This window comes from Anopheles marshallii, chromosome 3 (assembly GCF_943734725.1).
Source record: "Anopheles marshallii chromosome 3, idAnoMarsDA_429_01, whole genome shotgun sequence".
NCBI classification, from domain to species: domain Eukaryota; kingdom Metazoa; phylum Arthropoda; class Insecta; order Diptera; family Culicidae; genus Anopheles; species Anopheles marshallii.
In genome coordinates, this window is record NC_071327.1 from 52,556,384 (window position 1) to 52,628,472 (window position 72,089).

The 72,089-nt window shown below is 40.9% G+C and overlaps 4 protein-coding genes across 4 annotated transcripts; 2 read left to right on the top strand and 2 right to left on the bottom strand.

The window, feature by feature from the left end:
* Window positions 1-6,539: 6,539 nt before the first annotated feature.
* Window positions 6,540-13,370, bottom strand: LOC128712796 (uncharacterized). The gene is made up of 2 exons (XM_053807669.1): window positions 10,076-13,370; window positions 6,540-7,993 (listed from the first exon to the last, which is right to left on the bottom strand). Exons 1-2 carry the CDS (start codon window positions 13,368-13,370, stop codon window positions 6,540-6,542), a joined length of 4,749 nt encoding a protein of 1,582 aa, XP_053663644.1.
* A 16,296-nt stretch (window positions 13,371-29,666) lies between these two features.
* LOC128714817 (uncharacterized) lies at window positions 29,667-39,318 on the top strand. Its single transcript, XM_053809697.1, has 3 exons — window positions 29,667-29,953; window positions 38,157-38,665; window positions 38,987-39,318. Exons 1-3 carry the CDS (start codon window positions 29,667-29,669, stop codon window positions 39,316-39,318), a joined length of 1,128 nt encoding a protein of 375 aa, XP_053665672.1.
* Window positions 39,319-57,101: 17,783 nt separating this feature from the next.
* LOC128712798 (uncharacterized) lies at window positions 57,102-57,386 on the top strand. The gene has a single exon (XM_053807670.1). The coding sequence runs from the start codon at window positions 57,102-57,104 to the stop codon at window positions 57,384-57,386; it is 285 nt and encodes a 94-aa protein (XP_053663645.1).
* Window positions 57,387-60,594: 3,208 nt separating this feature from the next.
* LOC128712252 (nuclear hormone receptor FTZ-F1) lies at window positions 60,595-66,391 on the bottom strand. Its single transcript, XM_053807147.1, has 4 exons — window positions 65,993-66,391; window positions 62,871-62,969; window positions 62,674-62,744; window positions 60,595-61,915 (listed from the first exon to the last, which is right to left on the bottom strand). Exons 1-4 carry the CDS (start codon window positions 66,389-66,391, stop codon window positions 60,595-60,597), a joined length of 1,890 nt encoding a protein of 629 aa, XP_053663122.1.
* Window positions 66,392-72,089: the final 5,698 nt, after the last annotated feature.

The window sequence follows — 72,089 nt, forward strand, 5'->3', positions numbered from 1 at the left end:
AACACCGAGCGTGTAAACAATTCGGAAATGTTAAAGGCGCAAAAAGTGCTTCACGGTGTGTGATGAGCTTTGCAAAGCGAGAGGTACAAATAGAAATACAAAAATGATCTCTCAAAGCACCACTCATGAATATTCATTGCACCCACTCTGGAGGGTTGCGTGCTGTACGTCTTTCTTCAATTCGGTTGGTGAGCAGCAGCAGACATGTTCGATTTTCATGTGCATGTGTGCGTGTGTCTATCCTCGAATCCATTCTTGATGACTGATGACAGAAGTTAGCAGCTACCGCGGACTCAATAATTCACCGCCTAATGAGTCATATCGCACGATCGTCCACATCGTTGATCGGGAGCCGGGAAACAATATGTCACTGGTAGCGGGCGCACGTCAAGGGTGTCTTTCAGGGGAACAAAACACGTCCGAGCAGTTCTGATGATCTACATTCTAGAATATTCAACAGGTTCCCGAATGGGGAGTGAATGCAGGGACCTCAATTAGAGCTTTATTTCGGTAATGAACGATGAACGATCAAATGTCAGAAATGATTCAATTAAATCCCCTAGAGGCGCAATTGCTTGTCTGAGATCTCAAAGGTAAAGTTTACGACCTGTTGATCATGATCCACAAATTATTTTGTACAACGACCATCCAAATTACACAATTTTATGTCTTATTCCTGTCTTACTTGCGCTGTTCTTTTGCAGCATCCCTCGCATAAGAAGTGTAGCCATTCTTATGCTTAGGTATCCCGAACAAAACCCGCCAAGCAAGTGATATTTTAAGATCAAGTCTTGCGCTCTACCCTTCCGCTCTTAAGCCACACTAATTCTCGCTCCGTGCGTTCCTTTCAGCGCCTACTCAGGCACGTCGGCGATTCGATACGTTGTTCACGCCCCGTGCATTTGAATTCCTGCGGGATCTCTATCTTGCTCTCTTCCAGCTTCGGCTCGGTGAACCCATCCTCACCATCATCATCGTCGTCGTTCGACTAATGTGTTTTCTCGGGCTGTTGCGGCTGGCATGGGCGAGACTAAGCCTTTAACCACAGCACGAACAACATGCCAGTTGAAGCGTACAGCATTACAGGTAATAAAGTGCTTGCTGAATAAAATCAATTTTTATGGGGTATTATTAGTTTCTTGTCCTTTCGGGTCGGCCACGCACTGCCTCGCTCATCCAGACGTTTGTTCGTGTTGTGGGTTGAGGCTTTTTGCAACTTTTCCGCATGGAAAGAGCATCGCGTCCTTGAGCTTGACGTCGGCCGTTCGGTCGTGGTGGTCGGGAAAATAGTCGGCAGAATGAAGGGAAACCGTCACCCGTTTGTCGACATGCGATAAGTGAGCAATTTATCGAGCATAACCATCGATTTTGCAGTCCTGCTAGACAGATGGAAGTGCTACGGGAGCACCACAAACAAAATAGCTGGCTGATGCTAATGTGATGTTAGCCCGGGGTTTCTTTTCCTTGCCACTTGGCAGCAAGAAAAAGAAAGATTCTACCGACCGAAGTTCACGGCCTGTCAGTAGACCTGAACGGTTGTCCTGAAGCGTACGCATCTCGCTCCGTGACATGCAATTAATTAATTAAATGCAATCTATCATCGGTCGGAAAGCGTGATGGACCAGGTGGTGTTCTGGTGCAAAGTGGGCTCGTAATGGAATCGTATTAACATCGTCCGTGAGGTTGAATGTTTGACAAGTTGTACCACCGTGACGGTAGCACTGGTAAAACATTAGTCTACCAAGAGCTGAAGCATAAACAAACATGCAGAAGAGATGTGTAGAATGAAGATCGTACGTACTGATAAAGTACTTCCATACAGTGTTCCATTACCATCGTTCAGACCAAAACACATTGTTGTTTCAAGAAATTTTGTATTAATTTAGTTTATTTAGTTTGAAAACGATTGGGTTTGAGTTGATTTATTTGACATTATTTTTTTATTCCATCATTCTATTTAATTACTCATAATTCTATTAATTCTGCATATAAAAGATTATGGATAGAAATAACAAAGATATTATAAGGTAACGGGGGAAAAAAACAGAAATTAAAGTATTATCACAGAAGTCTTCCGGTGGTAGTAAATCCAAATATTACATCGCTTAAAAAAGGACTAAGATAAAACGTTCAAATTATCGTGTCCAAACGAAAAGTTTGGAGCCACTTCTGGATTCTTTCCAAGTTAAACTGGATGATGTAAACGCAGATATGAAATCATTGGAAATTTTTCAAAGTTTTACAAAATGTAATCAGCATTATTGGTATGTTAGATGAAAAAGCTTGGTACGGTATCAATTTAATGTTTAACGTCCAGAAAATGGAAATATTTCACATACAGCTTAAATTATTCCAGATAAATTTGAAAAGTGTTCCGTAATGGCTTCAGCTTTATTACTTGTGCCAGGAAGCTACATTTTGATTTATATTTGAAATACTTTGTACCAAAAATTGATGTTGTTGAAACCTTTTCTCGACATTGGACTAAAACAGAATGGTCTTGCCCAGCATTCGAAATCTCCTCTATTGTCTTACCACAGAACTGATTGCGTTGGAAGCTTCTTCACTGAAGGTACACATTTATCAATATTTTGTTTAACTCGCACACGAACACAACATTGTTATTATTGTGCAAAAATCCTGCAAAGACAACGAAGGAAAATTCGCTCCCAAAAGCTAACAAAGGAAACAACTCTTAAACACACAATCCAATCCGCCACATCACGTCTCTTAATGATGGCATTTCAAACGTCGGAACGATTCCAATCCATCTCCATCCGTTTGGGTTTGCCGATTCCACCAATCGTTTAATCAAGCTCACTTCCGCGACCGAAAGCAGCTTTGCTTCTTCTCCCATTTTTATCGTTCTTTTTGTGTGATTTCACCAAACCGTGACTGTGCGGTTTTCCTACGGTACGGGAACAGCTCAATCCCGCAACCCGAACTTGGCACAGAACGCGTGGTGACGCGATTCTTCTGGTCGGTTTCGGACGCGTTTCCCAATCCAAGGGCATTTCCTTCCCATCGACAACGGAATGTGGGGGATTTGAACCACACGCAACACCGGGAAAGATATTTCAGGACGACTTATGTGTTTTTGTTATGCCCGTTCGTCCCACGTGCTGTCAAAACATCTCGCCTTCATATCCCTCCCAATCTACCCCACAAAACCGTCGCTTGTATGCGGAAGCAAATAAATTTCAATTCAATGCAGGTCAGTATGAAATATTGCAATCATAAAAGTGGATTTATGTAACGCGATGGCGGATTCGTCCTGGTGGGGTGAAGTTGCCTAGGGCAGGATTGGGTGGGAAACGGGACTGGGGCTTTTATTTTTCTTAGCTACATCAGGCTAGAAACTATCGTGAAAGGAAAACGCGAACAAAGTTCAGGGTCACAGAGACTCAAGGCGGTCGTGTTGCATGTTGCATATCACAGACACGACAAAGGAGATGCACTTTCCGCTGCAGAATGCTCCACCCATCCTATCATCAATGCGGGCAACGCCTCGTTTACACTTTTCAATTAAACGAATCAATTTTTCAAACGCATCACTTTCACGCACCGGACGGATACACACCTGCACGGGACAAACACGGTCCCGTCTTCTCTATTATTAACAATCGTTTACGGTTCACGGTGGGCAGCGTGTGTATGTGTGTGTGTGTGTGGCTGTTTTACGGCGACCTAGACCTCTTCTATTGCAGCGTCATTGCTGTGCGTGACGGAGCGTGGTTTGTGTATGATTAACGTGTACGATGAATGAAAATAAACAGTTTTTAATATTTAATCATTGTTTGTTATGATGGGATTAGCAGCACGAATAGTGTTTTAGTTTAAGTAAGTGAAATGAAATAAGTAAACAGCTCGTAAATGGAAAAGGGTGTCATATTTATGAAACATTCATCAAAGTGAATTTTTATGCACTGATTGAATTACGGTCTCTTAATTTAATAAAATGTATGTAATGCATATCACTTTGATATGAAACAGAGACGTAGCCGGCCACCTAGGGCTTCGTTGTGCGGGGAGCTTCGGGAAAAGATGTGCACAGGTAGGAATAAGTGTACGAATTATGCTAGAACGTCGCTTCAACCCTCACCGCAAGCTAGAGGGGGCCCCGAAGTGTACTACAAAGGGACCCAAGATTAATTGGCCTAGAGCAATTTGCCTAAACAGTGAGGCAAACGTTGTGCCTGTACATTTTAAATTTCCTTCACTTTCCTACACTTCCTTCGAATGTGTGCCGTGATCATGAACTTCTTCATACAAAGTATTACGGCAGAAAAGGCAAATATGAACAAAGACACAATCAGTTGGAACCGGTAGCAGCACATCCGTGACTCGTAGATGAGCTTAACGCCCAAGGTTTTGTCCCATCTGGGCCGCATCGTCCATCGGTACTAGAGGACTCATCCTCTATCGATTGCGCGTGTAAAGTTTGTGGAGTACTACTACTGTTCTTACCCGAGTACACGGCAAAGCTCACCATGTAACGAGTACGCTCAACTTCATCCAGTTGATGATTCCACAAAAATTCACATACGGGGTCAAACATCCTTCTGAGCATCTTCATCTCCAGCTTAAACGTTTTCGTCAATTTTGTGCAAAGCTCATGTCTCAGAGGCGTATGTCAGTACCGGAACTACATAGGTTCTATAAATTTTCTAGGTTCGTTCGTCACGGCAAGTGTTTGGTGTAGTGAAGTTCCCTCAGACTTTGGAATAACCGGTTAACTGTCGACACCCGAGCACGTATCACAAACAACAATATTGTTGTCGCTTACAACTTTTGACAAACAACCACCTTGCAATATGATCGCTCGCACGTTCTTTTCGTAGCGCATAACGAGTGCACTCTCCGGATCGCGATCACACTTTCCGGGTGTGGTAGGTCGGGTGCGTACTGTTAGCATTCGTGAACCTTTGTTGGTGCAACATGATCGTCCAGGCGATCGTTGGATATTTTTTGGAAGAAATTCTCCTTTACTGAAACGTAGGAGACATTGAGGCCTTGCCTTGGGTAGGGCTCTTGAAGTGAAACTAGGTGAATGGTTAGGATAGTTAAAACCCTAGTCGCGACACTGGATTGATAGTCGTTTGACCGAATGATCGTCCGCATCTCTCTTGTGTGTCGGCTACATGGCTTTATTTATATAATTTCTGATGGTTACTTTTTGGATAGTTGCTTAACCTACTTACAAAAGTTCTTTCGGTTATATTGTTATATCCAAGATGTTTACAATTTGTTTTCCGGTGTTGTGTTTATTGGTTTCGTATGATTTCTAGGTTATTATACATTTCAATTATTGTGTAAACGTGCTTACCTGCACATTTCTTACCACTGGGTAACGAGGTACACTCGCGTCACTCTTTCCGGTGTGTAGATCACTAACGCTGACATTGTACGATCGGACGAAAGGACTTCGATCGTTAGGGTGCTTCGTCAGAACTTTAAGAGGATTCTCCTACTGGACTGTTGGAGACATTGAGGCCTCACCTTGGGTAGGGGGACACTCAAAGCTCTTGAAAGAAGAACACGAGGGTTGTAGTTGTATAAACTTTAAACCTGTCAGTCCAACTTCATCTCCGACTCTGACTGTTCCAAGCTTTTGGTGGCTTTATTTATATCAAGTTTTAAACGGCTTCTTTTTCGTTGTCACATTAATATGTTATGTTTTCTCTGTTTACATTTATGAAGGTTTGTTTTAGTTTCGTAAGTTCTATAGTTGGCTTCTGTTCTAAATAGGAACGGTAAATTCCGGCTAACCATTATTTGATGCGCGGTACGGTTGCGTTGACTAAGTTATGAGTTTACGCTAAGTTGCTTACTTCCACTGTTTTAGTCGTGTGACTAAGCATTGGTGTTATGTTTCTACGTTAATAACAATTGTATTTTGTCATTACGTTTGCACGATGCTCGTCTATTTTTCCGTGTATTAGGTTTTGATTTAAAGTAGGTCAGTAGGTAGCAATATCACTATTGCAGATAGATTGGTACATAGTCAAAACAAATTGATTTGTAACTAGCTTTCTTAGCTTCTAAAAAAAGTGTCTTGCTGTTTCCTGTTTACGTTTTTACCAAATTTGTCTTGTTGATTCATGTTTACGCTTTACTGTTTTTTATGTACACGCTCATTATGCTTCTTACTTATTCTTACTTATTTATTTTATTTCATGCAAAAATACTTCATGGCTGTATTACAAAATTGTTACAAAAACTGAGTTTTCTTTCAAAATTTACAGTTTTCTACCATATGCTTGAGAACAATTGCAACAAATCAAACCATAAGATCAAGCAAACGGTATCTGATTGAAGATGGAGGTATAGGCTGTGTGTATAAGATGTATGTATAATGTAGATGAGTTTATAAGATAGTGCATATAAGGCTAAGTGTATAAATGTAAAGAATATATTTTACATTTACATACTTACAGGATTTTAAGAATATATTTTATATTTAAAATGCCTTTAGGAAAAAAGTTCAACTTTCCGTTGCAGTTCGTCTCAGAAATATATTATTAGTGTTACTTTCCCTATTATCTGCTAGATAGATTGCGAAATTTGTCTTCAACTAGCGCCTGAGACACTATGAAATTATCTGTGGTATTTGCCAAATCGAAAATACTCTCACCCGTTGGACCAACGGTATCGAAACAATCCACAATCGATCGTTGTTGAAGGTACACACACATATTGGCCGACATCTTTTGCTGCCAATAGTTAAAAAGTTGTTGAAAAACATCCCAATTATCCATCACATTGATGCTTTCCGGAACGAACCCAATGGCAATCAAGCTGGGCAGCATGTACACGCAGCCAAATTTAATGATCATAAGAAACAAAGTATGCCCTTCTTCATTAACAGCGTACAAATCGTCGATCTTGCGGAATAGATACTTGAATGCAGGCATACATTTTTTATGATTATTGTTTTTAGAATAATATATTCCTAGCTGCAGCATGATCGTTTCAATTAATTCGACCGTAACGACCATTTTCGTCTTTTGAAGTATGTAACTAACCATTTGTGTGTTGCCGTAGTGTATCGCTAAAGACAATATTCCTTCTATTTCGTAACTTTTCCTTTGACCGAAACACCAAAATTTGGTAGGTTTGTAACAGCAGTGCTTTTCAAATGGAATCTCTATTTCAAACGCGTCGTTTTCGTCGTGGTTGGCAAACTCATTGATAATAGTGGCCTCTTCAACACATTCAATGTTCTGATTGATGCAGAACTGGTTAAAGATCGCTTTGAACAATTCCATTTGATTTTCTTCAATGGCTCTTGCAGAACATGAGAATAATTCTTCATGGTCATTAATCATGGGCACGATAGACGGGTGGTGTTCAACAAGATAATTTTTAATATCATAAGATCTTTCCTGCAATGATAACTGTAACAATCGATTGACACGATTGTCCAAAGCTAATGTCTCTGGGCCTGATTTTATAACTAACTGACGAAACATAGGCAGATTGTTCATAGTTACAACCTTTTCCAACACCGCCAAAGAATTCAACTCGGTAAGTGGAGAATAAATATCTAATTGTTTCTCTGCAATCAGATACTTTGCGACACGTTCGCTGAGTTCCTCTGCTAAGTCCGTTTGTTTTAAACGATCATCAAATATTTTCACGTATTTATTGACTTTCACAAGTAATACAGCTAAATCATTGGAACACACCTGCTCAAACAAATTGTCCATATTAGGTTGCACACCACGTCTAAAGAGTACGTCTATTAAATAATTCTGGCAAAGAACAAACGAGTAATCTATAGCATTCCATCCACAAAGCTCGTCCTTTTCATTAATAAGCTCAGGAGGCGTCTTTTCTAATATGTTATCTATATTGTCTTCAATGTATTCTGATAAATGCAACGGAAGGCGTCCAACCTTATCCCGGGCAGTAAGTGCAGAAGGATTATTAAGCAGTATCTTGTCAATCTGTTCGTCAGAATCATTCACCAATGCCAAGTGAAGATCACAACCTTCGCTTTCGCTAAGTATAAGTCGATCGAAAAATTCACGAGTTTCCTTCAATGAATCCATCCAGATCGTTTGAGAGCGAAAAAGCTTATCTCTCTTCAACCAGTCCCAGTTTTCGTACAACCAACAAGCAGAGAAGTACTCTGCAAAACTTCGGTGCAGAAACTGAGGCACTCCATTTTGCACTCCAAGGACGATTCCCATTTTTTCATCGCCTTCGTTCACTTCCTCCATTATCTCGTCAGCACGCTTCTGTTCCTTCTTGGACAACAGTTTTTCTCTATCGTTACTATCGAAAATAACGCACATGGCCAACATCATGCATTGTTTTCTCCATCGATTTTCGTTATTCTTAGCTTGAGTCATCTTTGCGTTAGAGTCTATCGTGCCTGAGTCTTTCGTATCAGAGTTTAAAATTTGTAACTTTCTCTTTAGACATTGTTGAACCACATGAAATTTATTAAATGGTCGCTGTTTGTCGGCGAAGGAATAAACTGAGTGCCATACATTATTGGCTATTTCACCTTCAGTAGAACTTTCTTTTAAGAGGCTTTGTATAAAATAAAAATTTGGTGTATCGAGACATTTGGCTGACAGGTCATGCAGTAAAAGCAAAACAGCAATCTCTTTGTCTAAATGAGAGAGATTGCGGAATTTGTCTTCAACTAGCGTTTGTGCTACTAGAAATCGCTTTTTCTGAATTGTAAAATCAAAAATACTCCCACCGGTTGGGTTTCTATCGAAAAAATCCACAACTGATCGTTGTTGAAAGTACAAAAATATATTGGCAGAACATTTTTCGTTTAAATTCTCTAAACATTGCCAAAAAACGTCAGTATCATGTATCACCTTAATCTTTTTTGGATCAAACCCAGCGGTAAATAAGCCGTGTAATTTGCATACACAGCCATTTTCAATGAACATGAGAAACAAATTCTCCCCTTCTTCGTACAGATCATCGATCTTGCTGAATAGATACTTGAATGCAGGCATACATTTTTTATGATTCTCGGTTTTGTTTCGATGTATTCGTAATTGTTGCATTATCGTTTTAATTAAGTCGACCGTAACGACCATTTTCGTCTTCTGAAGCATGTAACTAACCATTTGTGTGTTGCCGAAGTGTATCGCTAAAGACAATATTCCTTCTATATTGAAAGACGGATCATCATTGGACGATTCGTGACAGCAATTATCTTCAAATGGAATCTCTATTTCAAACGTGTCGTCTTCATTGAGGTTTTCAAATTCATTGATAATAGTGGCCTCTTCAACACATTCAATGTTCAGATTGATGCAGAACTGGCTAAGGATCGTTTTGAACAATTCCATTTGATTTTTTTCAATCGCTCTTGCAGAACATGATAATAAATCTCGGTTGCCATTAATCATAAGCACGATAGACGGGTGGTGTTCAACAAGATAATTTTTAATATCTTCCGATCTTTCCTGCAATAATAACCGTAACAATCGATTGACACGATTGTCCAAAGCTAACGCCTCTGGGCCTGATTTTGTAAGTAACTGACGAAACATAGGCAGATTGTTCATAGTTACAACCTTTTCCAACACCGCCAAAGAATTCAACTCGGTAAGTGGAGAATAAATATCTAATTGTTTCTCTGCAATCAGATACTTTGCGACACGTTCGCTGAGTTCCTCTGCTAAGTCCGTTTGTTTTAAACGATCATCAAATATTTTCACGTATTTATTGACTTTCACAAGTAATACAGCTAAATCATTGGAGCAGACCTGCTCAAACAAATTGTCCATATTAGGTTGCACACCACCTTCAAAGAATACTTGTATTAAATCCTCTTTGTCAAGAAAAAATGCATAATCTATAGCATTCCATCTACAAAGCTCGTCCTTTTCATTAATAAGCTCACGAGGCGTTTTTTCTAATATCCATTTCATGGTACTATGTTTTTTGTAGTCTACCAAATGCAACGGAAGGCGTCCAACCTTATCTCGGGCAGTAAGTGCAGAATGATTATGAAGCAGCGTGTCTTCAAACTGGGAGTGCAGTATTTCTCTAAATGTGTTATCGGATCCGTTCATCAGTGCCAAGTGAAGATCACAACCTTCGCTTTCGCTAAGTATAAGTCGATCGAAAAATTCACGAGTTTCCTTCAATGAATCCGTCCAAATCGTTTGAGAGCGAAAAAGCTTATCTCTCTTCAACCAGTCCCAGTTTTCGTACAACCAACAAGCAGAGAAGTACTCTGCAAAACTTCGGTGCAGAAACTGAGGCACTCCATTTTGCACTCCAAGGACGATTCCCATTTTTTCTTCGCCTTCGTTCACTTCCTCCATTATCTCGTCAGCACGCTTCTGTTCCTTCTTGGACAACAGTTTTTCTCTATCGTTACTATCGAAAATAACGCACATGGCCAACAGCATGTGCTGTTCCTTTAATTCTTTTTTCAATCTCTCTCCGATTATCTGGGCTGCAGCCGTTGTAGCAGCAGCATCGGTCATGCCTGTTTTATCTACGTGTAAAATCTGTAATTTTCTCTCTATAAATTGTTCAACCAGCAGAAGCTTATCGATTTGCATTGCTTTTCTTTTGTCTAAAATATCCCTCGTTATTGTATGATGGTTTTTGCTCACACGTCTCTTAATCTCGGGTAAAATGATAATTTGCACCATGTGCAGCAACAGTGGCACTGTTATTAAATCGTTCAAAGCAAGGAAGATAACTTCATACAGTTTTCCCAGTATTTCGCAACAATGTTTCCTTTCGTATTTTTTGTAACCATCTAATTTAATCAAAAGATATTTGTGAAATGAGCGTATGATATCTATCCCCGAAAATGGCTTTAATCGATAAAACCGACACTGGTCGAAGCTTTCCTTTAATTCCTCTTCAAATCCATACGGTCGACTGGACAGGTACAAAGATCGAATGCCATCAAGACTAGAGAATCGTGCGAAACACTTCTTGACCACATCATTGTAGTATGGTGCGATCTCATCAAAACCGTCTAGAATTAACACAATTTTTCGACTGTTAAACTTCTCCTGGAAGAAGCGTAACTCGATGAATTCCTTTGTTGAGAGCTCATTAATCTTTGTTTTATCCAATAATATCTGACCGTTTAAACATTTCAGTAGTTCTGCACAACGCTCGGCCTCACTTCTAACAACATCCGTCTCGTTGATCGTACGCTTGTTGATGCTCGGTACGAACAACGCCAAATGAATATAGCAATATAATATCCTAACAATGTGTGTATCTTCAAGGTTTTGTATATTTCTACCCAACAATCGTTTGAAATCGGTCGAAAATTCCTTCGCGATAAATTTTATAACATAGCGAGACGGTTCAAACGTTGACAAATGCCATGCTAACCAGGTGAAGTAGGTTGTTTTACCAAGTCCTGCATCGTTGAGGAAGATACACACCTTCCCACCGTGACTATCTTCAAGATCAGGTGCTTCGGATTCTGTTTCGTCCGAGACGAGAATTTTCTCTACATGTAAATTCCATAAATTATCTTGATAAAATCCTTTTTCCTCCGTTCCTTCCTGCTCACCAGACACAAAATGGCGCTGAACGTACCAATTTTTAATATTTTCATAATTCTGTACATTTAACTTATAATTTTGTATTTCCTTCGGTTGATCACAAAGCTCCAATACGTTTAATAACAAATTCAAATCGTCGGTTTCTTCCACAATGCTACTCAGTGGCGTAGTAGTACCGAACATTTTAAGTTCTTTTTGTGTATACAACTGTTTAATCGCTTCATCTGAGAGGTCCTTCACTTGAATCTTCTCAAAAACCTTATCGTTTTGGGAACTTCCCGATAACTGTTGTGCAACAACAATCTTTTGACAATATTTTTTGGATAATTCCTTAATCTCATCGACGGACTCACAGTTGTATTTCCCCAGAATCGTTATCACTTTAATAGTAGGATGATTCACATCTCTGAGATACGTCAGCAAGTCATTGAGGATATTCATCATAGCATGCTGTGTTGCATACTTTATACTATCCACAAATATTGTTTCATGCTTTAATAGTGACAGCCCTTGAACTACAATGCGAGAGCTTACTGTCAAATCAAGCGTGCTATTAAACTCATAAATCCCCCAAGCAGACTCGTCCTTTAGAAACTCATAGAGTTTAGAAACCTTTAAATGTTCCGGATGGACTTCAATATGAGGATTGTTCTCGTGTACCGTCTCAAGGTACTCTTTAGAAGAACGCTTTAAGTCATTAAATTTTTGAGTACGATCTATACACAGAAAATAGTTTTGCCAAAACCTGAAATCCAGGGGTACACGTTGTTCCGTCTTCATTGCCTCCAACAGTTCTCCCTGCAACTTCTCAAACACTGTTCCTTGCTCAGCATTGCACCACTGTGACAATAAAATAATTGCCTTTTCACGTAGTGTTTCTTGATTAAAGGAATTACAAACAAGCAAAAATTTGCCGTAGAATTCGCGTACTTTCTCATTAAACTTTTGATTGTCTTGTGTGTTTCTGGCAGCTATGAACGAATCCTGATCGATCTTGATTATCAACTCATTCATCTTTTTGTTATTACTCGTCTGTGGTTTCCTCTTGCATAGCATTTCCCATTCTTTTTTAAAAGCCGTTCGAACCTTTTCTATTGTTTTGGTTTTGTCATATAAAAAGGCTTCTGTTAACTTGTATGAACACACAGAATCGCTTGATTCTTGTTCTAATGGCTCGATAGAATCGTAAATCAAATTGGCAAATATGTTAAACAGCGTGTCGTTAAATGTAATTACGTTATCTTTAAAAATGTTTTGGGCAAATTCCTTACCAAGTTTGTCGAGACATGAATCTTGTAATGCAGCTATCAGAGATGGGAAAGGTTTGTCCCAATCGAACTGAAAACACTTAGCTCTTATATCGATGCAAAAATTCAAATAATTGTCCAGTTGAGGAATTATTTCCTTAAAATAGCCTTCAACTTGCTTATGAAGCCCAATGTTATTGCACAGGACGTAACGCGTATCGTTGGGCAGCTTCTGGTCGATCTCGAGATAGGAAACAAAGTACTTTGGGATTGAGCAAAGTGAATTGCCGTCCCAGGCAGAGCAGAGGCCATCTTTCTCTATTTTAGATTCCGTGTTCTTTTTATGTTTTGCTTGTATGAACAAATAGCCGGTGCCCATGCGTGGGGATGAGTAGTGGTACAGTATGTCGTCGAATTTCCCCGCTGCCGCCACTTCCATCGCCACCGCAAAGTCAAATTTATTGTCCAGTTGACGCGTTTTGTATGCCCGAAGAATAATCATGATTGCCAAGCGTATGTGATATGAGTCACCTTCGATGCGGGATCGCCCTCCATTTGAGATGTCTAAGATGGATTGAACAGCCCCATACGCTGAAGACATGTTTACAGGCGTTGTTTTAGATACATTATGTTCGTTTGTAGTGCTAATGTTGCATTTATAAAACAAAGAAATAACAGAACTTAAATAAGAACAATTGCAGATTACTGTCAAAGACGGATTAGAAGCTCCTTGGAGGACCTTAGCACTTCAACAGATCGGACGGAGAAAACTGATTTACGATATATTATTATGATTACCTGCTCAAACAAAACAGTTTCTCGCTAAATAAGCCAATAAACCCAAAACAAAACCTTTATAATTGTATTGATTTAACCACGATGATATTAGGAGTAACCGATCACTAGGAGTAATGATCGTTTTACACGGTGGTTGTCTGGCTGGTTACTTTCTTTTAAATCACGTTTTTAGCCAACCCTAAAAAAGCCATTCCTCATGAGCAATTAATTTTTTTCTCCATCAAATAGATTTTTCTGTCATAAGTAAAATTGTATACAAACATGTTTTTTAAATGTGTTAGTTTGTTCGATGAGATGTAAATCATCAAAGGTTTTTATTTAAGAAAAAAATTGATGGAAGCAGGCAGATTAACAGAATTACGGTAGATGAAAGACACCGAATCGAACCTTTAGTAAGATAACAATTATATTAATGAAGAAATTTTTGGTATTTTCTTACCCCTCCATAAGGTTACTGCAATTGACCGGTAAAGAAACCGTCTTGGATGTCTGCGGTGTAGCTCCATCTCTCGAACATGGTACTTCTGGCGTTCTGTTGCTCATTTTAATTCTGTATTGATAAAACATTCAAACATTAGAACTGAACTTAAACAAATGCTAAATAAATTTCATATATTTGTCAATGTTAAGAACATTTGGTTTATACTTAGTACATTTATATTCATTAATTCCTCTGATGATCCGTAAATACTACATCGATCAGTGTCTTTGTTTGACATCGTAAGTAGGGACGGCAGTCAGTGCAGATTCCTTTATTCCTTTAATTCTCTACGTTGCTCTCTCTGTCTTTCTCTGGTTTTCTTCCTCTTTCTCTCTCTCTTTCTCTTTTTCTATCTATCTCTTTCTCTTTCTTTCTCTCTCTCTCTCTCTTAGTTGCTCTTACTCGCTTACCAAGAGTATCTACTTTCGAAGAATTAATAATCTAAATCCCCGATCGCATTTGCTTTAACGAGCAAAATGCAGTCGAATAATTAAACGTTCTCGTGGACAATATCATGTAGATAAAAACTATGATAGTTTACTCGAAGGTTAGTAGCAGAAGAATCAGTTTACCTTTTTATACAGCAGCCATGCTCATGCTGTTCTGAAGCATGGAAGTAAATCAGTTGTTCTGCTTCTGAACGTTCAGTGCGTTTAGACATTAGAAAGCGTTATTAGAAAGCTATTTGGATGAAACAAAGGATTGAAAAAATAGCAAATTATTTCAATTTCGAAATCTATGAGGTTTGTGTTGTTTGCTTTCTAACAAAATTCTATTTTTCGATAATTGTTTTAGTTCATTTCAAATTTCTTCTTCTGGCTGTACAGACCCAACAACCTCAAGAGGTGGTCGTTTTGTGTGAAGACCGGCCTCCACTATAAAATAAATACCTTCTCTTGGTCACTTTGAATGCAGTCTTTTCCGGAATTACGCGAATAATGAGTGCCAAAGAAATTCGCGTAACTCGAGTTATAGAATATCGTTTATATTTAGCATTCGGTGATCGATTGCTTCTTTTTGCGTAACGAAGCACGCTGTTAATTGTAATTTTTACGATTATTTCGACAGTTAGAGAAAATTTTTACCAACACCAATGTTTTAGATGATAAAATGTAACTTTTTTTAGGAAAATTTTAAATTTGTCAAATAAAAATATTATTTCCATTCACAAAATTACACGACCAGTCAAAACTTTGAGATTTGCGTATTTCGAATTCGCTTAACTCGAGTGTCGCGTAACTCAGGAAACGATTATACTTTGTTCAATTGATGTACAAAAACTATTTGTTCTAACTATAGAACACACTTGTAACTATCTCCAGTTGTATTTTCAGTGTTTTTTGCTCATTCTCTCACAATTTCCTGCCTTAGTACTGTGTTGGAAGAAGTGATCTCATCGTAGGAACGGTTGATTCGCTTGCAAAATCCGATCTCTCATTCCTCCCCGTGGTATTGTAATCAGGGCGTCGGTTCACCATAAGCCGCACGTTGGTTGTAATCTATGCCCAGGAAGTGGACTCGAAAACCTCTCTCTGGCGACACCCCTCAAAAGGCGTTCCTGGCAACACTGATCGCCTTATTACGATGAAGTAGTAGGACTTCAAGTAGTAAGACAAGCGTGCATGTATCCGAGAAGTGTTAACATGGCTCACTTGGTATTCGCCTGTAGAGTTCCTTCCCTCTACAGTCGTTGTAGAGAACAGAAAATCAATCTACCTTTTGATACAATTGTATTGCGCTCGCAATTTGCTATTCTTGCACTTGCACTTGCAATTGCACTTGCTGTTGCACTTGTTTCACTTTTTATATGTCTAAGCAGCTATTATTCAGACCACGGTACTATCCCGTAAAGTCGCTCACAATATTTATCACACCGAAAAATTGGTCCAATCAGCATGCTGTATAACTTCCGCTCACAAAACATAAAAAAAATCAAATATTTAAACCACGAAATGTACGTGAACGCTTAACGAAGGAGTAACGTTGATTGAATCGCTAGTTGCGTGAAACCCTCCGATTGCACCATTTGCGTTATCTTATCTTTTGAAATGCGTATTTGCTGATACCTGCGGATGTCAGAGCCATTGCACAAATTTACGGCAATAGATATCGACAGGGGCGTTTTTAACTGTAAGCGGACTGAGCGGCTGCAGCGAAACTCGGACCCGCAATGTGCCAATAACCCGCAACACGAGGTACAGAACTAATCGCTTTATTACTTCCTTTATTACTTATTGATTACTTCTTACCAATGATACTTATTTTACGGTCGACGTTATTACAATTACCATTTAGGAATAATCTATGATTTGCTTTGATAGTTGATTGAATTGATAGCTACAAAAACCTCATAGTACCTAACAAGTTTGACGCTCGGTATATTACAGTTACTGTTTGCAATACATTATCAAACATGACATCAGTTCATTTAAGTTTTTCGTGAAAGGTACTTTGGACAGCATACGAACTAGGCCAGTAAGTGTTTGGAGGCTGTTTGAAAATACTTCACTAAACCGATCAGAAGTTGTCGATTATTTTCAGCGAATTCATGCGTGAGCCACCATGACAAAAATTATGAACGCGATGCAAGTAGTCATATTTTGTTGAGGCCTGCAAGAAGGTCAAAATTCACCCAAGAGCTTCGCGCATTTTTACGGTTCAGTAGCTCTTGTCAGTTTTTTCTTTGAAAGACGCATTTAATGGTGAAAGATGAACCTGGCTATGAAGTGTTTGTTTGCTGAGTAAGAATAGTTTTAAAAATTCCGATCAGAAGTTGAAAGAGAAAATTACGAAGGAGGGCTAGACGATAGAAGATGAGGACGAGTTGAAATCAAAGCATTGGAAAAAGTGGTTGAACATTCTACAGGAGGATATAAGTGGATCGCTAAAATGTCGCGGAAACGGAGGGACGGGATGGCACATAAAGACATATAGAGGAGAAGAGGTTAGGAGCATCGCGGGAAGTAGCAATAAACCCACCAATGAAGCAAGCTGGACTCGCATGACGTCGATAGCTAATTGAATAAAGCCCAAGATATTGAAGGCGAGATTCATAAGGTGGCAAGTGTGTGCAACCAGATAAATGGCGAAAAGCGACCCTGGTGAAATATCGTTGTATGTTTTCGATTCTGGCACACCCCTCATTTGTAGATGGGTTCCAAACACAACAGGCATACTCCAGTATAGGGCGAACCAGACTGCAGTATAAAGGTTTTACGCAACTTGGGTTGCTAAATGTAGAGGTAATACGTAAGATGATTCCAAGGTTTCAATATGTTTGTAGCAATACCTCGTCTAGCTGTAATTTGGCACAACGTGTTATTATATGATAAATTATTAAAAAAATAACTGAAGCTTTATCTTTTCCCCAGATCGGAAAAAACTGTGCTAGGTTATCACCGTTGATGATGAAATATGCGCTAGGTTGCTAGCTGCCAACCGGTCTTTCTACAGTCTGAGGAAACTTCTCTACTGAAAACACCTGTTGAAAATCAACCATCGTCTATATAGATCTTATACAGTTCCAGTACTCACATACGCCTCTGAGACATGGACTTTGTCCAAAAGAGACGAAACCCTCTTGATGGCGTTGATGCGTCCGCCAGAAAGGTCGGGATGATGGATTGATTGACGACGACGAACGGTTTAAAGAAGTCCTGCAGCAGGCCAAGACCGTGGAGCAGTTATAGCGCCTGTTAACAACAACAACAGGCAATAATTTGAGGACGCTGTGTATAACTACGGATTATTTTCCACTTTTGTAATACTACAACTTGTTAAGTGGTATTGTTATGCAATTGCGCCCTAGCTTTAACTAAATTTACTCGTAACTCAGATAGTCTAGAGAATAAAGGTGCTTTCAAGATAAGATTTCCTACCGGTCCTGTTGTGTTTAGAATAGTGATGTGCACAATGATTATAACTTAACTTCCGCTCACATAACATAAAAAAAATCAAATATTTAAACCACGAAATGTACGTGAACGCTTAACGAAGGAGTAACGTTGATTGAATCGCTAGTTGCGTGAAACCCTCCGATTGCACCATTTGCGTTATCTTATCTTTTGAAATGCGTATTTGCTGATACCTGCGGATGTCAGAGCCATTGCACAAATTTACGGCAATAGATATCGACAGGGGCGTTTTTAACTGTAAGCGGACTGAGCGGCTGCAGCGAAACTCGGACCCGCAATGTGCCAATAACCCGCAACACGAGGTACAGAACTAATCGCTTTATTACTTCCTTTATTACTTATTGATTACTTCTTACCAATGATACTTATTTTACGGTCGACGTTATTACAATTACCATTTAGGAATAATCTATGATTTGCTTTGATAGTTGATTGAATTGATAGCTACAAAAACCTCATAGTACCTAACAAGTTTGACGCTCGGTATATTACAGTTACTGTTTGCAATACATTATCAAACATGACATCAGTTCATTTAAGTTTTTCGTGAAAGGTACTTTGGACAGCATACGAACTAGGCCAGTAAGTGTTTGGAGGCTGTTTGAAAATACTTCACTAAACCGATCAGAAGTTGTCGATTATTTTCAGCGAATTCATGCGTGAGCCACCATGACAAAAATTATGAACGCGATGCAAGTAGTCATATTTTGTTGAGGCCTGCAAGAAGGTCAAAATTCACCCAAGAGCTTCGCGCATTTTTACGGTTCAGTAGCTCTTGTCAGTTTTTTCTTTGAAAGACGCATTTAATGGTGAAAGATGAACCTGGCTATGAAGTGTTTGTTTGCTGAGTAAGAATAGTTTTAAAAATTCCGATCAGAAGTTGAAAGAGAAAATTACGAAGGAGGGCTAGACGATAGAAGATGAGGACGAGTTGAAATCAAAGCATTGGAAAAAGTGGTTGAACATTCTACAGGAGGATATAAGTGGATCGCTAAAATGTCGCGGAAACGGAGGGACGGGATGGCACATAAAGACATATAGAGGAGAAGAGGTTAGGAGCATCGCGGGAAGTAGCAATAAACCCACCAATGAAGCAAGCTGGACTCGCATGACGTCGATAGCTAATTGAATAAAGCCCAAGATATTGAAGGCGAGATTCATAAGGTGGCAAGTGTGTGCAACCAGATAAATGGCGAAAAGCGACCCTGGTGAAATATCGTTGTATGTTTTCGATTCTGGCACACCCCTCATTTGTAGATGGGTTCCAAACACAACAGGCATACTCCAGTATAGGGCGAACCAGACTGCAGTATAAAGGTTTTACGCAACTTGGGTTGCTAAATGTAGAGGTAATACGTAAGATGATTCCAAGGTTTCAATATGTTTGTAGCAATACCTCGTCTAGCTGTAATTTGGCACAACGTGTTATTATATGATAAATTATTAAAAAAATAACTGAAGCTTTATCTTTTCCCCAGATCGGAAAAAACTGTGCTAGGTTATCACCGTTGATGATGAAATATGCGCTAGGTTGCTAGCTGCCAACCGGTCTTTCTACAGTCTGAGGAAACTTCTCTACTGAAAACACCTGTTGAAAATCAACCATCGTCTATATAGATCTTATACAGTTCCAGTACTCACATACGCCTCTGAGACATGGACTTTGTCCAAAAGAGACGAAATCCTCTTGATGGCGTTGATGCGTCCGCCAGAAAGGTCGGGATGATGGATTGATTGACGACGACGAACGGTTTAAAGAAGTCCTGCAGCAGGCCAAGACCGTGGAGCAGTTATAGCGCCTGTTAACAACAACAACAGGCAATAATTTGAGGACGCTGTGTATAACTACGGATTATTTTCCACTTTTGTAATACTACAACTTGTTAAGTGGTATTGTTATGCAATTGCGCCCTAGCTTTAACTAAATTTACTCGTAACTCAGATAGTCTAGAGAATAAAGGTGCTTTCAAGATAAGATTTCCTACCGGTCCTGTTGTGTTTAGAATAGTGATGTGCACAATGATTCAGAATGAATGAATGATTTAAATCTATCTAGAGAAAAAGTTAATTCTAATTTCCAAGAAGAGTATTTGTTGTTTTCGCATTAACTAGTTTTGCTGAGAATTTAATCGTTCAACAAAACTTTAATTTATCTCTTCACGGCGACTATTAACCCATGGTTTAATCTTGAGTCTTGATCTAAATTTTCTCACTGAAAATTGCAAGTAATTTTTTATAAAACCAAGCAAATTTTACATTACAAAGGCCAAGTGTTTCAAATATTTATCATAAATGATTGCTTTTTGCCCCGCGGTCTACAAGGATTGCACATTGAGTAAAAGCTGTGAAATCGTATGGAAAATTTGTTCGACGAACGAACATACTACATACGATTTGATGTTTCTTGTTCAATGTTCTATGCCGGTAGACCGACAATTTAAACTATAGAATTGTTTTTTATCCACAAAAAATGATTTAATTAAAATGAAGGATATCGATCAGAGTTTCTGGTCCGGACAATCCAGTGTTAATAAGTCAATAAAAATTAAATTTTAACACGACCGATTTATTGCCAAAAGAGTCGCAAAATTGTGTTTTTTTTTGTTACACTATCTGTGAAAACGATTAAAACGCTCTATTTCACAATTTATTTTATTATTTCCATCTCAGGTTACACGATACAATTGATTTTCCTAATGCTTCACATAGTATTGTTACCTGTAGTGATCTGTTCTGCAAATACATACTGTAACGAAATTTACTAATGGCGGCATACTGCTCTGAAGGTGATCAATAAATAAATACATTTCCAAAATTGGATAAGAAGCAGACAATTTACGATAAAACAACATATCGATTTTATACCTAATTACTGCTGACCGATTGCGATCAGAAATTTTAAATTTGATTATCCTTATTTCTATTTCCCTCGGTCGATCGATCGGTTGATCGATCGAAGCGGCTTCAAATAGTTTAGTGCGCATCATGATAAAACGTTGGTTGCGGTGGCGACAGTAATGATATTGTAGCGTATGTCAATAAGGAATATCAACAACAATTGTGCTAGAATGACCACTTCTTTTTAATTCTACGACAACTTCGACAGCGAACCGCATTGGAATTCTGTTCTAAATTTTTCGAAATCAACATCATGAACTTGAACTGACCTTGAATATTTTAACAATTTTATTTTATTTGACAACTTGTAATGCCAAACAACAATGTTAAGAGATTTGTCGACGAAGCCATATGAGTCGGAAAGCTCGATTCAGCTCCGACCGGCTCCGAAAAATTGTCCGAACCCACGGCTCCGGAGCCAGTTCTGAACCCACGCAGGTGAGGGTGGAAAGGGTTTTTCACGAGGGATGATGAGGAGGAGGAGGGAGGTGGTAGTGACAGCGGATGGTTGGAAGGGGAGTGAGGGAAGGTGGAGTAGCAAAGATGAATGAGGAAGGATGAGAAGAGAGTGGGAGGATGGAGGTGGTAAAGGGGGAAGAGAGGAGGTGAGGTGAATAATTTTCTTAAACGCTGAGCGTGGCAAACTGGGGGTCCTTTTTGTTTGCCAAAGGCTTTTTAACAGTTGGTTCGGAGCCGTAGGTTCGGAGCCGTGAGTTCGGAACTGGTTCCGAGCTAAAGTCGAAGCCGGCTCCGGAGCTGTTGGTGCGCTCCGGAGCGCACATCATTAGTATACGTCAAATTTGAATTCGAACTGAACAACTGAATTCGAACTACGAAAAAGCATAATTATATAAGCTTATTAATAATAAAGCTTAGTTATATTAAAACTATTGAAAAAATTGGGTACGAAATGAACCCTTTTTAGATGTAATTATGTCACTAAATTTTTTTCTATCAACACTGAGATCAAAATCAAGAAAATATCGATAGCAATTTATTTTTATAAAATTGTGTACCTTATGTTGCATCGTGTATTGCAAATACAGATTGAAGAATAAAAATATCCTCTAATAAAGAACTCACTTTCCTTCCTCATACAATTAACACACTTTCCTACCTCATAAACAGGTCATTGGCATTTTCTTACTCGCATGCCAGATGTATCTATTTCGGCTTATGCGCCAGAAATACGATAGCAAACACGCTGGCCGACCGATCGACCCATCGTGTCTTATAGCTCCCTGTGAGAACGTTAGCAAGTCAATTATTCCATGACCGATTATGCCAACCCACAGACAGTTCGCTACCGTTTGGCAACCTTAAAAAGCTCCCTAATCACCAAGCAGTTCCATTTCATTGGCCATTGTTGCACATGTGTTACTCGCATCCAAGCTTCTTTTTTCGTCCGAAGAAGTATTTATTGGAAACAACAAAAAAGGAGGCGACCTGAGATGCTTTAGCAATACATAAACGTAAAAGGACGAGCTAGTTTACGGACAGAACCCATCCAACACTAACAACCTCGAATACGGTAAACATCCCGAGCGTGGTAAACGCGTAAGTAAGCGAATGCGATACGATGTTCAGTGTCTATTAAATTTATGACTTCTCTTCCGGTGTTGGTCCGTGGTTTGGGTTGGGGTTTTTTCTTCGCTTCCTACTAAGCCGGAAGGCGATGCAACCACCGTCGTTGGTGCTTTTGCTTCCCCGGACGAACATTTTTCCGGCATTCACGCTGTGTTCAATGGTTTCCCATGGTGGGTAGCGATAAGTTTCACATTGTTCGTCGTTCTGCGCGAAGCCACCGTTTTATGGGCCATCAGTTGAGCTGGATGGTTTGCATGGAGAGTAGTCCTTTACGAAAAAAGCTAAACGAAAATGATGGACACTGCGAGCATAAAATGTGCTACCTTTCGGATGATTTAAACAAAGAACTCACTGCGAATAACGTCTACCGCCCTTGAATGAAACGGAGCTTCGTTATGTAAAACGAATACCACACTAGCAGATTAAAACGATATTCGTGAATCGTTTTGAGTGAAATAAAAAGGACTTTAAATTAAATGCTAGCCTGGCGAAAAGAAAACAATAACGTTGAGCCGGTTTTATAGCTCGTTCGTTACGATGATGATGCGCGACAGTAAAATTAATCTTGGTTAGGTATTAAGGTTCGTCGACGCTGATCGTCTAGCCTGTGATAAGCTAAACTTCATGTGCAAAGAGGCATCCTCTCTAAAGCCTCCTCCAAGCAAAAAACCACAATGAAACCATCCGCACACCATCATTTGCCGTAAGGGGCGGAAAAGCTTGACTCGAGTTTAGTTTAAGTTCGAAGCCGAAAAAGCGTAAAATATTGATTCTCGGCCTGTCTCCTTCGCTGTCACCCGTTGAAACATTGGACGGAAGCAAACGTTTTTGTTTCAGTATATGCCCTACATGCTCATTGTCGTTGAGCCAAAAGGGCAGAGGAAACCGTATCGTACTACGGCAAACGGTGTGCGCCAGTTTTGTGACAGGTTCGCGCGACGAAACTGGAATACATAAAGATGCAACCGATCATAAAAGTTCGCATCATTGGGTTTCAGGGCGGTTCGGTCGCAAAAACTACACCATCACGAAGAGCGAAAGACAATGGAAGACACCAAGTACCTCATCATTTTCCCATTCCCCACCGTGGACATTGGATGCCCGTGTAGTTTATTCCATCCCACAGAGAACACAGTGTTTTACGATGTTTGCAATTAGTCACCGGAGTACGAGGGAATGGGAGGTTAGACCGACCGAGTGGAAGGCACCCAACGATCGACAACACCATATCGGAAATGCATGACGTTCCCCAGAGCTCTTCATTTCCCGCTGGAAGTTTTAAGAGCAGTATCACGTCCCACGGTGCACGGACAGTGCTCGGTACATTCATAACCTGTCAAGGCGAGAAGGTCGAGAAAACACGCTTGGCAGAAAGTTGGTAAACAGATAAATATCGAATAACCGTACCTAGTTTTTTGTTCTGTTTCGCCTTTAGCTTCTCCGTTCTTCCACGCTACATGATACCATCGATGGAGTGGGAAAGCCTGTACGGTGTTGCTGTGCAGAAACACTTGCACACTTCAGCCTGTCACCGATACCGCGGTGATATCAGGAAAAGCCTGTCACATGTTCCTCCTTATGACAGGGCGAACAGCAAACTTAACTCCATCGTTCTGTGTCTCGGTAGGAAACGCGAGGCAAAATGGATGTGATAAAGAAAGGAGACGGTAGGAACTATTAGCATAGACATCTTGCGTAACACCTATGGAACAAGAGGAATTAGGTGGAGTGCTTAATTTAATAGCTTGGCTAGCGTTCGATGAGCGAACGATTTCTAATGCGCTGTGGTTGGTTAAATGGTTTAACAAACAAATCCGTTAAGTTGGTTTATGGGACGATTTTGTTTTTTTTTTGCTGGGGCGAAAAGGTGCCAAATGAAGTAGGATTAGGGATTATTCTGGATTTGTTTTGATATACCGTTAAATGCGATTAGTGAGGCTAATCCTTTCCCATGTCGATCAGTTGTCAATCAGAGTGAGATGCAATACTGGAAGTGATACGTGGTTAATACGCTCATTGGAGCATACAATATGTATCGAGTTGGTGACTGTCAAGAGAATTGGATTCGTCTACTTCGGGATTGTTATTTATATTTAATAAAGTTATGTAATTGATTTGAATTTTGTGGTGAAGTAATTTATACATTGTTTTACCACCATAAAGAAATAAATAAACTATAAAATATACTATACTGTGAATTAATAATAAGTCTAAATTATGTAAGAAACTAATGCTAGTCCATTAAGTTAAAAAAAATCCTCACTTTAATCCGATGATATATTCGATCAGAATGGATCCGAACATGGGGACATAGCAAACCTTTGAAGTCCATATAATCAACTTACATTTGAGTTCACAATGATTTGCTTGGAGTCTATTTGTTTTAAACTACTAAAGTGTAGTACACAACATAATTGCAATTATTATACACAGGCGAGCAACTGAATAATACGGAACTTTAAGACTAATAAAAGTGAGTGAAAAGAATTTTAAAATCTCTCCAACATTCAAAGTTGAGCTAGTGGAGCTCTCCATAGAATATCGGTTCGTGATGGTTTTGCACTACTACGTTGGAATTTGGAAGAATTGAATTTGAAATATACCTGATTCCAATTGGATTATTCCGAATGTTCCAATAAGGAACATTCTGGCGACAAGACACTATTACCGTACATGACAATTATTGGGGTAAATCACGCTCTTAGCCAGTTTTTTGTATGCGTTTTGACGTTTCCAGGCTTATCCGCTTACAGCTCGCCATACAAATGGCAAGCCAAGTTAAGCCTAGGAAAGAAGGATTAGATTGGTTTCTCAATGAAAGTACCCAAGTACCCAAAACCCAAGCTCGACAAATGTCACAACAAAGAATTTTGCTAGCTGGTCTGAGCCAGGTTAGGCCATGTTTCCCGTGTGCGAAAAATGTAAACAATTTTTTTTTAACAAAAACAACTGAAAAAGGATTATTTTAATATTCAGACTTGTATATTATTTCAAATGCATTGAAATTAAAATTAAATTACTTAACTTAAATAGATTTTCCTCAAATTGTAGTTTACAAAAATGATCGCTTGTGTCATTCTTTATGTGAAAATGCTATGTACTTTACGAATCTGTACAGAATGATACAGCCCGGTACCTGGATTATTTGGCAGATACAGGCTTAAAGCTTAAGCTTTCTAACTTTTGGGATGATCAACCCCATTTTCAGTTTGGCCAGAGAATACGGCGAGAAAGTGACGACAACAATTGAACAACTGGACCCCGACACACCATCAGCAGAACACTATAAACCAATTGTTCCCGGGGTATGGCAGATTGGTAGGAGGAAATGTTTACTAACGAATTGAATGTTTGTAAACCTCAGGCAAGTTTGCACTCGACAATATGGCATAGACCGTAATACATTAAATTAAGCAAAAACATAACCTTTTTCATAGAGGAAAATGATACGGGATCTATTCTATAACATAATACATTAAGGCTTTTAAAACGCTAAGTAGAAACTCAAAACTAGTAGGATCACTGAACACTTATTAATTTGCCAATTGTCCGTTTATGATAATTTCATAAAAAAATATAAAATCATATTTATCATCACATGTACATGTACCTCATAACTACTGTAATATTTAACCGCTTTAAGCTCCGAAATAATTTCCAACCGTCTCGGCAAACGTTAGTATCAACGGTTATAGCTAAACTCAATCCAAACCTTATGGTGGAGTTAAAATATCAATCAAAGCTGCTAGTTTTATTTCTGCATTAGTATTAAGAAGAAGATTTCCTTGTAAATAAGAAATGTACCAATTATGTACCAGAAGCATTTTGTTAGAAAATCTAGACGAACAAGCTGTCAGCTAGGAAGGAATCCTTACAGAAATGTATTAATTTAAAGAAAATAAACAAAAACTGAAAAATATAATGATATTGAATCAATTATGTACAAAAATCTATTACAGAGTATGCCCTCTCCTGTTTTTATTTGCTAGTTTCTTTCTTTGGCACATGTGTATTTGTAATAAATAAATAAAAACAAACGACGAAACATAAAATATGAGTGACTTCATAAATTAAAATGTGTTTTAGAATTTTCATTTTAATTTTCAAAACTTTATCATCTTTAATGCAAACAACAAAATTCCTCAGTGCCCCAAGAACACCAAACGTTATTGACCTTGGGCATGTTTTTGTTTCATATTCCACAACACCTTGCGCTTCCGGACCAAACATTTCAATTACCATTCACACCGGAGGGTTTTTTAGGTAAAGCGAAAAGAAAGGCACGGAAATAGCCTGGAGCAACGAAACGTGCCGAAGACAACGTACACGAAAGTGGGCCTTCTAAACCGTGTCCCATAAGTGCAACCATCGTTGCACCGTTTGTGTCGCATGTTACAAGTGACACACTGAAGGTATGCAAAGCGGCCCAAAAACTGTACAGGACATCGCTGATGACGTGGGACGATAAACTCACACGTTTGAAAAAACACATAAAAAACCTTCTTGAGGAGGACATAAGAAAGAAAATTCTTTCAATTTCCCAAGGGTCAAGAAGAAAACTGGAACTGTTTGTAGAAAAGATAAGCACCGCAACACTCCCAAAAAGAATGATACTGCGAACCATGTCATGCACTTCAACCTTTCTGATTTGACTTCAGTTTCCGTTTCTGTTTTTTTTGTTCGTGTTATTTACGCTCCCTTTCCGTGCCCGTTCGAAGCGTTGCAGCCGAATGGCTGTGAGGTGCGTTATCGGGCGAAGTAGTACGGTGCTGCCAGTTCCAGTTCCAACGGCCCGAAAAGAAAGTGAATGAAAATTCAACTTCCACAACACAAAACCATCTCCACCCGTTTGGACCACCAGTCCTCCCGTTGCTACCGTTGGTTCGCATTCCATTCGTAAAATTTGTGGACGTAAAAGAAAGGGCAAACTGCCACCATTCAAGCCACCCATCACGTTCACGTCACAACTGAGAAATGGGACGTGTTTTTTTTGTATCGTCGAAAAAGAAAGCATCCTGTGAGAGAATTGCGAGAAGTTGGTTCGCAAGCATGGAAAAGTTTTGTTTGTACATGCGCATAGCTGCAAGAATGGATTTTCCGAAACCGATGAGCTCTTCTTGTGTTCCCGTGTTGAGTGCCCGCATGAGTTCCCGTATGAGAGGCGCAAGGATATCGCTAGACAAGGCTGTACGCTGGACCATTTTGGTGAGTTGTGCTCGGGAGTTCACCGTGGCAGGACATCACGGACAGCCAGCCACACAGCCCCCTCCATACACACAAGCACACACATACACACAACTAAACACATACACACTACACAGACAAACACTGAAACACAAACGTCCAACAGAGCTCCAGGTAAAGGCATCAAGTGTGCTGGCAAAGGTGCCAGGTGCGGTTGAAAGACCTCACCAGGTGGTGGCGGACCGATTCTTCTGACCGGTGTGTTGTGTTTCGGGACGAAGGGTTTCGGTGTGACAGTCTTTCAATTTCGGCAGCCACATCGTACGAGCGGGAGCTTCGGTTGGTGGATATGGCGGGTGGCTAACGCCGCTAAAACACTCACACGCAGCACACGGCCATATCCTTAATCGATACGGTGTGAAAATGTGAAAAGCATCAACCAAGATCGAGAGGTGGACGCAAAAGTGGGCCACCGAAAAGCAAAAGACGTGCCCGGCATGTACCGTCGCCATGTACTTCATGTACTTAATCTCTGAGCGGTACGGGAGAGCGAGCGAGCGAGCGCGAGCTACAGATAAAGCGGAGATGTAATGATAGGGGTCTCGTCCGCCAGTAACGCGTGTTGGGCAACAACAAGGTCCCGGTCGGGTTGTCGCCACCAGTCAGTGTGCTGGGTGGTTTAGTGTTGTTTACGCGACCGACGGTAGCTGCTGGTAGTGGCCGACAAGTGAACAAGTGACGTGTGGCGTGTGCGATACTGTACGAGGCTGCACAAGGAAACAGCAAAGCGTATCTAGATGTTGCGAACCACAGCAGTTTCTGGCCCAAGTTTTCCCATCATCTTCCACAGCCACAGGAACGGTTGATATAACTCCGGATCGGATTAAGCGACACTGCGGCATGTTTATGGACCACTTGTTACCGTCGGTTCAATCGCATCACAAATCGCTCTTTATACGAGCCTCGTGCAAACAGATAAATGCCTGCGGCGGTACCATTTGTTGCGTAAATCGGTAGAGCTCGGTTCGGTTTTGCGAAAACAGCCCTAAAAGGTCGCATATCGAACCGCGCGGGGGCAAGAAAAATAAAAAAACGATCGTGCGAAATAAATACGTACCTCGAACGGGTTTTGCGGCGGCTTGCGGAAATAGGGACATTCGGTAGACTCGGAGTCTGACCCATTCCATCAGCCACAGCTGGTGGTGCTTATTTTGTGTTTTTTCTCCCCCTGTTTTCTGTGATAATAAAATTGAATCTGATAGTCTCCGATTTGGTGTATGTGTGTATGAAATCGGAAAAAACGGAGTGTTCAACAAGATGGGCGACAGAAAATAAGTACATCCCAGTCAACAGTGAGATTGTTTTTCCCTCTGTACAAGTGCGTCACGCGTCAGCAGAACAGAAAATCACAAACAGCAGAGAAAAACAAAGCAATTGAAATTGAATCAAAGTACGAACTTGACACACACGGGAACAGGGAACCTGAAGGGAACCTGAAGGCGTGAAACACATAGGGCAACCTCTAAACGATCGACATCATTGCCGAACCGTACGAAACACACATTCATTAGTGAAACGCAAAAGAAAAGTGAGTGATAAAAATAAATATTACACTACCACCCACCGCCAGGGTTTTATGACAACCATTGCGACAAACAAACTACCGTGCGTCTCCATCTGGGCGGTTTATTTTCCCACAGGCCGTGATTTTGTGCATAGCGATTGAATCTACCCTCAGCACGGTACTCGCGCGCTTGCACGAATAATATTCGAAATAAAACGGTGTCACCATTTTTATTACGCGTGTGCATGTGTGGAGGGTTTGTTGTATGCCGTGTGCGGGGTGGTTGTTTATTTTCACCCGTGTGTAAAGTGCGATTTAATGAAGATCAGCACCAGCTGGTGACGTGACGTGGTGGCCGAGCAAATATTAAAAGGCCCAGCGTGTACCGTGTTTGCGGAAAGGTTAATCAGGCCCAGCTCTGTTGCGGGCTAGGGAAATCAAAAAGCAATCAAAATTGCACGCAAACTCATCATGGCCTTACAGAAGAAGTTCTCCAGCAACGATATGGAGCTGATATCGATCAGCAAAGTTAACAGTAATGGTGGCGGTAGCGGTCCACCGAGTGCGACCACCGATCCGAACGGGAATGGGCTGGCAAGCATAATGAGTGTCGGTGGGTGTGGCGGTGGCAGTGGCAGTAACAACAACAGTGTGAAAATGCCATCCAAAAAGATCCAGTTCAGTAATCCCGAGTTTAGCATTACACCGATCGAAACGCTACCCGGAAGCACGGTACGGCCAGCACCGAGCCGTCGCAGGTGAGTGTTGCGGGGGAGAAGGGGGGTGAGATGCGGAGGGGTACGATTAAATGAGACAGTAATTGCTTTCTAAATGGGTAATCGGGGTTTGATACACTTCAAGCCAACCGCCGTTCACCAGCGGTGCGTACGATTAGCATTTGTAGTTGATGTGTCCCCCAGGGGGGATGGAAAACGATGCTTTCATTCGGTATTGGGTGAGAATGGTTTGACTCGGAGGAAATGCTGCGTTTTGTGGGAGTTGAAGCAAGAAAAAAGGAGAAAAATTTACAGAATGAGAGGATACTGAGGAAAATTTCAATTCATCCCCAAGGACGATAACATTGTACACACAACATAATGAAACCCCAAATTTAATGTGAAAGCTTTTCTGTTGAATGTGATAAATTTGGGCAATAAGAACTTATAAAGATAGCAAACGAACATTGTAATATTTGATTTGATAGGTGTTTGGTATTGCATGAAAATATATGTATGAGTTCATGAAGTGAGTAGGAAAAAAAAATGTTTGTATTTTTTTCATTAGAAAACGTAACGAAAAAAAAACAATTGAAACTTTATTTTCTCATTACAAATCGATATGGATGCAAAGGCAAAGTCTAAATAGCTTGTAGTTTAACTTATATTTTTATTTAATAAACATTCAATTTTATAAACAACTCGTTAATCGACTAAAGAAAATAATTCATAAAAAGCTTAGCTATAATTCGTTTCAATTAGATATGCTGTCTAAGATTTTCGACTTGATGCATTTAATTACTAATGCTTAAGAAGGGCGATATAAATCAGCTTGTAATTATAAAATTGTTATTATTATTATAATTAAGTTATTATTATAATTTTATTTAAAGATACTGTTTTTACGTCCTTTCAATGGTACGAAAAGCAAAGCAGGATTCAAATACTGCATCTTGGCAAATTTTCCATTTAAGCAATCTAACGAAACCCATTGATGAAGTTTGTTTTTACGGTTTACAATTCTAAAGGACTAATTTTATCTCCAGTGTAAATTGATAAACGTTTCAAAACCAAAAGAAAAGATCTTAAAACTCGGCAAATATGTGCGTTTGTCTTTACGTTGGATGGTCACTGGCGACAAATAGAGGAATAATTTTGAAAACTCTAAGCTAAAATTCATCATTCACCTTCACCTGATACAATCAAATGATCCAGCTGGATATAAAGGTGTAAAAAGCGGATGCTTTATGTGTCGTTTACCATCTAATCGTCCAAGTAAATGTCTTACTCTAACGAATTTTATACTGCATTGATCGATAAATGACCGCAATGGACCCACAGACACGACAAAGTGCAATTGCCACTTGGCAATGGAACAAGCATAAAAGACAGGAAGAAATAAAGCATAGCCTTACAAGGGTCATCCTATTTTAGCCGTCACTCTCCCCTGACCTCAAAGTACCACCTCTTTGCTTCACTGAGGCATGTACTTACTGAACAGCACTTATCTGAATACGTAGAGGAAAAAAGGAGTCGACAAATGGATTTTTTCGCTTTTCAAAATCCGTTTTCTTTATGACAAAATAAAAACCGAAGGAAAGATATGGTATTTTATTCAACAATAAATAATTTCATCATGCGATCTCCGAAAGTTTCTACGCGTTTCTTTTATTTTGATTATCTGGAGTTGTTAATAATTTACCAAGAAATAACTCTAAATTGTGGCCATTTGTTGCCACGTTGAACTTTAGTAAGCAGTAATTGAAAAGGTCAACCAAAGAAGAATTGTTGAAGCTCCGTTAAACCGTTAAATCTCAAAGTACTCTCTCGTTCTGTCTAATCTTTATATCATCACAACGTTACAGTCCTGTGCGGGCATAAAACCATTGTGACTTATTCACACCATTCCAAAAACAAACAAACTGCACAAAATCCACCATTGCCACTACAGTTACCAACCGCAACAGCTTGCCTCGAGTAAACAATTAATAAAACCCGGACGACTTAAGCCTTCATCAAAAACACACCAAACACCCCATCTTGAAGAATTGAAATGAAACGAAACTGTGAAACTGTCACTGCCAGCGAGTGTTACGTAAAGGCTTCACTCAAAGGGAGCAGCAGCAATGAAATGAGCAACTCAGCTTGGCAGTGTACGTCAGTTAGCTCACCGTTACTCAGGGTTCGGTTTTAGCATTGGTTGAAGCTAGTGCCGCACGAGTTGTAGTCTATATTAAGACACCTCGTAAAAACCTACATGTGCCGCATGGTTGCCGTCGTGGTTGGTGTTGACTTTAAGCAAGCTAAAGCTCCGGATGCCACGGGGAAACCGAAAGACAACAAGATGAAAATAAAGTTGCTTGTGGTTGGCTTTACAGGCAGCGCAGACCAAGACTAAACTATTATCCCTTTTTCCTTTCGCTGCGCGAGCGTTTGATGGTACACTCTGTGACAATTTCCACTTGCAATCTTTTTCTCATTGGTACCAACTATTAGCACCTTTCTCGACTACCCTCACCATAAACCGGTTGAAACCAGCAGAAATAACCAGGTCACGGGGTATACGCTTTGTACATCGCGTTTTGCGCCTGCAAGATATGCAACCGTGATAGCATCTCGGTGAAAAACTATCATTTATTTGCTTCTTTTTTATTTTTCTCTTTTTTGCTCGATTCCCCATTCTACCATTGTTGCATCTGCTAACCATAACCGCCCATCACTGTACGTGATGCACGTGGAAAACTTTCCCAACCTGTCCGTAACGAGCACCAAACACCCACCGGGAAACGTTCGGCAGCGAACCAGACCAGAGATGTTCGTTTTGCCACGCTCGCTCAACATCAGGACACAACCATAAATTGTAGGAACTTTTCCACCGTCTGCAAAGCTTTTGCCTCTGCTGTTCGGTGGGTGTGGGTGTGTTTTAGTTTTATTCTTTGCAAACTGCATTTTTATCATGCTATCTTTTCACATAATTCCATTTTTCGTTCTTTTTAACCTAATAGAAAATGCAACGTTTTAGCTTTTTTCATGACAAAAAGAACATCAGAAACGTGTTCCACTGCACTGGGTTGAGCGGAATATGTTTTTTCGAGAAGAAATTTACCGGCTCGTTTTCTTGACCTAATTTCGACAAGGAATTTCCTCCGGGTGCTTCAGTAGCATCCTTGTTTGGTAAAGTAGGATTCGAAATTCACCACCATGCCAGCAGCAACAAATTCCTGGAACGGAAAAAAATATTCCCCTGGAATTGTGTAACATATCAATCTCAGATAAAATGTCTCGCTGTCAGCAGTAAGAAAGGCATGGAACGCCGACTGTGGATTCCTTTCTACCTCCTTTTGCTGATTGGGTGATAAATATTCAATGGCATGGGTGCGATAGTGTTGGTGTCGCGTAGATAAGCTCGGTGTGCCGGCAATCGGGAAAGCACACCGTTACCATAACGACGCGCACGGAGCATGAAAGCACCGTTCGTAGGGAAATGTAATTTCTCACCAACCTGACCGAAGCGAAGGAAACGAAGAATCGATGTGTTTTTACTTCGGCATCGTTGAATCGCAATCCAATTTCATATTTGCATTGATATCGAGATTTTCCCAACACAGCACAACGTTGGAATGGAACTGTTGTTTTTTTTTGTTAAAATTATCTTAAAGGTACTATTTTATAGCATGTTTAATATTCATTGAAAACTCTTTAACGATCTGTTGATATGCTTAAAGGATGGGATATGCTTCTTTAGCAAATACGTTTTAGTTTGAATCACATCTTGAACTTTATTGTTTATTCATTCAATTGTTAATTTAAAAAAATGAAGATCTAGATTGCCTTAGACTTTAATACATCATTTTACAATTTCAGACTTTTCAAACTAAGATAAAAGATATTTAACAAAAGAGAAAAATAATTCAACAAATGTTACATAATCACATGTTGAAAAGTGTAGTTGATAAAAAAGTGCGTCTTAAAAAAACAAGCTCATTACAATATCTTGAGATCTTAAAAACAAAGAAAAATTAATTCAAAACAATGAATTCTTTGTTTTTACCACTACTGTTGTTTCAATACTTTAAACTATTTGATAATTGAATAATAATTATTTATGCAACATTTGATAACGTAGTATGTAATTAGAACGAAACAAAAAATATTACTTTCATTAATTTTAATAATAATAGTTTAATAATAATTAGTACATGCTTATTTACTTATATTGCGTAATTTACATGGAGTTTAATATATTTTATTGTTCAACTTACCCACTTACATTTTTCACTCGTTGGTACACAGAGTGTTTATTATAAGCAACTATAATTATATAACTACTAATAACGTTTATTACAATCGCGTTATTTCTGTCGGACCTTGCATTAAACGTGTTCTATTCAATATAATACAGTACTTTATTGTGACCAAATACGGTTTGCCGTAAAAAGTCAACATCCTCGTAATTTTCTCGGATTCTCACTTTATAAAAATAAAACAAAAATATTATTATCCTCATAAAATGTATCCTTCTAACGGGGTGGCACAAGTAACAGTAACAGTACGTGCCGTAAAGCTATAAAAATTACATCCCAAGCATGTAATATACTGTATAATGGCCTTTCGAGCAGCCTGTAAAGCAACACTCCATACCGATTTTTTGAGTTCTTTCACTTCAAAACTTTCATTACTAACGAAGCGCGCGACGATTATTGTGGTGCACATGCGAGCAATGCACCGGCACTACTTTCGACAGGTTGCACTTTCAACCCACGGAATTTATGTGAGGTCATCGGTTAAGTTGTTATGCTGACGTTCGTAGCTTAGGGATGTTTTTTTTATTCCTGTTTTATCATACATTTATGATGGTAGTAAATAAATTACGGCCCTCTTTCGATGGAACTAGTGTTGCAACAAGTGGTAATTGAAGGGATGTGCTCCAGAGGGTGGATTAGGTTTTATGTGCTCGTGTGCCTGTTTCCATTACTTAATTCTTAATGTTTGAAAATGAAAGTTTCAACTTTAATCCTTTTTGCCAAGAGAATTTGATATAAAAGTTTGCGACAAAAAAATCGTTCCTCCCTTTCGAGCTACTTTACAAACAAATCCTGCACGTTATCTAAAATGTGCTATTAAAACACCGCATCATCAAGCGCTTCGGGCCGCAGGTAGTTTTCAAACCGTACACGTAACATTGATAGTCGACGGTGGCTATTGTATGCATAAAACTTTTAAGGCAATGCCGCTAAAATCAACACCGTTTAAAAGTTTGGCACATTCCAGAGACCCTTTTGGCGCATTCAACTCAAAAAAAAAAAGGAACTAAAACTCGAAACTCCGATAAAAAAGAAGCTTTCCACATCCCTGGCGATAGATATTTGGCACTGGCCTTTGTGAGATGAAAAACGATGAACTTTGCACGAGGAAGAAAGATAGATTATTCGACATTCACCAAAGGGGAAAACTTTACTTGCGTTTATACCCTGCAGCATGGGCTGGAAAGTGTTTCCATCTCTACTTCACCGCTCACAACCGGTTGCAACAGTAAAAGTATGCAACGCTTGAAAGGAAGCAAAAGTTTTAGCTTAATGAATTGCGTTTTTTTCGATGGGGGAATTCTTTTTTTTTATTATCAACTTCCAAAATGTCAAGGTTATCCGCTACTGTCAGTATTATTGGCTGCTGGTGCGGCCCGAAACAGTCAATTTAATCACCAGAAAAAGGATAAAAAATTGGAAAAATGCTCCGAGCGAGAAAAGTTTATCCCAAGTGCTTTGCTAGTTAACCGTTTATGGCTGTACTTAGAAGATTTGCCCATATTTAGAGCAATTATTTATTAGGAATTTAACAACTGGAAAAAATGCTGGGACAGTATTTTTTAACTCATTTTTGGGACCTTTTTCATGCCAATTTTTGGGTAGATTCTTCAGAGGAAACTTTATTACAGAAAAGCAACTTTTTTACAAAAAAGCTAGATTTTTTAAGAGCATTGCATAATTTTAGGTGTAATTTAATGTTGATCGTTTGAACGGATTTTTCCATAGCTTTTGTATGCGCTGTGCAAGTATTGGGCAAAGTTCTACTTATTGTACTTAATGTCTAGCCTCTTTTATGTCCCTAAGCTCTTCCATATTCAAAAACATTCACTCGGTTAAATGTGAGCGTTCTTCCAATTTTTGTTCTTTACGGCACGGAAATTAAAACCATTTCCATACTGAAAGCTTACAATCATCCATTTCCAAGCGTCATTTCGAAATTAACTAGAACGGAATTAATCATGAGTTTCTTCGACGAACTAAGCAAAAAGAAAAATCCTCACACATAAAAACATACGAATGAATGATAGGCGCTTTCCCGGAAGAAGGAACGATTTCTCGTGACGCACGACATAGATGCTTTTCCATCGCGCAAACATACGAACCATTGAGTCGTCTGTAACCGAAAGGTAATTGAGCTTGATAAACTACGTTTCCTGGGGCCGTTTCACTCTATCGTCAAACTCAGCGTGCGTCCACCAAGCAAGACCGTCACCGGAAAATGTAAAATCGGACGGAAAGTTAGCCATGGGCGAACGCAAACCGTAAACCTAATGGAGTGTTGAACAGTGTAAGGCAAAATTTGTGGACTGATAACATCGGAAAATGTAACGGAGGAGAGTTGGAGAGTAAATTGATGATGGTATTAAGTGGGTCGAGAAGTGTCTCATTGTAAAGGAGACTTGTACTAGCTCTTAACAGCAAAGTGGCACTCAAAGGGAAGCTTAAAATCATTTACCGAGGGCTAAATAAACGCATTTGGATAACGAAATACTAAAAATTGTAAACAAAATGGAACGGGGCTTATCAATCTAATGGAAATGAGTAGAAAGGAGCGTTTTCTTGAAATAATGCGAGCTACAATTCATCCTTAATGTCTGTCAGATTTTTGTTCCGAATGAAGTACGATTGACGCAAACTTTCCTTAATGCTTTCCACCATAACGTTCAAGCACGACCCACAACTCCCCAATCCGACCAACAATACGAACTAGAACTTTGGTTTCGTTACAATTGGAAAAGGTGATTAGTAGCACAACGTCCGGCTGTGAATCAGACGGTCCACCGAAGGCTGGGCCAACCTGCAAGAGCAACAGCACACCATCAGTCTAATCTAAAAGTAATTTATGTTAATGATAACTTCACGATTCTAACGTGTAGCGTGCAACTGGCCAGGAAGGACAAAGCGATGATTACGTATGCGCTTTCGGAGCCGAAAAGATTGCGGATAATTTCTATTCCCCATCGGTGCGCAGAGCGTTAAGATGCGTGAAGCTGAAAATAAGTCATAAATCAAAGAAGATAAGCCGTGGTGTACACAACGGTTGCCCCCAGCAGTGTACCACGCCTAGAAAGGTTGGTCCAGTGTCACGCAAGTGTTTACTTCACGGGACAATCTCAGCACGGACACACCGAGAAATTAATGAGTAGTTCCAATTGCTACCATAGCTGCAGTGTGGAAAGCTTTTAAGCCGCTGAGGACGAAGTGATTTAGTAGATTGAAAAATCAATTTGTTATTCCAAGGGTCGTTTTTGCAGTGACCAGCATCGCAACCAGTATCTCTCGTCACCTGTCAACGAGGGTATAATTTCATGCGATATTCATCTTCTCAAGAGTGCTGCTGCTGAGCTAACAGTAGCTTTCAGGAAGATGCCTGCACCGAGTGGATGCAACCATTCCGGTAAAGTTTGATCATTTCACTAAGGGTACAAAAGCAAGAAGTTTGCCAAACCATAGCCCTAGTCTCATATTTTATTCACTTTCGGCTCCAATGATTTAATCTGTGCCATAAATTTTGCCCCGCTCGTTTGTGATGCCCTGTAGTCCTCCCAGAAACGAACACTTATCTATGAGTTTGGTTAGCAAATGTTCGCTTCAATCTTTGGAGCTTTAAAATTTGAACAGTCGCATACTACCGCAGCTGGCTGTTCTGTCATAGCAATGCAAAAATATGCCAGTGAATAGTTGTCGTTAGCTACCGTGCTTTAGCCGAGTCCTTACGGCGCCAGTGCGCTTGAAGCACTTACCAATAAAGGATGAAAGTTATAGCGTTTTAAAGGCAATGGATAGAATTAATTTTGATGATGATGCTGTATCATATTGAACAGACTTTCTTCTGGGTGTTTTGTATTCGACGACTCACATGGGGAGTGAACCATTTTTTTTTTTGTTATATTAACACTTAGTTATATTAACCCTTATTTCTCTACTACCTTTCCCAGGGAGGAAGCGATCGTGATGGCAAACCTCCGAAAGCGTGTGGCAGCTTGCGATTTGAACAAAAACGTACGCAAGCAAACGGGAACCGGTGGTGGTGGAAATTTGGACGACATCAGCATCAACGATACTGGACAAACGCAGGATGCCCTAGACAATCGTCCCCTGCTACCGAAATCCACACCGACCGAACAGCGAAAGGAACGATCGGGAGCGAAGGTGAACGGTACGGAAGCGGTTGCCAGTGGTAGTGGTGGTGGTGGTGGTGAAGATTCCCCCAAGGTGAAGATTGTTATGGACAAGGAGTTCATCTTCGAGTGTCTCTGCTGGCATAACGAGTATCGGATGCGGCACGGTGCACCGGCACTGAGCGTTTCGTCAGAGCTGTGTGAGTACGCGAAGCAGTGGGCCAACCATCTGGCCAGTACCAACGAGCTGTACTACCAGATCGGGACGAACTACGGGCAGAACATCTTCTGCTGTCCAGCGAATAGTTTGCTGACGGATCTTTCTGGTGAGTGTAGCCTTTTGGTGTGTGCGTAAGAATCACAAGTGTCATTGTGGAATTAGAGTGCTGGCCTGCTTTGAGGCTCATTTACAAAGAGTATTTTGAAATATGCATTCCGATCAACAGAGCGCCTGAAGTGTCCAGATGTGTTGGACATCTTCGTGACAGTTTCGTTTTCCTATTTTCATCAGGGAAATGTTCCAGATCATTTATTAGTAAACAAATATCAGAAGTATATCAGTCTGCTTGACATCGTTCAGACACACTTGCATTAGACTCAGACTTATAATATATTCCCCCTTTGTTGTTATTGTGTCGTACTCGCAGGTCAAGAGGTTGCAACATACTGGTATAGCACCAGCCGACGGTACGACTACTTCAAAGAGCCTCATCTTCTCCACACGAACGTCAACACCGGGCACTTCTCGCAGATGGTGTGGCGCGCCAGCCGTTACTTCGGCGTCAGCAAATCCATCTCCAAAACGGGTAAGCTGTTTGTGGTCGCCTACTACTATCCGGCCGGCAATGTTATGGGTGAGTTCCGGCAGAACGTACTGCCACCGATCGTGACCAACGATCAGGAGGGTGGCCAACAGGCACCGCACCTATCCCGACCACCATCCGCCAAGGATCTGGAGAATCTGAGTGCTTCCCACTGAGTAAATAAGAAACGGTGTTCCATAATGTAACAGATAACGCACTTCCTGAGCAAAGCGCTAGCCGAGTGGATGAAGTCGGTTAAGGTGTGGCGGGGCGGTGGGGCTGGTGGATAACGCACCGTGCCACTCCCATGGGTGCCCCTTGCCAGCGCCGGCTAGAACACGATGCTATTGAAGCTCTTCTGCAGCAGCAGCAGCTGTGTCGCTTTTTTCCTACGTGCTTCTACTGTCTCAAAGACTCATTTTCCTCGCGATTTCAACGCATTTTCCGATCGGACAGTGATCTTCTCGATCTGAGCTTACTGCATCACTGCTGCTGGCACTTCCGCACAGCAAAGTCTTCCGTGATTGATACACATGCTTTGTTCTTCCAAGAAACTGTTGGCAATGAACGAAATCTTCGTAATCGAATCGATTTTCCGGCGAACATGGTACAATCTTTCGAGAAAAAGTAATGAAAGCTACAGACTAGCTTCCAAGGAAGCTGTACAAAAGCTATCTTCCAGTAACACCGCTTCCGAGCTTCACGGCAAAGGAGGCATCATCGAGTTGGCACATTTTCTGATCAGGTCACTTACATACAGTGCGCCCAACATTATGCAATGAGCATGACAAAATTACAGTTTTGAGCGCTATTCCAAACCATACCACTTTAGACAACTTTGACAGAAGGAAAATTGTTAGGAAGGAAAATTCATGTTTGAGGACCTTTTTTCTGAGAAAATGCTGATTTAGTTAGCATAGAATGAAACGTTCGATAGAGCTTTCCAGTGGGTAGCAAATCCGGTGAATAGATCTCTTAACTAGAAGATGTTGCTTTCAGTACGGTGCTTCCGAATTGTCCGAAAGCCAGCCTAGTCCCGGACACCGGTTCAGAATGACGCGCGTCAATGTCTAGCTTATGTGAAACGAAACACACAAAAAACCTCACGAAACAAGGACACCACACACATACAAACATACTGTTTTGCTGGTGCCGCCTATCTAGAGTTCGCCTGCTAACGCTTACTAACCGGGCTTTTTACTGTGTGCATTAAATATTACGAGAAAGCAATTGGACACCGTTTTGAAATCGAATCGAAACCCCTTAAAAACGAACCCATAGAGTGTAAACTATACGATGAGTATTAGCTAAGGAAAAGGGAAAGCCGGCCGGCAGCTAACGTGAATGAGTGTTTTGTGTGTGATTGTTGATACATTTGTACGAGCGGCGGAGAATCGTGTAAGTAAGCAGTAAGTTAAGGTTATAGAATTAATCAAAAATGGACGAAAGTTTATGTTACCTACGGTAGGGGATATTTATAGAAAATCTTACCGTCACTCACACACACCGTGAGATAGAGAGAGAGAGAGAGAGAGAGAGAGAGAGAGAGAGAGAGAGAGAGAGATAAATATAGAGGAAAGCGAAAATTCAACGAACATAATGTTTGCTGATGCTAGGATTTATTACTGCAACCGACGAGTGATCGTTAACCGTGATAAGAGGTCGTCTAATTAAGGCTACAGAATGGGAAGAGCTTACTCAATTTTTGCACGTGCCCCGGTACCGAACAAAAAAGGGGGAACTCCAGTACGTCATCGTCTGCAGAAATTGTCGTCCGTTTTCGAGCTACAACCTTTTCACCCGACTCAAGCTTTTGGAAATCAATTCCGCCGCATGATCGGTACCGGCTGTGTCTGGTGTTTGTGCGATGTTGGACACGAAATCATGGCAGCAAAAATATTACTCCCATCGTGTCGGTACTACACACCGGTGCTGTCCTGGAGTTTCGCACTGGAAATCAAGGTGTCATTAATTATTCTTATAATTAACATAAATTCATTAAAAACATCCAACAAAGAACAGGGAGTGAAGGGGTAGAAAGGAAAAAAAATGGCACACAAACAGTCAGCTTTGTACGCATTTCGACATTAAACATCAGGCATCGGGTTTGGGTCAACGGCACGGCAAAGAGTCCCACCTCACCATTTTCTTCCCTGCGCCATTTTTAGTCCACCTTTTACTCAATTCGAAAACCACCACCCTCGGCGAGGACCCGTCAACCAGCATTGTGCAAAACACAGCGGACCCCCGAAAACAATTCGGAACTTTTCAAGGGGTAATTAATATTTTCCTACCGCCGTCTTTTGCATAATTCGCGCCTTTCACACATTTGCCGGGCGCATGTTTCACAAGCGACCGAGAACAAACGGTGAAAATCAAGGAGTGGAAAAATTCGTACACGTTCGGTGTCGGATCGGTTGGAATTTCTTGACGCAGTCCTTCCGTGCTTCGTGTGCTGCCTTACGCTCGGAATGATAAACGGACCATGTGTGACTGTGTTGCAGCACGATGGAAAACCACATTTCCGACATAGCGTGATAATTGGTGCTTTACCCAACTGTCAATCTTACGCTCGTGCCTGCTCCGGTGGACACCTGGTTGGTTTTGTTTATTTCTACACTTTCGTCACTTTTGCCACTGATAAATTAAACGCCCAACGAAGCTTTCAAGCTCGAAAACCTCTGCATCATTTATAAAGAAGAAAGCAAACGCAGGGTACAAGCGAAGTTTATAATAATTAACCAACTTCACAGCATAATGAGGATGCAAAATATTACCCTTGAATCCTTCTGTTTGCTGTGTAAGCGGTGATTGATGATGTGGGTGGGCGATAGGAAAAGCTGCTTGTGAAATTAAGCATGAATAAATTATAAATCTCTTTAAGATAAACGGAGTGTTGGAAGTGATAAAGCAGAAGCACACAATGTTGATTTAAAGGTGTAATAATATGAAGATAAAAATCAATTTTATTGACCACTTGAGATTTATTTCCAGACAGGCATAATTAATTCAATGCAAGGTTCACAACGACATTAGCTCCGTTGACCTGTGTCTTCCCATTTTTTTTAATAATAAAATTTTATTAATGCTGTGCTATAAGAGTAGTATCAAATGAACAATTTAACATTTAAATTAAAAAACTTCAATTTAAATCCAGCGAGCCAAAAGAAAACAAAAACAATTTTTGACAGTTGCTTACCGTGCTGCAAACGCCCGAAGTTATGCAATCTTTTTTTCAGAATTGCCTTAAGGGGGTTATACACTCAGAAGCTCGAAAATAGTATCATTTTGTGATGTTCGAAAAGAAAAAAAAAGCTGTAATGGTACATTGTATAAATAATGTTTCTATTAGAAAGTATATTCATTCACGAGTACGGTTGACAAATCGGTTCAAGCAAATTGGTTGACAGATTGTCGAGATATTCTGAGACCCATTGGAGCAACGTTGTTTTAAGATTGGTTTGGTTTGTTGGATATTGGTTTGTCTATAAATTGATTTAACATATTCCATAGATATTCTGAAAAATTTTAGTTTCCCAAATTTAAAACTAAGAAAAAAATTATGTTCCATCTAGCATTCTGACTGTAAATCCCCTTTTAAAAAGTTCAGATCAGTGTTCTCCAAACTATGACCTGCAGGCCGCATGGAGGCCCAAACCAACACACGACGCTATTACTATTGTTACAATTTTAACAAATCATATAGTTGAAAAAGTGTCATTACTTTTTAACAGTTCAAATAATAAATACCGTTATAGTCAGTAACATTAAATATTAGAAAGTGTAAAATAAAACCAACTAGAGCGAAACATCTTTTTAAATCAACCACAAGGTAATGTGTTAGTAGCCCCCACGCTATAGTACTTTCAACTTATGCGCGGCTCGCGGGCTGGGGACCCCTGGTTTAGATGAAGAGCAAAGTTCACGAGATTTGTGCTCTTTAAATTGCATTAATTATTTAATACAGGCGCTAAGCCCCTAATTTGGAATTGTTTTAAAAAAATTATCAGTTTGATCTTCTGCTTCTAGTTCTCCTACTTCCATTATTCATTATTATTCACCATTAATTATAAAACACACTGCTTGCAATCACTTCCGATCTGGGCTTCCAATATCGAAAGTATTCCCAATAGGGTAGCTTCATTAAAATTCACTCAATCCGTGATTGAAACTCAATCCGAACAATCCAAAACACAGCCACACACACACACACACCTCGACCACTTCCATCGGCCCTTGAAATCGATTCTTATCATACCAAAAGCTGCATAGGAACGGGGTACGTTTAAATTTATTTTACTCACGTTTAAAACCAACTGCCCCGAAGCACATCCTGTGCCCGGTACAACGTTCCACACCACTTCCCGCGAGCGTTTCTTTCGTTTTGATTTCAGATGCGGAAATGCGGACAAATCCGATTCCGAGCTTAGACCTAATTCTTTCAGCATCGGTGGTGTGGTTCGATTTTCCACCCCGGTGCGCTGCTGTGTGTGCTGCAGCAGGAGTGCAGACGATCCGGTGATGGAGTAGAGAAAAAGGAAATTGATTTTGCATGAGCCTCGAGAGATGGGAGGTTCGTTCCGTGTTTTCCCGCTTCTCAATCGAAGGAATGTTCCCAACTCGGGTTCCGTTCAGTGCGAACGGTAGGTGGTAAAAGCTTCTTTTTTTCTAAACAAGCTTTTCTCCGCCATCTGCGACCGATGAACAGCGAGTGGGGCCGGCCCGTTATGACTGTAGTACCGTTGCACTTTATCATCCACTGTTTAAACGCGTACGGGGGATCATTTGGTGGGGATAGTTTAAGTGTACCTTTCCTTCTATACGTTTCAGCACGTTTCACATCGATCGGAAGAGGGCACAAAGATTCCCGTAGCATAAAAGCGCGCACAATAAACTTTAACGCTACCCTCAAAATGGTTCCCATTTTGCTGTCTGAATGGCTCCGGCGCTCATTCACATGCACAAAACCCGCCGGCTTTCTGTACGAGCGGTGCAAACGACACGAGTGACAATGGGTTCGGTTCGACGACAATTGTGGCGCGTTCCTTACGATGCTCCCGAAGGCTACCCACATCACACATCATCGGTGTGAGTTGTGCATTTGATCGTTTGTGGCGGATGGACAAATAAAGCAGGGAATTTGGGGAAGTGAAGGGAGTTCCGTTTTTTCCTGCTGCTTCCCATTCATTGGTGCTATTGTGTATGTTACCACCATTCCTCATCTCCGATGCCTCCAATTGCTCCTTTCGCCTAGCTTGAAAGCGCAGCACCAAGACTCCCTGGAGTCCCGCCATTCCCGGAACAATTCAAGCGAGAAAATGGAAAATGCCGATTAATTGCTTTTCTATACTGTTGCAGCTGTGTGCAGCATCCCAGGGGAGTGAGAGAGCAGGAGGTTGGCATTGGTTCGGAAAGTGATGGAATTTTCGCATACGGTACGTTTATGTGTCCGTGCTGTCAAAAGGAAAATTGCCATCGTGAACCACTGGACACCGACCCATCCATCCCGTGACGGAATGACAAAGTGTCAGATAAATAATTAGGTTTGTATAATTTACGACCGCATGTTTTTTTTTCTTCTCTTCACACTCCCCAGTGGTGCTGGGTTGTGCATTTTGCAATTAAACAATTTGTACTCAGATAAACCAATTAAGGTTTGTTGCATAAAAGGAGATTTCCTTTTTCCTTTTTCTTTTTTTTCCTTTTTCTTTTAAGATGTTTAACTGCTAATTATTGATTTTACCATTATTATTACTACTAATGTTGTTATAATTAGTGTTATTTAATGAGTTGATTTACTAATAGTTTAACACTACAAATGCATACATGAATTTTTAAAGATCCTTTCCTATGTCAGCTGCTTACTTTTATGTATTGCTTGTACATGTGCATCGTTTGGAAACAAATAGCATTATTAAGCATCGCCAAACACTGATAACAATCGTGGCAGTGCCGGTTCAACCATGCGCGAGCAACAACATAAATTTGATAAAATATCGCCACTCCGCTTGTTTCGTACATGAAATGCTACGACATGTTCGCTTTTTCGCACATTGTTGCAAATTTATATTTGTTTTGCAATGGCAAAGTTTTGTTGTCTCAGTTCATTTGAAACAGTGCCAATGTTTGAATTTCTATTCAATCCAAAAGAAAAAAGTACTGTAAAATATCATTATATTTATGGACGAGAGAAAAACCATGATCATTTCCAATGGATGCAATTCAAGGATAATTAAGTTTACAACGCAGTTACGCAGTGCTGGGCGCCTCCATCAGGCTCGATGGGAAATTGGTTACCGATTGGACAGTGCTGGGAATAAGCGTACAGACCGCAGGGTCGTCCATGCGGAAAACAAACATCCGCACATACAACATACACCACCAGTGGCCCGGAATGAATGGCTTTCGAACAATAATAATAATTTCCATTCCACTTGCATCAAACCCCTTTTTCATCACGTTTCCGCGTAATCACATCCGAACACGCGTTTCAGTTTGTGCCGCGTGTGGATTGGATTCGGCGAGTGCCGCAGCGAACGTACACGCTGGAAGCACCGCCGAAACAATCACCAAAGAAAATTAAATTAAATACTGCCAAGGATTCGCCCGCCCGCGCCCGTCCTACCGCAAGGCTCGATACTGCAACGCCGAAGAAAGTTGGCCGTGCCGTGTCGGAAAACAACGGATCCTGCCGTACTGCGGTGCGGAGGCAATCCGAAGCATTGAAGGTTATTCGTGCTGTGCCATTGCTCCGTTCCGATCGTTTTTGCGCCAGTGAGGGGTTATCCTCCCGCACGGAAGCTTCAGCCAAGCGAGGACGATTTGTGATTAAGCATAACTTTTCGTTTTTATAGCACAGCGAGCGGGAGGTGGGGATGAGAATTGTGCAAAAAACAACAGTTTGCTTTTGCGGTTGAAGGTTGGACAAATTTTCCTGGTCCAGCTGTAAGCGCACGGGCAGCATCGTGCGAAACGGGAAATTGATTTGGTAATTTCATTAATCACTCACTAGGGTTATTAAGCGCGCTCGCTATGGTGGCGTTTATTGTGCGAAGTGGAGCTGAAATGAATGGGAATTGCGATGGAAATTATTACAATTTTTATGGCAGCTTACGTTAATGGCTGCCTAATTTTGTTTTTTGTTTATCTTTTCAAAGTTTAAGAAGTAGTTTGTTCTTCAGATAACAAATTTCATAAAACCTTATCAATTCTATGTTTGATTGCTTGCTAAAAAAAAGGATTTACTCCTTAGTTACGCCTGGAGGATTTAACTTCATGTGCTCAGTTACCTTTATCTTTTTTTGGGACAGTCAGTTTATTGCTATACGTCCTACCGAGCAGGTCTATTGCAGACAGCCATGTTACCCAACAGATCTCATTTGCCATTTGCAATCTTCAAACGAACTGTTCTCAAAAGCCACAGTAATTTGATCAAAAAACACTTGAATACTCGTTGAACTGTCGGGTCATCAAGCACATAGCTAAACCAAAACTTATACTACAAAGAATAAATGAAGCGACCGCAAAATGGACTTGGGTTGGCCAAGCATTTAACCTACTTCAAGAATATCCCGTGTGCTATGCTGTCGAAGGTCGCTTTTAAGCGATTTTATACGCCTTACTTCTCGAGAATTCTGACACAAATCAGATTTATTTTGTTAAAATAGAGCAACGTTTGGGCAAAAATGCATGTTTTTTCGAATGTTGCACAGTGAGTTCTCAGTATGTCATCTTTGCGCTTAAAAGAAAGTCACGTAATAACAGTTCAGATTGCTTAGTACAGGCGAAAAGTTTAATGTCGTGTTTGTAATTATAAAATACAAATCGCTTGTATTGATAACGCGATTCTTAAAAAGTAATATATTCAATACGCTTCTTAAGAAAAGAAAATTCATTCTTTTCTTTTTTAACAGGTCTGTTCCTGTGCTCGAAGTCGCACAAGAAAATCTTACTCTCACAAAGCCAGTAATCTTCGTTTATAACGCACGATTGGCGATAAATCAATAAAGCATGTGAAAAGGACCACACGAAACCGATCCTATCAAAATCACGGTTCATTTGTCGTAACCGATACCCGGTACAATTTTTCAGCTTCACGCCCGTTGACAGCCCGCTGGGTATTGGCGTTCGATGCGTCGTGCACAAATTGTTACAAATTACCGTCCCCCGTGGTGACCACGCAAAGCGAAACATTACCACCGGGTAGCACCAACCTGTCTGCGCATCCCCCCCCCCCCCCCCTTTCTGACCAAACCGGATGTGAGTGAGGCGAACAAGCGCCGAATACTTGATAAGGTTGGCCACATCACCAAAAGCGCCATTTATTGTCGCCGTGCATGGTGTACGAACCATGGTGGGTTTTTATTCCGTTCACATACGCAGTGTTACAAGCGTCACAAGTATGTATTCTTCATGATGCACATACACACACACACAACTGTCCCAGTGGAGTGAAAGTTGAAATAAAAACAAAACGTGAAGAGTCCCCTCCCCATCATCTCCCATGGTGAAAGTGAAAGGGTCCAGCACGGCAGCACATCGAAGGTCTCAATTATTTACCCGCCGAAACATTCCGTCGTCGTGGGAAAATGGGAAAAAGCACCAATTTCAGACTAAGAACTTCTCCCATTCCACGGTGGGAAGAACAATGGCAATAAAGCAGATGCAGAAAATGCTTGAAAAAACTTGTTGAATTTTTTATCACGCTCCCATGAGCGGTACGGGTATGAATCTTATAAAACAGCATGGGCGAACAACTGCTTTTCCCATACGGGCGGTAGAACATGGCGCAAAAAGAATATCGATGAAAATGATGATAACGTGTCGCGCGTTCATTGGACAAAGCGATCACATCCTTCCGCACACGGGACGGTTGGCTGGCGCGGAACGGTTGGAAGTGTTGTAAAAAATGGATCACTTTTGAATAGATCCCATTTCCGACCAGTGGCGCTACGGATGCTGGGTAGCGAAAGCAGCGAGAAAAATGGCGGCAAATTCATGGGCCCAGCGAGCGGACGGTACGTGCGAGTAGTTTTCCATATCAATGAGTGTATGGCTGGTGGATTTATGTTTCATTTATTCGATTTTCCCCATTGAGCGTTCCATTGTGTAGCAATATGCGAATAAAAAAATCATCAGCAACGGTGGGAAAGATCTTCAACATAGAAACACAGAACAAGCGAACTTCAAGCTGAAACGAGCAAAATAGAACAAAAAAAAATATAAATTTTTATTTAACGTATTTAATTGGGCAGTTCATATTAAATGAGATTCATTTTATGTAATGTAATGCACTATTTTAACAATTTGTTGCAATTTTCAAGCTTCAAAATAATATTTCCATACTCAACGCTTTTTCATAGTTAATGGATGTGCTGTAGGCTTTTCCAAGACATGTAAATTATTATTGGCTTGAAGTACAAATGCTTAAAACAGTTATGTTTCCAAATTTCTGCAGATACGCCTGACATTTTGAAATAAGAAAAGCTAACGAAAAAAAAAAAGCTTCGTTTGATTATTCTCGAACCTCCGCTAAACTCCAAGAAGTCAAAACGACACTAACCTGGAAGTAGTGTCCTTCACAATACATAATTCTCCTTCCAATTGATGGATTATGGAGATGAAGGACCTTGCAGCACGTGTAATCATCCTTTAAAACAATTTTTCGGTATAAAGCGCATCTTTAAAAGGATGCTCAAATCCTTATCCGAATGATAATCCTTCCAAGGACAATCAGGACTATTGCAAACAAAATGAGAAGTTACTTCCCACGAGCCTCGAGTCTAACATTTGATTCCGAGTAATCCAAGACATTCGAAGCTTATGAGCATTATACTGCACAACCCTCTACAATCGTAACACTCAGAGCTTTCGGGGTGGCAAAAGGGAGAATGAACGATTTCCAGTTTTCGCTTGAAGAGAAAAACCAAATCCCGGATCATATGTCTAACCATATTAAATGTAATTGCTTCCACTCCAGTATAGAGTAATCCAATCATGCAACATGAAACCGATTTAATTGTATATTAAACCTAGACAAATCTTAACCTTTGCTAACCTACTAGCTCAACTGGTTCAACGCCATGTTATCAGATATAAACTACAACAATGGATAATCGTAGCTTCGGGTTAGTAAAAGTGAAACGCGTGTGAAGAAGACAGATTTGAAGAATAACTGCTAATTACATACAAAAATAGAGCTGTAAATTTGCAAAAAAAAAACAAAAACCAAAACGCAATCAAAAACGAATTGTATGTTTAATCAAAAGCAACGCAAAACATATGGCTAACTGCATAACATGGTAAAAAAAGAACATACACTCCTTTACATTGCCTTACAACGCCTAAAATCACATGCCATAAAACAAACGATGCACGATCATGCGGAGACAGAGCAGTGCATCATCATTGAGAGAACCCTTTTAGCGCAGTAAGAACCGCCGAAGATGGCAACCAAAGACGGTGTAGATACACAGCAAGCAATGAAAGCGTCTAAAATCATCGTTGTCGATATTAATGCTGAAACAAGTTCCGTACCCGGGTAGTGTAATGGCAGGAAAGAAACCAACAAAAAAAAAAAAAAGAAACCAAACCAACCGTCGCTCACCTCGCATAACGTGAAGGAAGCATCCGGATGTGTTGAGGTAACAAGCAGCGCACGATAGATATTATCGTTACGTCGAATGTGAGACTTTTTATGACCATTATTATGATTATTACTCAAACTAGCGGCTAGGTTCCAACAAAATAAAAACAAAGCCCCATTTGTTATCGCGCCAAATGGATTGATATGGACATACACACTCACTCAACACACTTACACACACACACACACACCCAGAACCCAGCTACAGGCGCTTTAGTTAATGTAGCGATGTTAAGCAAAGTTTTTATGCATGTTTTATAATGCCATTTGTTGAAACATTGTATCGATAATTAGGGTGAATAATGGGTGTAAATAATGCTTACAGCGGATGGTTCCATGGCTCTAGCAGATGGGGGGTGGAGCACTGGTTAATAGTGTCATCTGATGATTGTTACAAATCGAATTGTGATAGTTGTAAATGTGTAATGTGCTTGTTTGATTATTATTTTTATAGAAGAAAAGATAAAAATGCAAAAATATAGTTCAACTAACCACATGATAGATATGCATCCGAACACACACTAAAGTTAAACCAAAATCAAAAATGATAATTAGGTGTAAAATGAGGAGGGAAAAAAGGGGAAGAATAAAACACCTAAAAACAACAGTTGTAAATACGAACAAACGTATGCAACGAAACTGCTAGAAAGAAGTCGAGAAAAACGCAATGTATACAATGAAAAAAGTTACAAATGCCACTGTTGTTATGATAATACGAAAAAAAACAACTATAACTACATTTAAATAGGGCTCGTCGTTTGAATGAAAACAAGCAAACGGAACGAAAGCTAACAGAACTAAGGATGTGAAGGAAGCGAACGGAGCGGATGTTGGAACTGAACAGTAAAGCACTTATTACTTATGAGAAGAAACATTTAAAATAACAAATGAACAAACTAACAAATATGAAATTCAATACGAAAAGAGCAAAACTAGAACAAGCAGGAGATTAAGCTTAAAACACCAGATGAAACGAACATGAGAAGCATGTTCCTGCTGCAAGCAGCGAAACCCCATACACCCAAACATTTAGGTCTCCCCCGTTTCCCATCGGCAAGCAAAACAAGCGTCCCGAACGAGTGAGAAAATGATATCGGTCGCGCATTGATGGCAGATGGCACGGTAGGTGTGGCATCCAGCATCTGGCAACGAGTACGTTAATAAATGACATTATTTACTTAAAATGATGGTGGGTTTTTCTTTTGTTTTCCACAACCTAGCAAACTCCTTGGTAAGTATATGGTGCAATTTATTCACTCACTCGCATACACCTCCACACCGGTCCCGGAAGCGTGATGGCTTAATTATCGACCCACCGAAAGCGGGACCCAAAACGGCTTCCGAAACAGGACCTTCCCACATGCACGGAATCAAAGTTTTGCCATCCCCACGTGTGTGTGTGTGTATGCAAGGCTTCATTGTTGAAATGTTTCCACTGCGGTAAAAGCCTGACCCTGCTGCTGTGAGGGATATGGCACAACACCGACATCGGCAGGGTACTTTGGCACGTGCAGAACGGACGCGTCTTTGGCACGCGGGCAACTTATCTCTCGAACGCTAATAGGAAGGTATACCGTGTGGGTGGCCACCACCACTGCACGGTACCTTCTCGGCAGTGTGCTGTGTGCTCTGCGGTAACGCCCGTGAAGGCACGTGAACTATTTTTAAAGCTTCTTTATTTCTGTTTCGTGACAATTATTAATTGCTTCTGTTTTAAATTTCAAACTGTCGCACTCAGCACCACGGCACGCCCCGTTGCCGTTGGTTGGCAGAAGTAGTTTGATTGCTTTTAGTAGTTCTTAGCAGGAATGTGTCCCCTTTGCGGTATGGATTACAAACTAGCAGCCACTTTTATGGAGAAGCATTCAATAGCAGCTAAAGAATTCTAGCTAATAAAGCCGCACGGCAAGAAACCGCAGAATATGAAGAAAGAAAAAAAACCCCCACACACCAAAACATTCCGGCACGACACCTGAAAGGACCCAGGAAGAAGGTCCTTTTGCAGGGAAACATGCAAGCAACGGATTGCAGTTTGTGGATCGCGTTCAAGGATTAAAACGCTTTTAAACCCTGAACCCCTAAACCTGAAATGTTCGCACGAAACACAGTAACATTGTTTCGTAAAGCGCTTGCATTTCCTTTCCGTACCCGGGACGGGCTAACCAGGGTTTCCTTTTCATTCGCTCCAATCCTCTAATCAAATCCTTAAAACGTCCAACATCGGTTTTTCGAAGAGAAAAAGCAGAAAACCACTCACAGGAATGCCAAGTTCAAAAGGGGTATGCTTCCGTGATCTGACCGAAGCTGACCACAAGGGGTAAAAGGGTCATCCAAGGGCAAAGCCACAGCACCGGGTCCGTGCTCGCTCTGGGGGCAGGCTCTACCGTACTGCTCTTGTCACGACACATTTCCACTGGGCTGTCCACTGTCGGCAAACAATGTGACGTTCCCTCGGTTTAGCTAGCTTACGGTTTCTGTGTTTCGGTACCATTTTCCTGCTGGTCGGTGATCTGCTGTCGGGAATGGAACTTGCACAAACCAATCCGTTGGGGGAAAAATGAAAACCGTGCCAAAAAGCGGCCGAGATTTGGTGAAAAATAAAGTGAAGGAAACACACCGAAGAAAAGCAATACTTACAGAGACACACATACACACACATATTCCTGGTATTCATACATACGCTGGATAAAAGCTGGTGCTCCTGGTGCAAAAACCCCCCTTCGCCAGCCGGAAAAAGGGAACAGGATTTATGTTGGCCACGTGCACGACCACTTCCACTGGCACATGGGCCGGACGGCGCGTGTTGACGCGAGTCGGTAGGTTGAGAAAATGAAACGACACTTCCTGGCGCCATTCGTCTTTCGCGTATGCAGCTTTACGGTGCGGTGAGATAAATTAAACTGAAACGAAATAATGGCGGTTAGTGTGTGTGTGTGTCGGGTTTATGTGAAACGTGTGGGAACTACTATGCAACACCAAAGTGACGCTTGCAAAACAAACAAACAAACAGTGGGGAAATCGATTTAATGCCTATCTTTACTACTTGATCTCATTTCTTGTACAAAACGTATGTTTACAAGAGAAGTAAAATATACTACAGTAAACAGTAAATATATTTACTGCGAACGATAAACCATGATTTGCTCAAACAAATGTTCGTTTGAAGAGTTAAAACGTATTACCACTTATTTCTTTCTTATCCAGCGCTACAATCGCTTAGCGATCCTGCGATCTTTAAGTGGTAGCCCCTATGGTCCTATTAGTCATCAAACTAGCTTATATCTTTGCTGTTACATTTTTGCTTAGGGATGTCACACCAGCATTCTCCATTTGGATCACCTCAAGTGGCTTACAGGATGGGTTGTAATGTTTCATTATAAAAGATATGCCCACTAGAGTCCACGAATCTATAACTTTCAGCTCAATGTAGATCTTCATCGGCTCCTTACTTACTTACTCTATTCTATTATCTAGCGCTCCAACCGCTTCACGGTCTTGGCCTGCCGCATGACTCCTCTAAACCATCTCAATTTGAGCCTAACACCCCTCCTCTGTCTATGTGGACAACCTAAAAGGGCGTTACGGGCTGGGTTGTCCGGTATCATTCTCATGACGTGACCAGCCCACCGGAACCAGGAGTGTCTAATCCGCTGTACGACGGTAAGTTCGCCGTACAGCTCGTGGTTGTAGCGACTCCTCCATTGTCTTTTCACACATACGGAACCAAATCGGGTCCATCGACTCAATTGATGGAATATATTAACGACAAAGACAAAGACAAAGACTTCTATACATACGGAGGTTCGGAGGTAGAGCCTCCCGACGGGTTTCGAATCCGGAAGTAAAATCGTTTATACTTCAAAGTTGAATAGTTGACTTCCTTCTCTGCACTTAATTTATTTAGCAAGCCAGACTGTTTTTTGATAGAATACATAAAAATAAATTAAAAACAAATGTTTTATAAGACATTTTGCTTTTGCATTTTTTTTTTTGCTTAGATTTTGTGCTATAAACTAACTCAGCTGTCAAACTCCCCAAAACCGAGTATCTCCGAATCCGCGTGTAAGAGGAACCGCGCATCTCGGGGGCGAATGTGTGATTATCCATCGAGATACTTGGTTATTTCCTCGCTAATCTCTAACCAGGCATTTTATACTACCTGTTTGATACTTCATGAGGTTCTATTACATAGCTGGACCATTAGTCAACGATCTCTATATCTTTAGCGTATGAGAGTATCTGGCGGTTTAATTATTGACGTCTGCGAAGCACAAGCATAGTGCCCCTTCTATCGCCGGCCTCTTCCATCACATGCTTACTGTCATTCTTTAAGGTCAAGCGAATTGCTTGTTATAAATTGCAAGAGAGCTAACTGCGTCATATATTCGTATACTAGCTGAGGTATCGTTTACGACCTTAAAATCGATGACGAGTTAGCAAGAGTGGCGTTAACCCTTTTTTGAAGAATGTGCCACATGGTGAAGATCTTATCAGTGGATCTGATCCGGATCGTGTCGGATACTCTTCGGCACAATAGGTATGTTTCAGGATTGTGCTTAACGAATATTTTGAGATAAGTCATTAACGAGGATCTTTAGTGAGGAGTCATTTCAATAAGGAATTGACTCTCAAAAGTTTCATAAATGGAGGCCTTATCAATGCAACTGCTATTATTTCGATGCTTGGTGCCTTCACATTCACGACTATACAGATGACTCGAGTAGCTTTGTCATTACTTGGTGGTAGTTCATTCGTGCATTACACACGAGCATAATAAAGGTACGGAATTCCAACTGTCCACAATGGACCGCCTATGTTACATGGTGCATGCCAACGCGAAATAATTCTCAAAACTGCTAATAAACTCCACCGTCCGCAAGTTGCGGTAAAAGGCAGCAAATGTTCTATTTTCAACTCCTGCTGCAATTGTTTCAAACGGTGTAACCAATCCATTTCGATCCCCCCGTACCGTGCCGTAATGATGACACTGAAGTTTACGTTCTACACGAACCGTTGTAAAACCGATTAATTCAACCAAACGTCATCGCAACCATATGGATGTAACACGCACGGTCCGTTTCACCCAGGACCTTGGAGGGAAAACAACACAAAAAGGAGGTACATTTGCATACCAATAGCACAGCATCGTTTGCATGGGTGTGCCCGTGTCAAGTGCGCTCGATACCAGGGTAACCGTTAGCAGTACAATCACCGGTAACCATGCAATGCAACGTATCGAGTGCAGCAACTTGCCACAACACGCCGCCTTCGTTTCCCTCCGCTCAGTGGGCATTCGAGTGCACTTCTCGCTGTAACAAATGGGATACAAATGCGGGAGAAAGAAAACTATTTGCAGTCCATTTATTATTTATTCAAACGGAATTGCAATCCACAAGCATTTGCAGAGTCATTTGCAACGAGACGCCTACCGTGCAGTGACAGGAGACGTGTCGACCATCCGGAGCTCAGTAGTTGCGATACAAACGCACCCAACGGTGTACCACGCCAGCGACAGCAGCCATAAGTCGTCTATTCATTAGCAGGCAATAAGCCACACGGGATGGGAAGAGCGCAACTTTCAACTATAATGTGTTTGCTGTTGGTGCGCACGTTTCTATTAGTGTTGTCGTCTATGGAGACGGTCAGTGCTGCTCCCCAACAGAGGAATACGGAGACACCGGAAGGTTCAGGGGCAACCACCGAACGCAACACCTACTCCCCGATAGCTGACATTGGTCGATTGGCTCTGGGTGCTACTGGGTTGTTTGGACAGTTTTGGAACACCGGGACGCGATTAGGTGGAGAGTTTTCGCGACGAGCGTTTGATTTCCTGAAGGTGAAAAAGTAACCAGCAAACGAGTTTGGATGTTGAATGTTAGATACGACATGAAAAACCGGGATCAAAGTAAATCCCTACTCCGAATCTGACTGCGGTGTTCTACTTGATGAATAAACTATAATCGTACAAGCACTCTTCTTCCATGACTTATTTTGAGACTGAAGACAAAAACAACAACAAAAAAACACTGTTTATTTGGGAATAATCTTGCAATGTACAAATCATAAAACTTCAAGAATTCTGTTTCCCTACGTTATTTGTTAGTCTAAGTCTATGAAGGCATCCGATCTCTAAAAAAATCATCTCTTCTTGATCCATTCAACGAGTTCGCTGCACGGATTGTCTCAAACCAAGCATGCTTAATAACTATATCTCATCTTCATAATCACACAAATGATCAAAGATGAACTGTATTGTCTTTAAAGAAAAGCTAGCGTGTTGGTGTCCTACGCCAGCATATTCTAAGTCTCGTCCTCATACAGAACTAACCTACCCATTGATGTGCGACGTATATCTGGGACTTCGTGTCTCGATGGGAAATTTTGAATCTTAAAAGTTTGTGGAACTAAGCACTGTCTCTCAGAACATTTTATCTCCATGTTTCACTTTAGTAAGTAAGTATGAACAGCACGACATATGTCTATTATATACGACGCAATCCACCAAACAGTCCGTATCTAGCGCAAGATTAGGGCTCCGTCCAATATTAAGATCCGGTTCTTCTTCTTCTTTGGCCCGCTCTTATTGTTGAGCACGTCGTGCTGACATGGCCTGGTCACCAATATGTTTCCAGGAGACTCGATCCAGGGCTGCCGCTCTCCATCCTCTGCTGCACCCGATCTCCGACAGGTTCTGCTCCACCTGATCCAGCCAACGGGCTCGCTGTGCTCCTCTGCGTCTCGTGCCGAACGGGTCGCCGACGAGGACCTTTTTGGTGGGGCACGAGTCCGGCATCCTCATGACGTGCCCCAACCAGCGTATCCTTCCGGCCTTCGCCACCGTGAGGATGTCAGGTCCCCAAGATTACGAGACGCATTAAGATCCGGTTAAACTTATAAAAAACTGACAATAAGAACCACCTGTATTGACGTCACCTATAACGAACTTCATCTGAAAAATAAAAAAAAAAAACATTTGGTTTAAAAAATGATAGAATAATACCATTGCTATGTTTAAGTTACTCTTCAATTAAACTAAATCTGTATTACAGAGGTACTTCAAAAGATTACGAAAACGGATAAACGTTAGTCCTGTGCTTTATATATCGCAAGAATAGAAGATTAAATAAACCATGATCTCACACTGATGTTTGATACTGTCAATATGAACAGATGCTCATTGCACAGAGCTGCTTTGTTGGTTACGCACTCACCATATCGCAACAGTCAATGAGTGAAACACCTATAAAACCGATCCCTGCCAAGACCAACCCTGATCATTATTCAGTCGTAGCACTACTGTTTACTGTAAATATAATGAAGCTATACACCGTCTTGTTCTTGATAAGCGTGCTTATGGTTATTTGTGCTGAATCCGCTACAACTGCAAAGAAGGTAGAAACGACCACAGCACCCGAACCGGAAAACAGTGACAGCCCGTCGGAATCCGACGAATCTCCGGACGTGAAAACGGGTGATAGCTCGAAGGATAAGCCGGATATGAGCCCGATCGAGTTCATGACGGAGGTGATCAAATCCGCAATGCAACGTGTTACTTCCGGTTTGAAGGAGAGAGTGAACGTGGCTCCGTTCTCGTTTTAAAACGCGCTACCCAGCCCCGTTCGGACTTTTCGCCAATGAGCAACACAAATACAAGCTTTTCAGCGTGAATACTTGACAGTGGATTTTGTTTCGTTTCTTTATAATTTAAACGCCCCAGCAGGGCAGATGTACGTAAACTAGACATAAAACATACTCGTGCGCGATACACATATACATATCGTAAGTTACGATCAGCTGCACATGGTGTAGTGTATTCTCCTTTTAGCAAATCATTATTGCATTTTTTTTTCGTGTGAAAAAAAGAGCGATTATTTCCTTTGTTTGCCTTGTTTGTTTTTGTTCCTTTTTGTTTCCTGCAAAACGAGAACACAGTCTGGAGTGTACGGAGTTGTAATTTGCTAATGCGTTTGATATGCGCTAAAATATATATATATATATATATATATGTCTAAACAATTATGATTAAAACTGCACTGCGCGCAGATTAGACGAAAGAAAATCTCACATTCACCCGGCACACGCACACCTTCGTATTGCTGCAGTACATATTGAATTTGAAATGAAATAAATACACGCGTCTCGATGCTGTCTATCACGGATTCATATACTAGCTGTGCGATCGTGCACCATCGCTTACGATTTGCACTAACGAGCGAAAACTGCTACCCTAATGTGTTCTATACTGACGATTAATTGTACGAAAGATGTACCACACTTGCCACGATCCGTTCGTTTGCTTGGAGAAAGGGTAAATTAATGAGGAATGAACGAGACTAACCGTACGAGAGTACATCCGAAACAACATGTAATAACTTAGGCAAGATGTCTGTCTGAAAAGTACAATCCCTCTAATTAAGGTGTGTGTTCTCACTGGCAGTTTTACTCTACGGTCATTGATTTATCATCTTCAGACTTCATTTCCTTTTTTACCTAGGGACTTTAGGGCATCCACCATAGTAAGAGAGCAAAACTAAATTCGATCCACTTGCTAAATTCGCTATCCCCAAACGCGGCCAAAATGAGATCTTTGATTTGTTTTGTGGTGAAGTGAAGAAAAAAAGAAACTTACACAACGAGGGAGGGACATTCGTGCCACTCTCCATCTAACGGTATAAAGGAACGAATAGATGCGTTTGCTAACCTATCTTGGCTAAACCATCACTTATTTATACTAAACCGAAACACTATCTCATAAACATAAAAAGAAACCCACACAAACACACACACACACAAAATAAGCATAAGATTAATCACGTTCGAAAGTGGCTTCTTTCACTCAACAAGCTAGCCACAATACCTTTTACCGTTTAAAACAAACATCAGTACATTTGAAGTACGAAATACTTTCTTTGTTGCCTCATCATTTGCATTGTGAGTGTGTCTAATTGCAACTCGTTTCATTAATCATTCGACTAAACGCAGTGCTTGAACGATCCATCCCAGGACCAGCCGGCAACGGTAAGGATACGCTCAGGCATTATTTAACGCTTCGCGTAACTCTACATAGCTCTATTCGCATTAAGAGATCCCCTTCGGTTTCCATTTCCATCGCAAACCAGTCTCATTTCAGAATGGAAACAGAACGAACGAAAATAAAAACAAACAATCTAATCTCCTCTGTCTTATGTGTTTCACTAAACAAAATGGCAGCATTTGCATGTCTTTCTACGTGTCCTCACCAAGTTCCGGACCCGTGTGTCACAAGGTGCGTGCGGAGTGTGTCTGTCCTGTGTTTTACGTTGCTTAAATAGTATCTGTTCACAAAATGTGTCTATATAGTATATATGTATACCGTACTGAATAGAAAAGAGCATAATACCGCATAGATAGCCGGATGAAGGTGAAGTAGAAAATGTGCACCGTCCACTATATTCTAGCCTATTCCTGCCCATATTCTTCCGAGTGCCTAAACGAGAACAAACATCGTTAATATCAATGTAATTAACATACTTTACACTCCCTTCTGCCCGAAATGCATGTGCCCCGATCCATAAACTCCCCCCGTTCCTTGCTTAAAACCCGATTATCATAGAATATTGTTTTGCTTCATCCTTTTTCTTTTGTTTCGCTTCACATTTGGGAAATTGACAACTCTTGTGCACCGGTTCATCTTTTCATTCTCTCACTGTTCTTCGTTTGTTCGAAAACATTTTTGCTAGCATCTACTTTGTCTCTTGCAAAACAGCAGCGGTAGTACATTATAGTACACCGTACTCCACGTTCGGTTTTCACACAAAAGTGTGTCTATCCTAACCCTTTTATACGCTATGTCGCCTACGGTAAAGCAGTTTAGCCACAATACTGTTCGCTTTACTACCAAATAGTAGCGAGCGCTGTTTATTTCCTTTAGTTCATACCAAGGATTCGAATCCGATTGGTAAAAATTACTTAAGCATCTCTACAGCAAAAGCACTGCGAAAGATAGCTTACAACTGTTTCACGATACAAAGGTAATGATTATTCATTGATCTCATTCCAGCCGTGCATTTAAAATCGAATTGTTGATCTAACTGTTCCCATTGTTGCCCTTTGTTTTTGGCGGGGAAACATCAGATGGCAGTAGCATTGGTCTGAAGGTGCGTACCTTCATTACAATACCGTATGTAATAATAGCGGTTAGATGATGGAGTCTATTCCCTAGCGCGCTACTGATAATTTCAATCTTTTGCTAATACAATGTATCCATTATTTAACCGAACGTATCAAATACGCTCTGTAGAATAGAACAAAATCATACGAACACTATTCTACTGAGATGGCAAGGAATGAGCAATGTTTCACCGATTAGTTGTTCCTTCCAGAAGGAGAGTTTTTTAAAACATTTGTCTATCTGCATCATGACCTTGTGTTTTTTTACATATCAATCAGCATTCCATCGAGTTTCTGAACGCGGCACTGCTATTTACACTTCTCCTATCAAACTCACACCATTCCTTCATATACTCTCCCATATGCATACGCCAACCCGCAATAAGATTTATCCCCTAACGTCGAAACCGTATCCCCCAGAAAAGAGCACCTCCAACTGCAGGTAGGGATGTGGATCGACTGAATAATACAATAAAATTATCAACCATCAACCAACTTTCCCACTCACCAACCCAGGATAATGGCCAGAAGAAGGCGAGAAAAAAAGGAGAGGTAAGGGAGGAAGGGTCCTGCCCAGCCGAAAATATCACATGCCAAGGAGCGCCAGTTCGCTCGAGGCACACCCGAAAAGACGGAGTGCGCGCACCTTTGAAGTGAGCTACTTTGCAGCGATAGTGGCACTTGTTTCAAGGATTTCTCCACCATTACCACTATCACCACCACCACCCCCACCATTCCCATTGCTACCACTATCCAGATGATATGGATGATTTTGATGGCCGCGATGATTTCCGTGCGATATGGCATCGTTGTCCATGAGCGTCTGCAATTTCGCCTCCGGTCCGGTAGAAGCTGCACCCGTGGCTGCCGGCGTTGCAGGGCCTGAGGTCGCTGAAGAAATACCGGCTGGAAGCACTCCGGCCGCTGGCGGTTGTTTGGTAGGTGTTGAGGGTTCCTTCTTACTGCCACCACCATCCGTGGTCGATTTATTTCGTCGGAAAAAGTTTAATCCACTCTTTTTACTGCTCGTTTTCGTTGCCTTCGGCGGTTCGGACGTTCCATTGTCGCTGGACGCGTTGGAAGATGTCATTGATTCGCTACCAGCACCACCATTCACGGAAGGCTTATCTCCACCGGGTCCGGTACCTGAGCTTAACTGTGCGTTGTTAGCGGCACTGATGTTACCGCCAGTGCTGCCACTATTAGCAGCAACGCTAGAGCTGCTACTGCTGCTGTTGCTACTTTTCGACGAGCGAAACATGGGAAAAAAGTTGTGTCCCGAAGAGCTTTTCGTCGGTTCCTTGGCAGGCATCACTGGCGTAGAGTTTGTCGGTGACGTTTGTGGCACAGTTGGAGAAGAAGACGAGGTCATTGGGGGTGCGGCGTTCGTGCTAGCATCCGCGTTAGGCAGTGTTATTCCGTTGGTTTTGCTAACCGTAACGATGCTACTACCGTTGCTAGAAGACAGTTTCAGACTTTCAGTTTCCTTCGTCAGCATCTCAACGCTGTTGCTCGGTCCGTTCGCGGTGGTCGGTGTGATGCCGTTGGTACCGATCGTACCTTCAATACCGTCCGTAACGGATATCGTTGAGATCTGCTGTTCAATACTGGTAAGTATGGAGGAGTTGCAGTGGTTGTTGAGATTAATTGCACTTTGTTGTTGATGATGATAAGGATAATGTTGTTGCTGCCCGGTTGAACCAACCGATAAGGGAAAACGACTCTGCTGTTCATGTGAATTTGGAAGCTGCTCGTATTGCTGTTGATATTGCAGTTGATGCTGATGCTGTTGTTGCTGCTGATGTTGTTGTATCGTTTGCTCGTAGCTAGGTGCACTGTCCGGACCGAACTCGGTGTAGACGACTAGATTCTCCGGAGGACCATTATCTGAACGGCCCTTATCACGACACGCCTGTACCGCACTCCATACGTCTTTCAATTCACCGGACAGGTCACGATCTTTGAGTATTTCAGGTTTTCTAAAAAAAAAGCAGAAAATAAAACATTAATAAGTGGAATTTCAAATTGAATTTCAATTAAAGATCACTTCCGGTGGCTGTAAGTACAATTCTATCACATTATTTAGCTTACAACAAATACTGTTGGAACTTCACTTAAAAAATCTTAAGAACTTAAGAAATTAAATTATTTTTGCTCACTAGACTCCGAAGAGGTAGTTATGTCATTAGAATGACCTGATACAATTCAGTCCTTACAGCTTGTAGGGGCATCCACATGAACAGAAGAAGCGTAATATATGTAATTAACACCAGGACCGCCAAAAACAAAAGTAGCCATTCATAAATAAGTAAGAAAGATGATGATAATCGTGACTGCTTTTGATTTCGAAAGTCAAATTGATCGTAAAGATAATTTAACAACTATTGTACTTGATCCATCAAGTCTTTCACGAGGATGATTGCCTCAGTATTTAACAAACTGATCCACCACAGTTCTTAACGTAATCGAATTCCATATAACACCTCAGGGAGCTCAGGGCTCAGGCTGCTTTTAAACTTTCATTTGTAATTATTAAGGTGGTAATTTCTTCTCATATATTTTGATATTCCAAAAACAAAAACCACCAATGCAATACTTGTATGGTTCGTAACTAAAGCTTCACTATTTCCCAAATAAAACCTACTTTTAGTAGAAACATAACAAATAATACTGCTTATACGTTTCATCGGCCAGTGACGTCGCTTCCCTGTTCGACAGTACCACCGTAGTTACTCACCTCGATAGATGCAAAGAAGGATTCATGGCTTCCACAAACTCGCACATCAAATCGACCAGATTCATTCGTTCCTAAAATAAAAAGCAAATAAAAAAAAGTAAAGGGAAGGTACACCACAATGAGTCAAGAGCCATACACACATAAAAGCGGCACAGAAAGCGCCGTTTGTTTGTTTTATGCGATATGTATATATTTACCGGTGTGTCGGGGCATTTACGACCAGCCTTCTTCAGTACCTCTGGGCTGGCCATTACGGCATAGACTAGCGGTGGCACTTTCGGGCTACCGGGTGGAATCTGCGAATAAAAATGTAAGATGAACAAAAACAAAAATCATCCCGTTAAAGTAAGAAAACGTAAGTCTTGCTTTCTTCACTCGAACATGCCTATTACTGTGCGGTTATGTCTCCCCGGAATTTCCCGTCCCCAAGACAGGTAATGGTCGATCACTACCACCAACGCTCCATCAACTGTTGGGAGCAACCCCTGCCCTGTCTGTCCTTTCTTCAAAAACCCCACCCGGTCCTATCAAACCGTGCTTTTGTAGCACACTTCTAAAGCATAAGCATCATAACTTTACAAGAGCATTAAATTTCACTTTTATCAACCTCGATCCTTCTTCTTTCTCACATTCAGCAACAGTGTGTTGTTTTCCTTTCTCTTGAGCGTCTTGCTTTTTTCTTTGTCGCCAATAAAACCGCCCGCTGGCCTCCCACACCACAGTGCGGTTTCAGTTCGTTCGTGTGTCATTTTCATTTCATTTCATTTTCCTCATTTCTCCATACCGCACGCAAACGGCACGCAACGGGGCACGGCGTTTATTCAATTTTCAATTTTCCATTTTCTCTTTCTATACTCTGCCGGTTTCCACTTTGGCAAACCAATTGTTGCGCTCTCTTTGTAACACCAGCAAACGGGGGTGTTTTTGTTTTGCTTACTTTTTCCTTATAAGCATAATTACAAGACACGCTTTTACTCCCCCCAAAAAATAGGTGATCAGTCGCACATTTTTTTTGCAATTCCTCCGTGAGGCTTTTCTTCCGTTCGAAGAGATGCAATGACGCACGGAGATATATATGGTAATTTCTTTGTTTGTTAAATATCTTTAAACGAAAATAAAACAATAACCTCTATAACGCATTGCAAACAAAAAGAAAGAGAAACATTTATATAACAAATCAACGGAGCTAAAATAAAAAAAAATCAGCGCACGTTTATAACCGTTCAATTAATTCCAGAAATAAGTTGCAGACTGGAACGAATCAATTAAAAAAAATTAAAAAAAAAAAAAAAAGCTTTTCTTCAATCATCACCGTTGATTAGAATGTTTAGCAACATTAAGTTGTACGATGCTTCGTCCAGTTATAATTAAAGTTTCAATTCTTTCCCCCCCATGCCGGATGAATAATGCGTTCATACTCTCCTTAATTCATCCATATCCATGCTAAATGATGGGTTTGTGAAAGTTTCCTATCATCGAAGTGCGTACAAGGTGTGAAGCAGTACGTTTGATTAAACTTTTTTCCCCTTTACCGTTGCTTTTGGGCAATTTTTTTCCCTTACCGGTTGCGTAATTAACGCGCATTGTACGTAAGTACGCTTTTATGCAACCAAGTTTTAGTAGCGAGTTTTCCCTTTTACTCACATGGAATGAAAGTGATGAGTACAATGTACAATCTAAAATATTTAATAAAGGGAAACGCCTAGGGAAAGCCAGTGGTCAGCAAACTTCTCGGTATAAACTGTCAAACATCAATGAAACACAAATTAAATTGATGTAATGATATCCCAATTGTGAATTCTAATTGAAGATTGAATTGTGTTCATACTTTCAGTAGTTATGGATATGCGAGAGATTGTTTTTTTTTATTGTTAACAAATATTTACGGGCAAAAAGTTTCGTACAGACATATGTTTAACAATAAACAAAATTTGATTACTATAGAATATCAACGATTTGCATAGTCTCCATAGGACTCATGTAAAATTTGGTAGCGGCGCCGGACACATCAGGACCGAGATGAAATCCTTTCTGGAATCGTTCCGCCTTAGCAAAGACTAACTGTCCACCTACGTGGTGAAATTAAGTCTAGGCAGTCATAACTGACAAATTAAGTTGTTGCTCAAAAAAGAAGAAAAAGATAGCGATTATTCGATCAAAAGAACAAGCAAAATCTAGAGTTTCCATTGCCAAGAGATTACCCAAAAACTATTAAATTGAAATAAAAAAACGGATTTCTAATTGACTACATAACACATGACCCAAAAACTCCCGGACCAAACTTCCAGGTAAAAAGTCATCCGATCGATTTAGAAGAATCAAACATTACGCTTCTTCTTCTGACAATAATAACCTTCTAGCCTGCGTGCCATAACTGCCATAACTGAATCTCTGTTTTTTATGTTTCGAAGTAACAGGGTAGTCAATCTTTTCTCCGATGAATGACGGTTCGAACAATACCATCTTTTTTAGGTAACCTATTGCAGACAACATCAAATGCGATTCACAAGATTTTTAGAGCAAACATCAAACGGAAAATCTAATCTTTCCAACGAGCAACATGGATGTTGCTCTCCATGTTCGTATCGATCGCCAAGATAAGAAAAAAACTAAACCAAAAGTGGAAATTTGCTTTCTTCGGATTTGTCAAAGTTCTATCAACCTGGTATATCGGCCATTACATTTATCTAAAAAGCCTAATTAACTCAGACATTTTAAATTATTTTTTTCATATAACTTAAAAATTCTGATTAATATTTTCATGGCATTTGCTACCAGCAACATTCAAGTTAGTATTAGAATAATATTTTTTTTAGCTAAAACCCGCATTCATATGCAAATTGCAACATTGCCGAGCAGTGATCAGTGATGTCGAGCGTAAATTGCCTTTATTGTAGATTGATAATAAAGAATATGATTTAAAAAAACTAAGGAAATTTAAGACAATGGCGTGACAAGACCTGCGATTCTTTGTATGGTCAATAAAGGTACAGGATTCTTTTCGAACTACTCATCATAGTGTCGACTGAACACTATACAACTGAACTCTCATTTCACATTCATTTCAATCTTTCATGTGGGATTTTTACCAACCCCACTGTATTTCAAATAGTGTCGAATCGAATCGTACACGAATTTCCTTCCGGCGTCTTCTCACACATCTTCTTCTAGTGATTTCTCCTTTCTTTATTCCTCGCTGGATGTTTCGTGTGCATCACGCTCCACCCAATATGATGATCATAAATCAATACCAATATCTTTTGACCCGCTTTTCCCGCGTATTAAACCTACCCACACATGAGGCACAGAAAAAGCTTACCTTGCCCACTTTCATACCACCGTACAGCGGTATCGGTGCGTCCGGATTGTCCGGATTGGCGATCCGCGTCCAGCTGAGCACGTTGATAAACACCTCCTTTCCGTCCACGGTTCGCTCCTTGATGCACATGTGTGGCTGCGGTGGATTCTTGAATGTTCGCGATGCCCGCGATCGCCGATGGGGGAAATTGTTCGGTATGCCATCGATCGTCAAATCCTGCTGCTGTGCCTGATGGTTTTGCATACCTACACCGCCTCCACCAACACCTACACCTCCGCCTCCTGCACCGATGTAATTCTGGTACTCGATCGGATGATTTGGTCCATTCTGCAGTGGGAAGTCGTGTTTGGGAGAACTGTTCTGGCGGATCGCGGTACCAAAGTCGGACCCGGAATTCATCGTGTTTTGGACCGGAAGGATTCACGCACACACACACACACACACACACCCCGCACACAACTAGCACAACTTGAATGTAGGATTCACACACGGTTCAGAACCACACATAGAACTTCTCTAAAGCAGTGGGCTCATTTATTTTTGCTTGATGAGGGCGTGTGTGTGTTTAGTGGAAAAAACGCACCAAACGGGTCGGTTCGACGATTGACGCTTCACTAGAATAATTTCGCTTTATCGATAAGTTGAGCACGCTCACTTGTCTACTGCCTCGTCCTAAAAAGCATATCTGGCACTTCTTCCGCCCAGCAAAACAAACAAACACAACCGTGCCAAGTTTGTTCAGTATCGGAACCTTCCTGTGCTTTTCCCTGTTCAGCCGCAGACACAAAAGGAAACGATAGTCCTTGAAAGCGTGAAAGAAAAAAAAACAACAGCACTCGTCGGGAGACAAAGGTACCTTCGTGCAACAAAGAATCAACCCGCTAGAGAATGCACCGGCGCACGGATGCCACGAAGAAAGGTACGCGAAACCAGCACCAGCAGCACCCGAGACAACCAGCACATCACCACGGCCAGCCGCACACTAGCACAACGAATAGCACAACACCACGTGCAACGTTTTCGCCGCCAGTCGGGTTTTCTTTTGTTGTTGTCGATGTGTACTTCTTGCCTGCAGCCAATGGGTGGATAGGATGTAACGCTTCTTACGGTACTGCTTCCATGCGATTTCCGGTCACCGAGATACTATGCACAATGGTTTCACTGCCTCGAGATGGTGGCGGTCGTAGTGGTGTTGTGGCCTTTTTCTCGTTTGCTCTTTTTCTGTCGTCGTTTCACGGTGTCTTCGCGTTTCCTAATCACGACAACGAAGGCAACCATAGTTGACGTGGTCGACGGTGGCGATGGTAATGCAATAAAACTGCATTCTTCATTGACAGCACAGCGCAACCACACAGTCTATATCGGTCGTCGTCGTCTACTGCGATGCAGAAACACTTGGAAGGAAGGTATAGCGAGCACGCCAGTAGGCCGCGGTGTGTAATGCTTGTCTGTCCGTGAATGTTTCTCTGCCCGCGTAAATGTTACACTGCACAGCGAGAAGTTGGAAGACCGCACATGGCCCACGTGAGTCGCTCGGGCTGGATGGAGATCGCTGATGAGGATCGCTCACCGAACGCACAGATGATTTCCGTGAAGAAACACCGCTCGGTAATACACCGGTCCTGCAGGTGAAAAAGAAAAAAGAGGGAATGAAAATGTGCCTCTTTCCCAACACTATCCCTACATGTGGTCAGTTGTTTGTATATTGATGTAGGATGAGGCGTGTTCATGGGGTGCGTGGAGCAAAAAGTTATGCTGCTACTATTTCGGGAGCATTTGTTTACTCGCACCTACTGTGCGGAGATCATTACCGTACCACGTTCACCCACACACGTTCACCTGACGTGCTTCTAGGCTTGCCGCTAACCCGCTTCGTTTGACTGGGAAAAATAACAAACCAACACCACTGTGCGGGGAACATTGGGTAGGAAAATTCACACCCACTCCCCCATTGCATGTTTGGGATGATTTTCCCGATACGTTTCATTCCTTACAGGCGTTCCTCGCTTCCTCCGTTCCTGAGGGATGGTAGTGCGAGTGAAACAGAAACACAACAAATCGAACCAGACAAGTAGCAGGCAGAGTGCTAGAGGAGTATCGCCCGACAGATGCTTCTTCCTATTGGTAGTAGTAGAAATAGTGTTTCTCACCACTACATCAACACACTCCCGAGAGCGTTTTTTCTTTCATTCTTCTTTCAGTCTTTGCTGATGCGTTCTCCGAAGAAAACTTCTCATGATGGATTATGTACTTTCCCAACGACGCAATCTGCATCCGTTTGATGATTTCCACACCCTCTGCCAAACACACACACACGCACGCACACCAGTACACACCATGTATATACAAGTGCACACATTTACACACTAGCGACGAAAGAATGTCCAGCAAATACCGGAGAGAAAGTTATGCGACATCGAGTTATGCCGTAGGCTTATTACAGTATGTCTGCCTGCGGGACCGATGTTGATGCGGTTTATTAACAGCACTGCCTGTGGAACTGTGTCCCGTGTTTTACCTTTTAAAAACAACGAACAAACAGACAGACACGGGCTACTTTGCACTTGGCGTTTGTTCTTGTTTGCGATCGACGGATGGGGGAGGACAGAAGGATGGAAGCGATGCAAGAACGGGACACGGCCCAACTATTACACCGCGTACCTGCAAACCAGCGATTGACATATTATTCACCAAAATGTTGATGATGTGTTATTGAACGACACGCGTAGACATCGCGGGGGAGAGAAAAAACATCATTTGCGCATACACACACACACACGCACCCAAACACACACTAGCAGGAACGGGAAATGAAGCGACAACGACGACGGGACACACCACGAATAACAAAACGCTACCAACACTCTTCTACGCTTTCTTCTTTGAGCTTTGATAGTGTTACCACCCTTCCAACGATACTTTACCGCACAAATTACATGCTATTCACGAAAGAGGATTGCAAATGTTTTGTAACATCACCGCACGCCCTGCCGTCGACGCGAATTTCATTTATAAATTTTGACTTTTCCTACCGATATTTGTTTCACGACGAGTGTTTTCTTTCGATTCTGTTTTCATCTGCACGACGGTTACGCTGCCGGTCACGCGAAAATGACAGTTGCTGTTTATTATGCAAAAAAATCGTTCCCAAACGCAGTAATGCGTACATTTTCATATTATTCAAATAATGCACGCAAATTAAACCGATAGAAAGGTCACAAAATTAAAATAGGTATAATAATAATAAGGCAAACAATTTAATCTGTTTTATTTAAAAAATAACCAAAATAATCCAGTGGACGCCATTTTGAACCCATCGGCTAGCAATGGCTAAACACTTTGAGCTGGGATTCAAAATGACCGTTTTGGAAAAAATTAACCATATATCGTTTTGCGTCGTGCAAAAACATTGCGATTGCGCACAAAACGTTTGAATGTATTTTTTAAATTTCCTAATGCTTCATGCTATGAGATTGAGTCTCTTCAGGACCATTCCATATTGTTCTCTAAGGCTATTATTAGAATAACAAGCGAGCCTGATGATTTCTTGTGGCATTACAAACAAGTTCAAAATCTCAGAGGTCTGCCAATTCCAAGTTTTCTTTGTTTATTTTACCAGTGGCTGGATACTCAGTGCCATGTTTATATATCTTAGGGCCCCAAACGGCGAAATAAAATAAGACTTTATCATTCACCAAACATTTGTGTCTTTTAATTCCAGCTCTGTTGATAAGATTTTAAAATTCAAAAACAAACGTATTTTTTAGATCGTTGAACATATGAAAAACCACATATTCTAGTCTTTTTCTAATTCTTTGCTGACTATTTCATCAAGTATCTTTGCTCTCTATTCAAGTGTGACCATTTTTTTAAACGTTTTATACAAATCTTTGGTTTTAAAAAGTTCATTGTGAAAATAATCCGAACAGAAAATTGTCCGAATAGAATGAATCCGAATGATTTTGTCTTTAGGTTTAGCAGTAATAACAGCTAAAACTCGGGACCATCTTGAGAGAAAGTTAATGAAGTCATAGAATGTTGATGTTTTGGTGACACTAAAGAAGAAATATTATTTGTTCAATGTGTGTGTATTCAAGTTGCTGATTGTTACACATAAGAGAGCGGAAATAAATACTCATAGTTACTATCGAAATAAAATACAATCTTATCATAGAATAGCGATCATCATCTACTTTCAACCAGCTGCGACAATCCATCTCGACACGTGTGAATCGACCATGTTTCATTTCCCTTTTACTCCCTCTTTACATATGCCAAAGCATAACACCCTTTTTCCCGGTATGACCACCAAGTGGTTGATTCCGCTGCAGAAAGCGTTAAATGATTTCCGGTTGGCGAAGATGCCGAGTGGTAGGTAGAGGTGTATTTTTTCGGAGAGATCATTCACCTTCAAGCTAACCGCTGTGACAGAAGCGATGAAAGTGAAGCGATTTCCGAAGCAAATGTGCGTATGCTCAACGTCTCAACACCGGCCCCTGCAGCGATTGCTGACGAGGTGGAATAGCATTGAAAAAAATAAAGCTAACAGCCGGTGCATAATAATGTGGGCAAGGTTTTGTTCGTGGGTTGCCGAGTGTTTATACGAGTATTTTCTTTATTTGCGACTCATTTTATTTGCAGAGATCTTCTACGGAATTGGAACCAGGTCTGCGGAATTTCTTCTCAAAGCAAGGTCAGCCTACCATCAAGCGCACTGATTGAAGCATTGCGTTCTGGTTCCGATTTACGTTTGGCGGTTATCTTGCATGTAAACCGTGTCATCCGTTTCGCTGATGTACCACGATTGAACTTTCTCAATAAAAAGAGGCCACGAAATTTTCAACGAGATGGTCAAGAGCAAGCGCGACGGCGAAATGGCAATGTCAGTGACTTGAACGATAGCTTAGTGGTGAACTGATTGATATCTGTTGCTTGAAATGTGTTTCGTAAATGGTTTTGGGGTGAACTCCCCTAGTGCCATACCTATAGAACATTCGTTAATCAAATTAACTATTCCATAAGCTGGAAACGTGTTTCCTCTACAATTTTATATATATTAGACGTTATGCAACAATCTATATCGCTCGGGGGGTAAGATACAATAAAGGAAAATATCGCTTTACCATACATTTCACGGTCTCCAAAAAAGCCCAAATATACACTCAACGATCGATTTTATAATGGGCAAGCGTACGATAACAGGAAATGGTTAGATAAAACAGCACTGGTTGGAAATAATCGATCGATCAAAACCGGTCAGACGTCAATCAAACTTAGTGTGGGCTTATTTTTGCAAAGGGAATGAAGCAAGTCTCAATGACTGAAAGAAAGAGTTCGCATTTGATACCGAAATTCGAACGCTGGAAAGCAGGATGACGATAGAAGGTTGGTACCAAATTACGCTTATGGTCGGACCAAATTTCAAAGCCAATCTCCTACATTTGCCGCTCAGCTACTGCGATCAGCCTTGATTACCACACCGTTCATCTTGCGGTTTATCTGATGTCGAATGCATTGAGAAGCTCTTGCGACACAATCGTTCACCCTGATGATGCTGTTTCATGAAAAAGTGAAAAAACATTTATTGTTTCCCTCTTTCTCCTTCTTCCGGCCACAGATCTTACAATAAACAAGGACGATTTCAAGAAAAAATAGACTGAATCCCAATCAAATGAATCGCAAATGAAAAGCTTTCGCAGGTGTACAGCCATCTTTTTTTCTGTGATAAAAATGTACTAATACTATATGCGGTGTTAGCAATACGGCCTGGCCGTCCTTTCTGAATAAAAAAAAACTTTATGCGGTGTTGTTATCAATGGTAATGGTTTGTTTTGTGTCATTATTCGTAATACTTTTACTTGCTTATGTAGAAAGAAATCTTCGAAAGAACGACTTTAGGTTTTATCTTCAGCTATAAGTAAAGGTAGGAATATATTTTCTCACGAATATAATTCTCACGAAACTAATTTTACGACCGCACCCACAACCCGAGCCAACTCCTGAACCATCCACACAGGCACCACAGAAGCAATAAAGAGGAACTTAATGTTTTCAACTAAAATGCCTTTGAGTTGTGAATGAATTGATTTTGCTTAAA

Coding starts and splice junctions, on each gene's coding strand:
- LOC128712796 (XM_053807669.1), bottom strand. CDS start 13,370: ATGTCTTCAGCGTATGGGGCTGTTCAATCCATCTTAGACATCTCAAAT. Junction 7,994..10,075: donor TATACTTAGCGAAAGCGAAG/GTTGTGATCTTC, acceptor GCGAAAGCGAAG/GTTGTGATCTTCACTTGGCA.
- LOC128712252 (XM_053807147.1), bottom strand. CDS start 66,391: ATGAATTCCGGGTCCGACTTTGGTACCGCGATCCGCCAGAACAGTTCT. Junction 62,970..65,992: donor GTGGTATGAAAGTGGGCAAG/GTAAGCTTTTTC, acceptor TTTTATTCGCAG/ATTCCACCCGGTAGCCCGAA. Junction 62,745..62,870: donor GTAAATGCCCCGACACACCG/GTAAATATATAC, acceptor TTTTTATTTTAG/GAACGAATGAATCTGGTCGA.
- LOC128714817 (XM_053809697.1), top strand. CDS start 29,667: ATGGCCTTACAGAAGAAGTTCTCCAGCAACGATATGGAGCTGATATCG. Junction 29,954..38,156: donor CCAGCACCGAGCCGTCGCAG/GTGAGTGTTGCG, acceptor TACCTTTCCCAG/GGAGGAAGCGATCGTGATGG. Junction 38,666..38,986: donor TTTGCTGACGGATCTTTCTG/GTGAGTGTAGCC, acceptor TCGTACTCGCAG/GTCAAGAGGTTGCAACATAC.
- LOC128712798 (XM_053807670.1), top strand. CDS start 57,102: ATGAAGCTATACACCGTCTTGTTCTTGATAAGCGTGCTTATGGTTATT.